General features: G+C 38.0%; 1 long non-coding RNA gene and 2 pseudogenes across 1 annotated transcript; 2 read left to right on the top strand and 1 right to left on the bottom strand.

Annotated features, from left to right (window-relative positions):
* Positions 1-33,701: 33,701 nt before the first annotated feature.
* Positions 33,702-33,820, top strand: LOC121463187 (annotated as a pseudogene).
* A 23,766-nt stretch (positions 33,821-57,586) lies between these two features.
* Positions 57,587-58,604, bottom strand: LOC121462562 (annotated as a pseudogene).
* Positions 58,605-59,149: 545 nt separating this feature from the next.
* LOC121462574 lies at positions 59,150-63,687 on the top strand. Its single transcript, XR_005976338.1, has 2 exons — positions 59,150-59,209; positions 63,455-63,687. It is a non-coding gene; the product is annotated as an uncharacterized LOC121462574 (long non-coding RNA).
* Positions 63,688-72,089: the final 8,402 nt, after the last annotated feature.

The raw sequence follows: 72,089 nt of genomic DNA, 5'->3' as shown, positions 1-72,089 counted from the left end.
TGATGTAAGAATAACCCACTTAGTTCTTCTAAGCCCTACACCTCTTTTATACATAAGTTTTTACTAATATTATACATAAGTTCAATTTCACTTCAGGTACCCCAATCCCACTCCTTCCCCACTCCCTCTATATCCACCCTTTACCTTTACAGATCCCTCCCCACAAAAAATATAATAAAAATATTAATTAATTAATGAAAACAAAACAAAAAAATCCAGCTCACTTTTTCCTTTCTTGCCTCTCTGTCACCTCTTCATTCATCCTGGTGGCATTAGAAGCTGCGGTTGTCATGTGGTATATCCTTTTCTTCCAGCAGCTTTGCTTGCAATTGTTCATTGTAATCAGTGGTTGGTCTGATTCAAGGCCTCAGGCTTCTGGTGTACCCTCAACACTGAACCCTGACCGAAAGTCCTTTTGGGTATACTGCTGTTGCCTAATATCATAAAGATTCTGTGGCTATGGCTCTACAGGATCAGCTGCTTCTTATGCTCCTGGAGGTCATAGATGGGATAGATGTTGGGTGGGCCAACTCAAAGCATAGGATGTGGGCTTGCATAGTAGCTGAGTTGCTTTGTCTGGCCTTCACTGGAACCTCCTACTTCAGGTAAGGGGCAGAGCCAGCACTCCTGGTCACACACTATTGGGTCAGAGGTAGAGGCAGGTCTCCTAAGGCAGGGGCCAAGTCTCTCATAAGGGCCAGGGCCATTCTCCCACTGAAGGAACAAGCAAGTGTCAGGGTCAGATTTCAACATATATGGTTCATACGGCCCCAGGTGGTAAGAACTGTTAATCTTTCTTATACACAGAAAACTATTTTTGCCAAAGTTGTTCTTGTGACAGGTTAGTGTCCACACTGCATCAAGCTTTTTGCACGTCTCTCTATTGTATGAAGCTGGCATCAAGTGCTCACCTGGGGATTTTATAAAACCAATATGAAGTTGCCATTGCAATAATATCTAGCAATAATTGCACTAATTGCCCCAGCTCCAGAGACTCAGCAAGTCTAAGTCACCTTTAAGCAACTAGTATCATGCTGCCCACATACCTCATTTAAGTGCAGGACCTCCCAAAAGATTGAGAGTTGTTTCTGCTGCCATCAAGGACCAAAAAGCCATCTCTTTGTTTGGATATTCTACACAGGGTTTCTCTGTAGCTTGGAGCCTGTCCTGGAACTAGATCTTATAGACAAGGCTGAACTCATACTCACAGAGTACCACCTGCCTCTGTCTCCAGTGTGCTAGGATTAAAAGCATGCACCACCACTGCCCAACTGGAATACATCTCTTAAAGCCATGCAGCTTTTGCTACATATACTGAATCAGGAAATCTTCTCTTAAAGGAGCTACAACTCTGCTTGCCACCAACAAACAGAGTCTGTCTTAAAAAAAAAATGCGACTACCAAGAAACTGCACTTGTCTCTATTTTTGTGGGTCTAGAAGCCCTCTTTCTTTCTTTCTTTCTTTCTTTCCTTTCCTTTCCTTTCCTCCTCCTCCTCCTCCTCCTCCTCCTCCTCCTCCTCCTCCTCCTCCTCCTCCTCCTCTTTTTCCTCTAGGTCTTATGTAGATACATGCCTGACACTGGGTGCCATTTGTAAATGGAGACTACTTGTTCATTTCCTGGCTGCCCAGACCTGAATAATCACACAGAAACTATATAAATTGCAGCACTGTTTGGTCAACAGCTTAGGCATATTTACTAGTAAGTTCTTACATCTCAAAATTAACCTCTTTCTACTCATCTGTGTATCACCACAAAGTTGTGGTCATTGGGGAAGATTCCAGTGTCTGTCTTCTTCAGCAGCTACATGATATCTTGTTGACTCTGACTACTCTCTCTCTATATATATTTATGTTTGTATTTCCTGCCTGTTTTTACTCTGCTAAGCCATTGCCCAAATAGCTTTATTTATCAACCAATAAAAGCCATACATATATAGAAGAACATCCTCACTGATATTATCTGAAAAGAGAGAAAGTTTGAAGTTTGACTTTTTTCTTTCCAACTTATATCACCTTGATCTCCTTTTGTTGCTATGTTTCTCTAGCTAGAACTTTAAGGCCTCTACTGAATAAATATTGAGAGAGTGGACAACCTTGTATTTTTGTCTGATTTTAGTTTAATAACTTTGAACTTCTTTCCATTCAATTTGATGTGTAAGGACATGGAAAATTTTAAAAACTTTGTAAGATCAAGAGCTGGTTAGGATACTAGGTTCGAGTAAAAACCACAAGATGTTCCAAGATGTTCCTGGCAGCTAGCCACCTGTCGACACCCAGCTTTGTGGTCTATTAGGGAACAAACAAAAATAGAAGCAACTATTTATATAAGCTTTTCTATTAAGAATTATTAAAAAAATTAAGATATTTTATACCATATGTGATCATATATGAACATGATAATAAATTCCTCACTTAAACAATCGTTATGGAAAATGGTAAGTTAGACATTTATGGTGGCTTATATTGATTACCACTTGGCAAGACCTAGACTCCAACCAAGAACCCTGTGGATATGCCAGTGAGAGATTATGTAGATTAGGCTACCCTTTAGATATGTTCACATGGTTTTCTTGATTAAGTTAATTTTAAAGCCATCTTAAATATGGATAACAACATTTTATGGGCTGTGTCCTGAGCTGGATAATAATGAGAAAGAGAACAGAGTGAAAGGATTCATTACTCCTGTATCCTGACTGGACACAATGATTGCTCATACACCAGCCTTCATAGTGTAATTTTCATGACAGAGTGTACTTTCCATCCATGAGCCAAAACAAAGCTTTCTTCCCTTAAGTTGCTTCGGTCAGGGAATTCTAACACAAGGATGCTCTTTTTCTCTGAGTAATATGGTACAGAGATTACTGAAACATTAAAAAAATGACAAAATTTATTTTTAGATTTTCACAATAAAAATCTAAATTTATTGAAGAAAATAAAAATTGTTGCACAAGGAAGCCTAAAATGTGTATTAACTTCTCAATTGTCTTGGTCATATCTATTTTTTTCATTCTCCTTTATCTCTATTTGTTATTAAATAGTTCAAATTTCTATTAATTGCTTTTTTTTTTTTTTTGGTTTTTTGAGACAGGGTTTCTCTGTGGTTTTGGAGCCTGTCCTGGAACTAGCTCTTGTAGACCAGGCTGGTCTCGAACTCACAGAGATCCACCTGCCTCTGCCTCCCAAGTGCTGGGATTAAAGGCATGTGCCACCACCACCCAGCTTTAATTGCCTTCTGCAAGTATAATCTGGCTCAAAATTTTGGAAAATACTGTTGCTCCTTTAATCAGAGACATGAGAGTGACAAACAGGTGGTGAAAGACCTGGGTAGGGGCTTGCTCACATCTTGACAGAACAGAAAATAAAGAGGTTGACAAGAAGAATACCAAACCTATAAAACTCCCAGGTCTCCCACAAGTAGCCCTCTCTCATACAATAGGCCCCACTTTTCAAAAGTTCAGTGTCCTTACAAACCAGTGCTTTTAAATAGGGACTAGGTGTTAAAATAACATAAACCTGAGGAGGACATCTTGCATTCAAATTTTGGCATTAGTGGATATGACCAAGGTGAAATCTTTTAACAGACTAGGGTTTGCATTTCTTGCTGTTGGTTATTAATGAATGTCAGTGTCTCTAATAATAGAGCAGTGTACATGCTGAGTGCACACATGCAATCCTCGATTCCATCATTTCTCATGATGGGAACAAAGAAGAGAAAGAAGAAGGGAGAAAGCATGATAACTGTCACTTACAGTAGACATAAATACTGCCTATTCTGTTCTAAGGACTTTGACTTTGATTACCTGTCTGGTATATGCAAACTTAAAATTTGAACCGATTGCCAAATACTGTTTGCATTAATATCAGTTTTCTTCTTGTTGACTTTTACCAATTCATGTTTGCAAAGCAAACTGTTCAAACATGAACAAAATTCTAAGTATTAGCAATGTAGATGAACTAGCTAGATCACCTAGAAGATTGTCATGTTTGATGATTTTTTTCATTAACATTTCTAATCACTAGGTTTACTCTTCAGTTACACCATATGGGGGAACACAATGTAGAGTTACTGTAGAGTTGCTACTTAATTGTTACTGTGTTAAGCACAACCCTGATTTTTAAACACTCTCTTGTGATAATCTTTGTGATTCTCAAGAGCCCCTAAATAGCTTAGACCAATCAGAACAATTTCTTTAGTGAATGTATCATTTTCCAGAGGTTAACTTTCTCTTTGGCTTTGAGGAATCAGAAGATTAGCTCATCTCTCCTTTATTGGGCTTTATTTACTATTTTTATAAACAGGTCCACAGACAGTTCCAGACATTTTTTTTCTGTCACAAGGTTCAAGGAAAACATTTGGCTCATAGAAACTTAGCTCTGTATCTTGCCTAAACAAATTTTGGAATTTCACACTTTACTGTAAAACTACTTTACTCTCAGCCATTGTAAAAATGATTTGAAAGACAATTGATTTTCCTTTCTTTTATAGAGATGGGATTCAGACACACATGTCTACACTGCAGGGTTCTGAGGGCACTATCAAACACACACATACACACATGCACTCACATACACACATTGCATACATGTCTGTATGATTCTCTTGCTTTTTCCTCTCCATACAATATCCAATGTATGAAGGGACACTTGAATGGAAGTGTTTCTGGAAAAGGCCTCACAGACACCTGTAGGTATGTGTCACTAAATCTCTAGGCATTTTAAAACAATCGAGTTGACAAAATTAGTCGTCAGAGGAGACAGGCTCTATATGTTTTGCAAGGAGCATGAGAAACAAAAGTGTATTTACAACTTGAAGACACAAAGATTTATGCTTTTAAAATGAGGCAGTCTAACTGAAATATTTAACACAGCTTTGCTGAAAGTCCCCATGCAAACAATTCTAGGTGACTCCAAGGCTGTGAAAGACAGTGTCACTAATGAAAATTAGCATGTTTCCGTTTAAAGAAAGCAATATCTATTAGTCTGAGTACTAGATTGGAAGATGGGATTCTGGCTTTCTATTCACAGTTTTGAAAGTTACAGTCTATGGTAATTTGTGATATACCTTGCCAATCTCTTTATCTCCACACATCAGAGAACACATGCTGTCTAGACTATAAACATAGCACCATAGCACCAACCAGTACTAAACACTATATGTATATCCACAATTATAAACCCAACCTAGAGTGGTTCAGAATAGTGACCCCAACATTGGCTCATATATGTGAATACGTGGTTCTTAGTAGGTGAACTATTTGTGAAGGATTAGTATGTGATTCTGTATTGGGGGAGGTGTTTCAATGGTTGAAGGTTTTTAGCTTTCAGAAGTCCATGTCATTGCCAGTTAGTATTCACTGTCTCATATTTGTGGATCAATATGTAAGCTCTCAGCTACTGTTCTAGTGCCATGCCAGCCTTTCTTCTGCCATGATCCTGACATGTACGTCCCTAATAAACTCTTCCTTCTATAAACTGTTTAAATCATATCAGTAGAGAAATAACTGAGACATGAGAAATTGTCCCAATTCTAATGCTAATATGGTTTAACAAGGAAAATAAAACTTTCATCAAATGCTTATTTTCATTAAATGCATTGTTCTAATTATTTTATGTACATGCAACCACTCTGACAATACTTGAAGCCCAATGCCATTATTACTTGTATTCTATGTGAGATGTAACTAAAGGAAGGCAAGGTTAAGGAATTGGAGAAGTTCACATTCTAGTGAAATCTGTGTCTAAATGGGTCTGTTTCATTAGTTTACTATTGATGGGTAATTCAAACAAAAATTATATTATAATTATAGTTTTAATCTACTTACTGTCCCAAGAAACAGTCCAAGTATTGGAGAATATTTCGGAAGTGAAGATTTTAGGTACATCAACTAGTCATCAACACTGGCATCAGAAAGAGAAAGAATTAAGGACAGAGAGATAGAAGGGAAGAAAGAAAAGAACATAACAGAGTTGACTCTGATTTTCTGGAGAGAGTCCACAGGCTAAGCATTTACAAGTATCTACCATCTCCTTTTATACAATTTATCCACCCTACAACTGAATAGATGCACATCTTGGTAATTTATATTTCTAGTAGTTAATGTTATGGTGAGTAATATTATTTTAGAAGTTGCTCTATGGAGGGTTAATGAGAAAAACTTTAGCTTATAATTCAATCTCAGGGTAATTCTAGAGTAAATGGGCACATTATATAATAACAGATTCATTTATCACTGCTTTCGAAAGCTAGATCAAACAATCTCCCATTCTGATGATTTGTCATGTTCCATACAGTACACACAGAATTGAGGGCACTAAGAATTTTATGAAATTATGCTGAAGATTCTTTTCTGCTAATTTCTACACATGACAGGAACATAATTAGGGTAATTATCTCTCATAAAAATAAAGCAATTGAGTTCCTTTTGCTTGAAATATCTGATGGAATTTAGAATCTTAAAATTATTTCGATAATCACCTGTTTCTTATCTTGTAAAAACGAACTAAAATGAATTGTATCAGAATAATGGAAAGTGTGTCTGGAACTTATAGCAACACTTAGTCTATGTGGTAATTGTTGAGTTATTTGAATTTTTATAAATAGAAAATAAAAGTTTTAAATTTAATAGTCACATATATTTTGCAAAAAAGGGGTAACCTCTGAATTCAAAGAGAACTTAGTATTCACTGTAGTTGCCATGGCCTTGTTTCTGCTGCCTATTGTTCAATCCCTTTTTCCGGGGGGGGGGGCATGAGAACATGTAGAGGCGGTGACATCTGGAGTGTTGCCTTGTTCACCTGCTATCATCGGGATCTTAGCTGTAGGAGACACTTAAGCAAAAATATTAGAGCCACCACCTCCCCTCCTATAAGGCACCATGCAACAAATTTAGAGGGGTCTAGCAGGGATTTTATGTGATCCCATAACACACTTGGCACAAGAATGTGGTAGACAAATCCAATGACTCAATTCATGTTGAGATAAGTTAAATAGATTCTGATTAAATGTTTATAGCTGGGCAAGTATAAACCAGGTATAAAGCTTGTGAAAATTTGGAGGGGACAAAGGAAATTGCTGATGGAGGAGTCTAGCCTGTTCTAGCAAAGGCAAGGACACTGCCATGGTCATAATTAGACAGTCTACTTTGTGGTTGCCTGTTACTAGCATTCCTGGCAGCTCTGTATGCGATCTGATATGGTATATGTGCTAGGGGTGAACTCTGGACTGCAGTAAGCATTGAATAGTTTGTGTGATTTTGGAGATTAAATCCTTAGGGGACTTTAATTTTGCAAAAGTTAGTATTTTGCATGCTTGTGTGTCATAATGGCTATTGGAGAAAGCATTCATGGATTCAGATTGGGTCATTTCCAATACCTTAAGAACCGCCAAAAACATCCTGTATAGATCCAAGATTTGTTTGGGTAACCTGCATAGGAATGAACTAGGCCCCCTCAATGTGGGTAACAGTTATGGGGCTTGGGTAGTTTATGGGACCACCAGTATTTATTCCTCGAGCATGAACTGGCTTTTTGGAGCCCATTCCCTATGGAGGGATACCTTGATCAGCCTAGACACAAGGAGGAGAATTTTGATCCTGCCTCCAGTGATGTGACAGATTCTGTTGACTCCCCATGGGAGATCTCATCTTCTTTGAAGAAAGGATGGGGAGTGGATGGGGGGGGGAGGAGGTAAGAACAGGAAGAGAAAAGGGAGAGAGAATTAAGATTGGTATGCAAAATAAAAAAGATTATATAGAAAACAAGATTAAAATTTAAAAAAATACATTTCAGGATTTGCTTTATACAAGGAATTTTGTCATCTTGATATAAGTCAGCATTTTTTTTTTGAGGATTTCAAAGAGATCTTATGGAGTTTTTTTCTTTTGAGAATGTTTAGGGTATATTTTAAATTTTAAAATATAAAAGATTATTCTGTTTAGTTATTATTGCATTCCTTTAACTTAAGAAATTTTTCTTAATAGAACCTGAACAACACACTGAAAAATGAAAAAAATGGAAATCAAGAAAAAATTAAATACTTTCTAGAAATGAATGAAAATGGATACACAGCACACCTAAATTTATGCACACATTGAAGGCAGTACTAAGAGACAAATCCATAGCATTTAGTGACTATTTAAAATATTGGTGATATACAATACCACCAATTCCAAAGCACACCTGGAAGCTCCACAACAAAGAGAAGACATCTCTTGCTTAGGGTTTCTATTACTGTGAGGAGATACCATGACCATGGAAGCTCTTATAAGGAAAACACTTAATTGAGGGGACTTGCTTACATTTTCAGATGGTCAGTACATTCTTATCATGATGTGGAGCATGGCAGCATGTAAGCAGATGTGGTGCTTGAGAAATAGTCAAGAGTCCTACATCTTAAAGACAACAGGAAGCCAACTGAGATACTGGGTGATATACTGAGAATAGAAAACCTCAAAGCTGGTTCCCACAGTGAAACACTTCCTTCAAGAAGGTTTTACCTACTCCAACACAGCCACATCTCCTAATAGTGTCTCTCCCTATTAGATTGTGACACCAATTACATTCGACATATTTTAGTTTCTGCCCCCTAACAATTGAAACAATATCACAATGCAAAGTTCATTTAGTTTAACTTCCAAAGTTTCCATAGTCTATATCAGTCTCAAAAATGTTTAACAGTCCAAAGTTCAAAGTCTTTTCTGAGATGCATGAACTCTCTCAACTACAATCCCCCATAAAATCAAAATCAAGAAACAGATCACATATTTCCAACATAAAAGGTCACAGAATAGACATGACTATTCCAAAAACACAGGAAAAGGAGATTAGTGAGTAAATACTGGATCAAAGAAAGACTGAAAGCCAGCTGTGCAATATCCAAACTCTAGGTCTCTATGTCTGATGTTGAAATGCTCTTCAAATCTCCTACTCTATTTAGCTTTTTTTTTATTGAGAAAAGGAGAAAAAAAAACAAGTTTCCTCCTCCTCCCAGCCTCCCATTTCCCTCCCCCTCCACCCACCCTTCTCCCCCTCCTCCCACCCTTCTCCCTCTCCCACCACTCCTCTCCCCCTCCCTCTCCAGTCCAATAAGCAGTCAGGGTTCCCTGCCCTGTGGTAAGTCCTAGGTCCTCCCACCTCCGTCCATTTCTAGGAAGGTGAACATCCAAACTGGCTAGGCTCCCACAAAGCCAGCACATTAAGTAGGTTCAAAACCCCGTGCCATTGTCCTTGGCTTCTCATGAGCCCTCATTGTTCGCCATGTTCAGAGAGTCCAGTTTTATCCCATGCTTTTTCAGTCACAGTCCAGCTGGCCTTGGTGAGCTCCCAATAGATCAGCTCCACTGTCTCAGTGGCTGGGTGCACCCCTCGTGGTCCCGACTTCTTTGCTCATGTTCTCCCTCCTTCTGCTCCTCATTGGGACCTTGGGAGCTCAGTCCAGTGCTCCAGTGTGGGTCTCTGTCTCTGTCTCCATCCATCACCAGATGAAGGTTCTATGATGATATGCAAGATATTCGTCAGTATTGCTATAGGATAGGGTCATTTCAGGTTCCCTATCCTCAGCTGCCCAAGGAACTAACTGGGGACCTCGGCTTGGGCATCTGGGAGCCACTCTAGGTTCAAGTCTCTGGCCAACCCTAAGGTGGCTCCCTTAACTAAGAATTGTGCTTCCGTGCTCCCCTATCCAACCTTCCTTTATCCCAATCCTCCTTTTTCCCCAAGTTCCTCCCATTCTCCCCTTCTCCCTTTTCTCTCCCCATCTCTATTTAGCTTTTTGACTGCAACATACTTCTTTCCCTTGGGCTGATTTGACTCCCCATTCACAGTTGAAATGAATGAAGAGAATGAAAGATTATGATGAAAACTTTAAGATATATAACAAAGAAGTTGAAGAGGGTATAAGGATAACAAAGGATATTCTATATTCATGGATCAGAAGAATTAATATAGTAAAAATGGTCATCCTACTAAAAGTAATATATATGTATATATTCAATATAATAACCATCAAAATTGCAAAAACACTTTTATAGATACACACATTTATTTATTTATTTTTTAAATTACCTATTTTTTAATTTATTAATTAATTTATTTATTAAAATTTCTGCCTCCTCCCCGCCACCGCCTCCCATTTCCCTCCCCCTCCCCCTCCCCCAATAACGCCCCCCTCCCTCATCAACCCAAAGAGCAATCAGGGTTCCCTGCCCTGTGGGAAGTCCAAGGACCACCCACCTCCTTCTAGGTCTAGTCAGGTGAGCATCCAAACTGCCTAGGCTCCCACAAAGCCAGTACGTGCAGTAGGATCAAAACCTAGTGCCATTGTTCTTGAGTTCTCAGTAGTCCTCATTGTCTGCCATGTACAGCAAGTCCGGTTTTATCCCATGCTTTTTCAGACCCAGGCCTTGGTGAGTTCCCGATAGAACATTCCCATTGTCTCAGTGTGTGGGTGCACCCCTCTTGCAGTCCTGAGTTCCTTGCTCGTGCTCTCTCTCCTTCTGCTCCTGATTTGGACCTTGGGATTTCAGCCCGGTGCTCCAAAGTGAGTCTCTGTCTCTGTCTCCTTTTATCGCCTGATGAAGGTTAATATACAGGAGGATGCCTATATGTTTTTCTTTGGGTTCACCTTCTTATTTAGCTTCTCTAGGACCATGAATTATAGGCTCAATGTCCTTTATTTATGGCTAGAAACCAATTATGAGTGAGTACATCCCATGTTCCTCTTTTGGGGTCTGGCTTACCTCACTCAGGATAGTGTTTTCTATTTCCATCCATTTGCATGCAAAATTCAAGAAGTCGTTTTTTACTGCTGAGTAGTACTCTAATATGTATATATTCCATACTTTCTTCATCCATTCTTCCATTGAAGGACATCTAGGTTGTTTCCAGGTTCTGGCTATTACAAACAATGCTGCTATGAACATAGTTGAGCATATACTTTTGTTGTATGATAGGGCATTTCTTGGGTATATTCCCAAGAGTGGTATTGCTGGATCCAGGGGTAGGTTGATCCCGAATTTCCTGAGAAACTTCCACACTGCTTTCCAAAGTGGGCAAAACACTTCTTCACAGATCTTGAAGGGACAACCTTTATCTTCATGTGGAAACATAACTCCCCATGATAATTTTAAAAATCTTGAATAATAAAAGAATTGCTGGAGGTATTACCAGCCACAACCTCAAATTGTACCAAAGAGATAAACTATTTAAAACACCATGATGTTAGCACAAAATACATTAGCATCAATAAATATTAAGACTTGGATGAAAATCCACACAACTATGAACAACTGATTTTTGAAGAAAGACTGCATCTCCAAAAAATGTTGCTGTGAACCTAGAGGGCTACATATAGAAGAATACAAATGGTTCTATTCTTCTCTGTACAAAATTTAACTCCCAATGGATCAAAGACCTCAACATAAGAACTTATACACTGAGCCTGATTGATAAAAACGTAGCTAAAAGCCTAGAACTCATTGGCACAAGGAAAAGCATTTTGAACAATACTTTGGTATAGGCATTAAGACCAACAGTTAATAATTGGTACAAAATGAAACAGAAAGACTTCTGCAAGGCAAGGGTCACTGTCATGTGGATAAAGCAAAGTGGTCAAGTACCGAATTGGAAAATATTTTCAAAGAGGACTAGAATAAAGATACATAAAGAGCAGCAACAAAACTACCTAGATAAAAAAAATAAATAAATAACCCAATAAAATGGGGTACAAAGTTAAACAGAAAATTCTCAAAAGAGGGGTCTCAGATATTTGAGGAACAAAGAAATGTTCAATATCTTTGGCTCTCAGTGAAATGTAAATGTTTTACTCATTTAGAAGGACTAAGATCAATGAACCAAGAGCTGCTCATGTTGGCAAGGATGTGTGACACAAGTACAACAGTCTCCATTGTTGGTGAGAGTATAAACTGTATCTATATACTACTATAGAGATTAGTGTGGCAGTTCTTTAGGAAGATGGGAACAGATCTGCCTAAAAATCCAGCTATGCTAATCTTGGGTATATAGACAAAGGCCACTTCATCCTACTATAGAAACACTTGCTCAACCATGCTCACTGCAGCTCTGAAACGTGATCCTAATTAGTCTTAACAATAAAAACCCAGAGTCAGATATGTAGAGTGACAACTGAAAGATCAGAGAGGCAGAGCAGACATCCACCAGAAACTTTTTGTTTCTGTGTAATCTCTGACTGAATGGTGGAGATCAGGTTTCTACATATCCTCAGACTGAATGGGACAAGATCCTCTATCCATTCACTTTATATCGCTGTTTCCACCTTACTATTGCTGGAATTAAAAGTTTGAGCCTTCCATGAGCTGGGATTAAAGGTGTGAGTCTCCCATTTGCTGGGATCAAAAGACTGAGTCTCCCATGTTCTGGAATCAAAGGTATGAGCCTCTACAACAAGGCTCCACCCTCTGACTCCATGCAAGCTTTATTTGTCAGAATGCAAACAAAATACCATACAACATTGAGGAATGTGCAAAGAACACAGAAATGCAGTTCTAGTATGTTCAAAAAATGCATTTGCTCATTCGACAATAAAGAATTTTCATCAATTAGTGAGGATAGAAGTCCAAACAGCTCTGCCACTTAAAAATATTCTTTTTCTTTCCTAAGTATTCCCAAAACACCGTGTCTCATGCTATTTTTTCACATATGTATAGTATTTTTACGGAGGCTTAGTGTAGTCATAAAAAGAAGATACCCTTCTTTAATTACTGATTTAGGACTAGGACTTATCAAACTGAGCTAATGTTTTGATTACATACTAAGTATTAAAAAAGCATGTAGCATGTTGCTGGCTATATTGGATGTAGAAATATCTAGTTTATGCCTTGGTTATACCATTATGTCATGTCTTCTATAGAAAAGACTTTAGTAACCTGCTCATCAAAGTCTGTGATTTGTTGTTCTTTTTCTGTTCCCTCAAATACCCCCACACACACACAAAATTTTCCTTGGGTCTTTGCACTATTGCTCCTTTGATGTTCAAATATTCCCTTTTGTCATGTGTCTTGGTTAGATGTCATGTTTCAAGAACACCTTTTCATTGTTTCATGTCACTTTGTTTAAAATATCCCTAACAGCGTATCAGCAATGATTATATTCCTTACTTGGTATTTGGTAATTGTCAGACTGTTGTGATAAATGTGAAGTAAATTCAAGCAACAGGAGGGGGAATCTGGCTTTGTGTTTACCATGATATGTTTGTAATAAGACTAGTGAGGGATATGTTTGTACCATGGTATATGTAAGTGATTATAAAGTTTATAACAATAACTTTCATTTTAGAAGATAAATACAATTTCATTTCATTTAAAGTATACTAATAACAATAAAGATGCAAAAAGATGCAAAAGAGCTCCAGACCTGGTATTCTAGTTATCCTCCAAAGTCTAAGAAACACTTCCTCTGAGACATCTAGTTTTCATGGTGTCAGAAGGCTCCATGCAAGTTTCCAAAGGAGGGCAGTAACTGATAATATACAACCTACAATGGCTGTTAAACATGTGAAAGAAATGTGTAACAGCAAAACTCTACAGGTATAGTAGTCATGACACACATAAATTCTGTGATAAGAAACAACTCTCTAATTGGAATAAAGATCCATGGAACAAGAGATATACCACATCTGGTACTGCAAACAAACTACTCAGTGCTAAAGAAATCATTCTTCCAACAAATATAATCTTAACAAAAATCCATAATCAATTTATCTTCATATCCATAGATAAGTGTAATATCAACCCTTCATCAATGCAACTTCTCTTTGTAACAGATGAAGACCACTACAGAAAACCACAACCAATCAAAATGCAGAGTTGTAGAGTCTTGTCACAATGGATGCATCTACAAAATGCTTCCCCACCTGACTAAGTCGGTTCAGGGAACATTGTAGAAGAAGGGTGAAGAAAGATAGCAATAGCCAAATTATGGGGAAATTTTCTGTTTTTGTGTGTCCTAGTAACGTCAGAACCTGAACCTGTAAAGACTCACCAACCTGACCACCCAGATTTGAGTTGAAGGATGAGGAAAGAAATGAATGCACCAGGCTGTACAGGGAGAATCCCACAAAGTCCTCAATCATACACAAAGAAATATAGACAACTAAGAAAAATAGGGAGTGGGAGAGTTGGTCGTTCCCAAGGATGAGCATATCAATTGGCTACCCTGTGTCATTGAATCAGCCCTGAAAACTTTCAAGAAATGTTATATGGACTCAAAACGTTATATTCGGAGTATATATGTATATATAAATACACATATGCATGCAGTAACAACAATTGATGATCGTAGAGTCCATGCCATTGTAGAAGAGAAGGGAAATGTGAAATGAGAGGTAATAAAAATGGAAGGCAGAAATATTTCAATTAAAATGAAAGGAATAAAAACAATGGTCTCATAACCATACATATCTTATAAAGAGAAAGCCCAGGATGCTTTTAGTCATTCCTTCAAAAGACTGGGGCAGTATTCATAGAAGTCAAGTGTATTCAACCCATAAATACATATTACATTTATAATGGATTAGTTACATTCACAAAATGTATTCAAATCACAAGAAAAATTGTGAGGGATATTTATATGTCACTTCACAAGAACATCATATGATGCATAATTATTCAGAATACACAGCAGCTCTAAATCTCTATGAAAGTGAACAGCATTGATTGGACACGCTATGTTTTAATAGATTCTGTACTACCAAACAAGCTCCTTTCACAAGGAACTATGAGCCTGTGATTATCAAAACAGAGACAAAAGAGTTTTAAGGTTAAAAAAAAACCCACAAAACTGATGAGAATCCCTATGTCAAGAAAATATTTCTTGTACTTTCTCTGTGGCTCCATGAAGCTTAATATACATATTTAAAAGAAAGGTAGAATTTGCATGTCCACAGCACACTAATTACAGAAAGAAGTTTCTAGACAATCATGCATCATTTTACGTTTCATACTTTTAGCTTATGACTAATGGAAAGGAGAACACTCCATTGATTGGCAGTTCACACTGCTCCATTATGGGTTTGGCTGACTTTAATGGTGAGCTCTTCCCTTTTGGTCTTGAGGAATAAACTCATCTCATAAGGATTCTTTCATCCTGGTACTTTAGTATGTATTTTCCCATCTCTCCTAGGTGGGTTGTTGAGTCTCCCTTTTAGTTCTTATTCATGCACAATGTGTATATGTTCACATAGTCTAGCTCTCTCCGCTGACACTCATTTGTCTTTATGAAGCCTGCTTTGCCAGGATCCAGGAGGGCTTACCTACAACATTCTCATATAGATATTCATATATAACCTAAGGGAAAAGATTTATGTAAATACATTCCAAGGGAAGTACTGCTTTTATCAGTCATAGTCTCCAGATCTGTCAGTTTGTCAAACCTAAAAAGAAAGCAGTTTGAAAAACACTTGAGGGTTCTAGAGACTCTCATCTTAAATGTAATTCCTATAGATTCCATCTTCTTGAAGGGTGGAAGTTGCTGATATGTTCAGATCTCTTAGAACTCAGATACTAGTGCAAGAATTTGGGGATTTAAAACCCAATCCAATTCTATTTCAAGCATTGTATGTTCTTTTTTCATTCACTGGGGGAAATAGAGGTCTTTCATGTTTTCATGTATAAATTTTTTTTAAGTATTTGTAATAATTATGGGGAGATAGAGTGGTGGACTGTTGCTAAAGGGCTCATACCCCGTCAGTTTTACTGCAATTGCTATTTACACTCACTCCTGATGTGGGATTCCCCTCTGTATGCCATGAATACCATTGGTTAATAAAGAAACTGTCTTGGGCCTGTGCAGGGAATAGAGGTAGGTGGGGAAAACTGAACTAAATGCTGGGAGAAGGAAGGCAGAGTAAGAGAAGCCATGTAGCCCTGCTTGAGACAGATGCTGGGAACTTTACCTGGTAAACCACAGCCAGATGACAATACACAGACTACTAGAAATGGGTTAAATTAAGATATAAATGTTAGCCAATTAAAAGCTAGAGCTAATAGGCCAAGCGGTGATTTAAATAATAAGGTTTTTGTGTGGTTATTTTGGGTCTGAGATTCCAGGAGGCTGGAAAACAAACGGCTCTTCAACCCCCCCCCCCCAAATTCTTAATGATTATGAAAAAAGCAGATGTTTTCTTATGTAGTAGGCTTACAGTATGTAGGAATAACCATAGAGGCATACTTTTGTGATTCATTTTGTCTTTAATATGTATGACGCTTAAATATTTTCTTTTTGTGTACATCAATGCAGAAGAAAATTGACAAAAAGCTTATTTCTATAGGAAAGTTATTTCCATTGAGTAAAACATTTTTGCAGTTGGTCCTTACTAATAGGTATATGCTCCAGCTTAAGAAATGCCTGTAGTTGAACGTAGTGTTTGCTGTATGTATCTGTATATATACATCCTAATATGTTACAGAAACTTGATTTATTTATTTTCTTAGGATTTTTTGAAACTTTATTTTAACTCATTTCCCCATCTAGTTACAGTTTTATAATCTTACATAATTTCCTATATTTTTTGTCACTTACTGTCTTCTAATTCACATAAGTCTCTGTGTCTTTTGTTATATGGAGTGATTGGTTTTCAAAGAAGAAATAGTTAAAGATGGTAAAATGAGAAGATAATTACCCCAATATGAGAACACACGTTAGTAGTGGTGTGTCCCACTGTTATGCAAGTTGATAGAGATTGAATGTCTAATGATCTCTATTATGGGGAACCAATCATTGAATAAGAATTCTGCAAACAGAAGACAAAATTGCATTCAATGTTCATATACAGAAATTCAAATTAAAAGGAGTTGATTTGACAATTGTGTGCCTGGTCCATTAGAACTCCAAGCTAATTAAAAGACACAAATAGAAGAAATTGGAAGTCAAAATGGTTTGCTATTGGTAGTCCCTTAAATATGGCTCATTTATATATCACAGTGAATTTGTAGAGATTGACTCTTTAAAGTTGGATTGTTTTCTTCATATGTCAAAAAATGGATTGAACTATAATAATACTATGATCTGTAGCACGTTTTGCATCTATATTTCCCTGTTAAATGCTTGCCAAGTCTCAAGTGGCTCTGAGAAATTTGTAATAACATATAGGGGCACTCATAAATTAAAGTAAACAGAGCATCATAAATTAAAGATAAAAGTGAAGTACTTTCCACAATGTGTTCTTAAGTTTGATGAATTGGAAATATCCTTTAAAAAGCCAAAAAGCTCAATGAGGCCAAACGATGGTCTTTTATCCACATCCATCCTTTAGATGGAAAGAGAGACACATTCTTATTTCTTTCTTTTTGTTTTGACTGCAGTAATGAGGGCCTGGGGAATTCTTAGTCTTTCCTGAAAGGTTTCCTCTTATTTCAGACAGAGCATGTGATTCATAATGAATACACTTTGGCTATTTTTGTCATGAATCCTCTCTAGAGAGTGCCTGCTGTTTCATTATTCAATTGAAGAGGCAGCAGTCATGTGTGGTCAGTAGGAGCACCACTTGCTGGGGCGGATTTTATATTTGAGATAATCACTGAGCTTATTTACTCAATTCACTGCAAAGCTCCTAAAAGATATCTATTTCCCCCTTTCCCCTGTTCTTATCTCAATGCTCTTTCTCACTTGAACATCTTTTTTTTCTTTTTTTTTATTGAGAAAAGGAAAAAAAAAAAACAAGTTTCTGCCTCTTACCAGCCTCCCATTTCCCTCCCCCTCCTCCCACTCTTCTCCTCCTCCTCCCACCCTTCTCCCCCTCCCACCACTCCTCTCCCTCGCCCTCTCCAGTCCAAAGAGCAGTCAGGGTTCCCTGCCCTGTGGTAAGTCCTAGGTCCTCCCACCTCCGTCCATATCTAGGAAGGTGAACATCCAAACTGGCTAGGCTCCCACAAAGCCAGCACATTAAGTAGGATCAAAACCCCGTGCCATTGTCCTTGGCTTCTCATCAGCCCTCATTGTTCGCCATGTTCAGAGAGTCCGGTTTTATCCCATGCTTTTTCAATCACAGTCCAGCTGGCCTTGGTGAGCTCCCAAATGATCAGCTCCACTGTCTCAGTGGCTGGGTGCACCCCTTGTGGTCCCGACTTCTTTGCTCATGTTCTCCCTCCTTCTGCTCCTCATTGGGACCTTGGGTGCTCAGTCCAGTGCTCGAATGTGGGTCTCTGTCTCTATCTCCATCCATCACCAGATGAAGGTTCTATGGTGATTTGCAAGATATTCGTCAGTATTGCTCTAGGATAGGGTCATTTCAGGTTCCCTATCCTCAGCTGCCCAAGGAACTAACTGGGGACATCGCCTTGGGCTCCTGGGAGCCACTCTAGGTTCAAGTCTCTGGCCAACCCTAAGGTGGCTCCCTTAACTAAGAATTGTGCTTCCTTGCTCCCCTATCCAACCTTCCTTTATCCCAATCATCCTTTTTCCCCAAGTTCCCTCCATCCTCCCCTTCTCCCTTTTCTCTCCCCATCTTCCCTTACCCCCATCCCACCCCACCCCCAAGATCCCAATTTTCTCCCCGGCAATTTTGTCTAATTCCCATAGCCAAGAGGATAACTATATGTTTTTCCGTTGGGTTCACCTTCTTGCTTAGCTTCTTTAGGTTCACCAATTGTAGACTCCGTGACCCTTATTTATGGCTAGAAACCAATTATGAGTGAGTACATCCCATGTTCATCTTTTTGGGTCTAGGTTATCTCACTCAGTATAGTGCTTTCTATTTCCATCCATTTGCATGCAAAATTCGAGAAGTCATTGTTTTTTTCCGCAGCGTAGTACTCTAATGTGTATATATTCCACACTTTCTTCATCCATTCTTCCATTGAAGGGCATCTAGGTTGTTTCCAGGTTCTGGCTATTACAAATAATACTGCTATGAACATAGTTGAACAAGTGCTCTTGTCATATGATAGGGCATCTCTTGGGTATATTCCCAGGAGTGCTATTGCTGGGTCCAGGGGTAGGTTGATCCCGAATTTCCTGAGAAACTGAAACACTGATTTCCAAAGTGGTTGCACAAGATTGCATTCCCACCAGCAATGGATGAGGGTACCCCTTCCTCCACAGCCTCCTTGCAGAAGCAAATAGCAAAGATCTTTAATGTTTTTTTCTCTTTTTTGACCTGCATTTCCATTTGAAAATCACCTCTCCTCATTCTGCATAGAATTCTGTTATATCTTTCACTGCCATAAATATCTTTTGTTTTGTGTAATGGGGACCTTGATTTAAACGTTCCTTTGAAATGGGTATGAAATCCATTGGCATATACTGAGACAATTTATGGAGTGTAGAGGTGAAAGCCATGTGCCAAAGAGACAGATACTTGTTCTTTATAGAGACCTGGTATAGTTTATCTTTTTCATGTCAGCTTCACATAGCGGCATCTGCTCTCAGAAAAAAAAAGGCTACCCCAATCACAGCTTGAAAACAATCTTTCTAGTCTCTCACCAACCTTTGGCATAGTCTGGCAAACTAAAACGTCAAAGAGTGGCAGATATGAGAAGCAGTTGCAAGGACCTCCTGCGAGTCTGACTGCCTCAGGTGACAAGAGATCTGTGTCTACCCGCATGCACAGATGAAAGTTTACAGCTGAAAAACATTAATCAATACCTTATCAAAAGGATTTTGCCTGTCAGAAGTCTGTGGATATTGCAGTAGGTTTTAAAACAGAGCCTCACATTTAAAGTCTGTCTCTTGCGACTCTATTTCCATTTCCTTCCCAGCGAATTTCCACAAAAATGCATCAGATAATTAGAGTTGCAATTGAGGTGTACTGAGAAAGCGCTGGAAATAGATTGAAAATACTTCAAATAAGCTACCTAGCCACAGTTGCAATGTAGACTCCAATTCAGTTAAGCCTGTTCAAGTAATATTAAATTTTAGATGATGTGCAATTCCTGTTTTCACTGATATCAGACCAACTGATGATAAAGGTAATCATACTAAATGATATAAATACAAAAATATGCAAAGTTATTTGTGGTTGGTTGAGAAAAATTACTATATACTTATTTACAGTGCAGATTTGGCATTCCTATTTTGAAAAACAAAAATAAAAATATCCCCCTGAATCTAAACTTTTCTAATCAAAAATTTTGGAGCATTCTGTTTCTAGATTTTTAGATTTGGGTAGCTTCACTAGAAAGTTTCTATGAATATTTTCCAAATCTCTAAAATTGGAAGCACATTTGTTTTCATGCATTTTGAGTGATCAACATTTAATCTATGATGTTCTATGAACTATAATAATAAAAACAGTAGAAACAAAGGTATAAACATATAAACAATTACATTACCATGGTCAATAGGCTGGTTAATAAGAAAATGCAAGAGGGAGATTAGCAATGGTGTGGACACGCTGACCGCAAGTGAAAACTATGGTCATTACCATTTTCCCCCCAATCACTTTAAAGTTGAAATTACTTCCTGTATCCTTCCTGCCAAAGTGACTCAGAGGGAGAGATTTGGCATTTATTTGCTTTTGCTAAAGCTAGATTCTACTTGAGTTTGATGAGGCATAGAGAGATTCATTCTGGAGAGACCTCAGAATATTTTGACCAGATATATAAAGAACTAAATACAAGGGTAGAAAAAATGAATTTATTTGAAGGAAAAGTTGTCACCTATGAAGTACATTAAAAGGTATGTGCTCTTCAATAGTAAAGGGTCAAATGATAGGACTAAGAAAAGCCAAGATAAACTGAGGACACAAGCCAAAACTAGTGAGTGACCCACCTGCCGCTGGAACTGTTCTCCTCCTTGGATTCTGTCCCCTACAACCCTTCCACAGGCCCATGCCATCTCACTCCATCCCTGGTCCTGTTGATGCTGGGCCCTGCCCCTAACACCAGTGGACTTCCTCCACAGAGACACAGATGATGATAGCCACAACTGATGAGTGACCTTCCTGTCCTGTGGCACACATGTTCTCAATTTAGCATTAGCATTGCTGTTGGTCCCTGTCCTCACTTCTGGCAGAACCCCGTTGCTCTGGTGCAGCCCTCACCTGGTTCAGTCTATGGTGAAATAATGACCTGCCTGCCAGCTAGACTGCTGCCACCCTATTGGTTCTGCTCCCCTAAAATCCAAACCACCACTCAACCCCTACTACCTCATCACCTCCCAATGGCTGGCCCTTCCCCCAGAACATCAGCAGTCTCCACAGGCCCAGGTGGAATCCACAATCATTGGAAGAACAGCCTCAGAAGCTCTAGTAGAGACCACACTAACCCTAGGCACCCCAGAAGTAGACTCAGGCTTTACTTAAGCCAGACTCCATCAAGGGACCCAAGGCCACCCAAAACACAGTGAAAACATGTTATTGGACCTGCAGACTCACCAATTACCCGAACCCTTGGCTATACAGTACAGAAGACCAGAAAGGAAACAGAAACCAAGGAGCAAAACACCCATCCAACAAAGACAAACACAGAAATCAGCGCCAAGAACTATAATCATTCCAAATCCAGGTGCCTAAATGACAGTGCTAAGAACACAGTCAAAGCCGGGAGGTGGTGCTTTAATCCCAGCACTTGGGAAGCAGAGGTAGGCAAATCACTGTGAGATCAAAGCCAGCCTGGTCTACAAGAGCGAGTTCCAGGAGACTCTCCAAAGCTACGGAAAAACCGTGCCTTGAAGCCTTCCCCACAAAAAAAAAAAAAAGGACACAATCAATAAAACAAAAGGCAATATAACACCACCAGAAAGCATCTATCCTAAAACCCTACAACAACTGGACCTGGAAATTCTAACACTACAGGGCTAGAATATCTGGCAAATATTTCTGTGAAGTAGGAATTTGGAAAGACTGGACCATCTTGTTTTGGCAAAGTTTGACAGTCACCTTCACTTGTGTCCTGCTCATTCAAATTGGACAGCATACTATTAGCAGTTGAGGCAAGGGCAGTTTCCTGTTCAAATGGCTGGCTTTGTCATATTGAAAGTAAACTCCATATGGAGGTTTTTTAGTGTCCACCATCCTTTTATGAATGTCTCACTGTCATGAGATGCCTTATACTATTAAAACATTTTAAATTCCATATTCTGTAGGGTTTTGAAATGTCTGAAGACCATCTATCTATATCTCAGTTTGACCTTAAAAACATTTCTAACATGACTACAAGTTTGATTGTTATGTATAACTAATAACCTGTATTTCTAAATTATTCTAAATAGATTATATTAGCTTTTAAAGACTAGAATATTACATTACAGTATTAAATAAACTGTACAACACCTTGAACAAGGATAGAAACATATATACCTTATAATAAAAATAAATTTAATTTGCATCAATATATAAAAATACCAATCTAAAATATATAAGATTAATAGATGATTTTTAGTTTAAAAGTAGATTCAGTGAACTACACTTTTATTCCATTATTTCTATACTCTATCACTTCCCTTTGAAAATATATTCCTGAATCAAATCTCCTTTGTCTAGCTTTTCTTCTGACCACTAACAATTATATCTTGAAACCAACCTCCTTAAATGAAAACAAAGATCTATAACTCACTGAATGACCAAAAGCTGTACACCCCACCTATTGGGAGTGTGGGAGTTTTGTCCTCTAGACTTCTTCCTGTTTTTGGAGGAGATGGAATTTTTAGGGAACCCTGAAAAAATTAAGGTAAATTCAAATTCTGGGAGAGGTAGGCTTTGCCTAGTCTCAGTGTGATCTGGAAGATGTAGGAATTATCTTAAGTCAGGCTGGAGAAGTCTGTGAGGCTGGACAATTTCAGTTAGCATCTTTGAAATTGTTGCTGATGTAGATTTTTGAGGAAACTGCTACAGAGGAATTCTGAGAGGGTGGGTCACCTGTGGTACTTGTTTGAATTGGTTTCTGGTCCTTTCGTTCAGAAAACACAAAAACTTTTAAAGGTAACATGCATATTTATATTAACAGACATATAGAATGTGCAGTATGTACAACAACCCAGCTAAAGATGATGTTTGTTTTGGTTCTTTTGAGACAGGGTTTCACTGTACCTTTGGCGCGTGTCCCGGAAGTAGCTCTTATAGACCAGGCTAGCCCCAAACTCACAGAGATATGCCTGTCTTTTCCTCCTGAGTGCTGGCATTAAAGGCATGTGCCATCATCACCCAGCCCTTAAGATAATATTTTGGTTTATGTTTGAATAGGTAATAGGCATCAGTTAAATTTAGAAGCTTGTTTGCTTTTATAAACAAACCTCTATCCATGCCATATGAAAGGATTGTATGTAATAATATGACATGAAGACTCTGTAGCCAATAAAATTTACCATGTTAAATCCAGTCTCAGACCAGTTCTCATAATAGAGGGATCAACATATATGTCACCTGTCTTTCTTGGTTTCCTTTTTCATGTCTGTAGTCAAGCTTTTCAGATCTTCCCCAATCTAATGTGATCTTTTTTAATTTTGAAGAGTACAATAACTTTTTGTTTCTTGCAGAAGCAAAGGCATAACTGTATCCCCCAATATAACATTTTTTGACTTCCATTTAGAAGTGAAGATATTCTTAAATATAGATTTCTTTTATTATTATTCATTACTATTATTACTATTATTTTTTATTGAGCTGTACATTTTTCTCTGTTGCCTTCCCTTTTCCCCGTCCACTTTTACCCTTTCCCATGACCTCCATACTCCCAATTTCCTCAGGAGATCTTGTCTTTTTCTCCTTCTTATCTAGATCCATATATGTATTTTAGGGTCCCGTTTGTTGTTTAGGTTGCCTGGGGTTGTATGCTGTAGCTTGGTTTTTCCTTGCTTTATTTTGAAAAGCCACTTATGAGTGAGCACATGTTATATTTGTCTTTCTGGGTCTGAGTTGCCTCAATCAATATGTTTTTTTGCTAGATCCATCCATTTGTATGCAAATTTCAAAGTGCTATTATTCTTTACTGTTGTGTAGTACTTCATTATATAAATGTAGAACAATTTCTTTATCTGCCTTTCAGTTGAGGGACATCTCAGTCGTTTTTGTGTTCCTGCTATTACAAATAATGCTGCTATAAGCATAGTCGAGCACATATATGTACTCAATGGTAAAACTGAACATCCTTTGAGTATATACCCAAGAGTTGTATTACTGAGTTTTGAGGTGGATTGTTTCCTAAATTTCTGAGAAATAACGATACTCATTTCCAAAATATTGTATCAGCTTACATTCTAACCAACAATAGAGGAGTGTTTCCTTTACCCCACATCCTCTCCAGCATCATCTGTCATCAGTGTTTTTGATTTTGGCAATTGGGACAGATGTAATACGGAATCTCAGATTATTTTGATTTGCATTTTTCTCATGGAAAATGATGCTGAGATTTTCCTTAAGTGTTTTTCAATCATTTGAGATTTGTATGTTGAGAGCTCTCTGTTTTCTATACACCATTTTTTATTGAATTATCTGTTCTTTTGATGTCAAGTTGAATGAGTTCTTTGTGTATTGAAATAGGCAAGCTATCTTTTTTTGTTATATTTAATATTCTATTTCTGTTTACAATATTTGTACATCTAGACAAAGTTATCATGTCATTGTATGTATGCATGCTTCTGCCTCTGCTTAAGACATTTTGCATATTGATACAATTTTAGGATATATTTATCATATTGCACTATACATTTATGCCTCTGATTAAATACTTATACAGTGTTTACATTGTGAGGTCATTTTCCTCATTTCTTGCACAATTGTTTGTTTAATATTCTAATATGAAGTCTTAATCTGCAAGTTATATAGGCATTAAGAATTATACTGTGTTTATCATACTTATAGTTAGACTAATCAGGTTCTTTAGATACATAGAGATTGTATTCTGTATAGATAGGTAATCTTCAACCATTTCAAAGAACTGCAGAGTATGCCATTTAAATAACTTGAGTTTTTGTTGACATGAGACCCAATGCACCTGGTAACACTGACCTAGTCCCAAGAGAATGTTGAGTACCAAGAACACTCCACTTGGAGCTTGTATTTTTCTTGGCACAACTGGCCCATGCCTCAACCACTGACAAAATGCATAGTGTCTAGACAGGACAAGCAGGATGCAAGAAAAAAGACTGCCAAACCTTGCCGAGACAGGGTAAGGCAGTTTTGAAAAATTTCCTTCCTCTGTAAGTGGTCTGTCAGTTTTTCTAGGCCCTAGCCAAAGTTGGTTGCTCCAACATTGCAAATGAGACTTTAGGTGATTGCCCCGGTAGCCAGTTGTCTCTGACATTTATTGAACATTTTCGAAGTTGCTTGATTGCACTTTCTATTTACTCAAGTAATATTATTTCCCTTTTCAGGTCTTCGATTGGATTGAAGTCTAGATGGTCATAGTTACCTCCCTCTCATGACTTGGCTAAGCTATTTTTAATACAAGACTTAGACTCCTTAGGATAGGATAATTATTGAAACATTTAGCATATGTTTCTTGCTTGATATTGTTTATGCTTATTGTAATTCTAATTTTTATACTTGATATCAATTCTTTTGGGGGGGGTATTTATAGTTTATTGCATTCCTTTGATGCTGTGTTTTACAAAGATTTTGTTTGAGATCTTTTTTTTTATAATTTTTTTTATTATGAAAAGAAGAAAAAAACATAAACAAAAAACAAGTTTCCACCTCCTCCCAGCCTCCCATTTCCCTCCCCCTCCTCCCACCCTTCTCCCCCTCCTCCCACCCTTCTCCCCCTCCCACCACTCCTCTCCCCCTCCCTCTCCAGTACACAGAGCAGTCCAGGTTCCCTGCCCTGTGGTAAGTCCTAGGTCCTCCCCGCTCCGTCCATATCTAGGAAGGTGAACATCCAAACTGGCTAGGCTTCCACAAAGAAAGCACATTAAGTAGGATCAAAACCCCGTGCCATTTTCCTTGGCGTCTCATCAGCCCTCATTGTTCGCCATGTTCAGAGAGTCCAGTTTTATCCCATGCTTTTTCAATCACAGTCCAGCTGGCCTTGGTGAGCTCCCAGTAGATCAGCTCCACTGTCTCAGTGGGTGGGTGCACGCCTCGTGGTTCCGACTTCTTTGCTCATGTTCTCCCTCCTTCTGCTCCTCATTGGGACCTTGGGAGTTCAGTCCAGTGCTCATGTGTGGGTCTCTGTCTCTATCTCTATCCATCACCAGATGAAGGTTCTATGATGATATGCAAGATATTCGTCAGTATTGCTCTAGGATAGGGTCATTTCAGGTTCCCAATCCTCAGCTGCCCAAGGAACTAACTGGGAACCTCATGTTGGGCACTTGGGAGCCCCTCTAGGGTCAAATCTCTTGCTCACCCTAAAGTGGTTCCCTTAACTAAGAATTGTGGTTCCGTGCTCCCCTATCCACCTTTCCTTTATCCCAATTCTCCTGATTCCCCAAGTCCCCCCTCCTTCCCTTCTACCTTTTCTCTCCCCATCTCCCCTTACCCCCATCCCACCCCACCCCCAAGATCCTAATTTTCTCCCCGGCAATTTGGTCTACTTCCCTTAGCCAAGAGGATAACTATATGTTTTTCATTGGGTTCACCTTCTTACTTAGCTTCTTTAGGTTCACCTATTGTAGACTCCGTGGCCCTTATTTATGGCTAGAAACCAATTATGAGCAGGTACATCCCATGTTCATCTTTTTGGGTCTGGGACACCTCACTCAGGATAGTGTTTTCTATTTCCATCCATTTGCATGCAAAATTCGAGAAGTCATTGTTTTTTACCGCAGCGTAGTACTCTAGCGTGTATATATTCCATACTTTCTTCATCCATTCTTCCATTGAAGGGCATCTAGGTTGTTTCCAGGTTCTGGCTATTACAAATAATACTGCTATGAACATAGTTGAACAAATGCTTTTGTCATATGATAGAGTATCTCTTGGGTATATTCCCAGGAGTGGTATTGCTGGGTCCAGGGGTAAGTTGATCCCGAATTTCCTGAGAAACCAAAACACTGACTTCCACAGTGGTTGCACAAGATTGCATTCCCACCAGCAATGGATGAGGGTACCCGTTCCTCCACAGCCTCTCCGGCAAAGGTTATCCTTGGTGTTTTTGACTTTAGCCATTCTGACATGTGTAAGATGATATCTCAAAGTTGTTTTGATTTGCATTTCCCTGATTGCTAAGGAAGTTGAGCACGACTTTAAGTGTCTTTTGGCCATTTGAACTTCCTCTGCTGAGAATTCTCTGTTCAGTTCAGTGCCCCATTTTTTAATTGGGTTAATTAGCATTTTAAAATCTAGTTTCTTGAGTTCTTTATATATTTTGGAGATCAGACCTTTGTCTGTTGTGGGGTTGGTGAAGATCTTCTCCCAGTCAGTAGGGTGCCTTTGTATCTTAGTGACTATGTCCTTTGCTTTACAGAAGCTTCTCAGTTTAAGTAGGTCCCATTTATTCCATGTTGCCCTTAATGTCTGTGCTTCTGGGGTTATACATAGGAAGCGATCTCCTGTGCCCATCTCCTGTAGGGTACTTCCCACTTTCTCTTCTATCAGGTTCAGTGTGTTCGGGCTGATATTGAGGTCTTTAATCCATTTGGACATGAGTTTTGTGCACGGTGATAGATAAGGGTCTATTTTCATTCTTCTACAGGATGACATCCATTTGTGCCAGCACCATTTGTTGAAGATGCTTTCTTTCTTCCATTGTATACTTTTAGCTCCTTTATCGAAAATCAGGTGTTCATAGGTTTGTGGGATAAAATCCGGGTCTTCTATACGATTCCATTGGTCGACTTCTCTGTTTTTATGCCAGTACCACACTGTTTTCATTACTGTAGCTCTGTAATAGAGTTTGAAGTCAGGGATGGTAATGCCTCCAGAAGATCCTTTATTGTATAGGATTGTTTTGGCTATCCTGGGTTTTTTGTTTTTCCATATAACGTTGATTATTGTCCTCTCCAGATCTGTGAAGAATTTTGATGGGATCTTGATGGGGATTGCATTGAATCTATAAATTGCCTTTGGTAGAATTGCCATTTTTACTATGTTGATCCTCCCAATCCAAGAGCAAGGGAGGTCCATCCATTTTTTGGTATCCTCTTCAATTTCTTTCTTCAATGCCTTAAAGTTCTTGTCAAATAGATCTTTCACTTCCTTGGTTAGATGTACCCCAAGATATTTTATGCTGTTTTTGGCTATTGTGAATGGTGAAGCTTCTCTGATTTCCCTCTCTGCTTCCATATCCTTTGTGTATAAGAGGGCGACTGATTTTTTGGAGTTGATCTTGTATCCTGCCACATTACTAAAGCTGTTTATCAGCTGTAAAATTTCTTTGGTGGAGTTTTTGGGGTCGCTTATGTACACTATCATATCATCTGCAAATAACGAAAGTTTAACTTCTTCCTTTCCAATTCGAATCCCCTTGATTCCATTATGTTGTCTTATTGCTATTGCTAGAACTTCAAGCACTATATTGAAGAGGTATGGCGAGAGTGGACAGCCTTGTCGTGTTCCTGAGTTAAGTGGGATGGCTTTGAGTTTCTCTCCGTTTAATTTGATGTTAGCTGTCGGCTTGCTGTATATAGCTTTTATTATATTTAGGTATGACCCTTGTATCCCTAATCTCTCCAAGCCTTTTAACATAAATGGATGTTGAATTTTGTCAAATGCTTTTTCAGCATCTAATGAAATGATCATATGTTTTTTTTCTTTCAGTTTATTTATATGCTGGATTACATTGATAGATTTTCGTATGTTGAACCAGCCCTGCATCTCAGGAATGAAGCCTACTTGATCATAATGGATAATTTTTCGGATGTGTTCTTGGATTCGATTTGCCAGTATTTTGTTGAGGATTTTTGCGTCGATATTCATGAGTGAGATTGGCCTGTAGTTCTCTTTCCTGGTTGAGTCTTTGAGTGGTTTTGGTATCAGAGTAATTGTGGCTTCATAAAAGGAGTTTGGTAATGACCCTTCTGTTTCTATCTTGTGGAATACATTAAGGAGTATAGGTATTAGATCTTCTTGGAAGATCTGGTAGAACTCCTCATTGAAACCATCTGGTCCTGGGCTTTTTTTGGTAGGGAGGTTTTTGATAACCTCTTCTAATTCTTCGCGACTAACAGGTTTATTTAGATTGTTCACCAGGTCCTGATTTAACTTTGGTATATGATATTTATCTTAAAAAGTATCCATTTCCTTTACATTTTCCAATTTTGTGGCATATAGGCTTTTGTAGTAAGATCTAATGATTCTCTGAATTTCCTCTGTGTCTGTGGTTATGTCCCCCTTTTCATTTCTGATCTTATTAATTTGCAAATTCTCTCTCTGCTGTTTGATTAGCTTGGATAGTGGTTTGTCAATCTTGTTGATTTTCTCCAGGAACCAGCTTTTTGTTTCATTGATTTTTTGTATTGTTTTCTGTGTTTCTATTTTGTTGATTTCAGCCCTCATTTTGATTATTTCCAGTCTTCTACTCTTCCTAGGTGAGTCTGCTTCTTTTTTTTCTAGAGCTTTCAGGTGGGCCGTTAAGTCTCCAATGTGAGCTTTCTCTGTTTTCTTTAAGTGGGCACTTAGTGCTATGAACTTTCCTCTTAGGACTGCTTTCATAGTGTCCCATAAGTTTGAGTATGTTGTTTCTTTATTTTCATTGAATTCCAGGAAGACTTTAATTTCTTTCTTTATTTCTTCCTTAATCCAGGTATGGTTCAATAGTTGACTGTTCAGTTTCCATGACTTTGTATGCTTTCTGGGGGTAGCATTATTGTTGAATTCTAACTTTAATCCATGGTGATCTGATAAGACACAAGTGGTTACTAATATTTTTTTGTAACTGTGGATGTTTGCTTTGTTACTGACTATGTGGTCGATTTTCAAGAAGGTTCCATGAGCTGCAGAGAAGAAGGTATATTCTTTCCTATTTGGATGGAATGTTCTATAGATGTCTGTTAAGTCCATTTGATTCATTACCTACATTAATTCTCTTATTTCTCTGTTAGGTTTCTGTCTGATTGACCTGTCCATTGGTGAGAGAGGAGTGTTGAAGTCTCCTACTATTAGTGTGTGCGGTTTGATGGCTGCCTTGAATTTTAGCAATGTTTCTTTTATGTACGTGGGTGCTTTTATATTAGGGGCATAGATGTTCAGGATTGAGACTTCATCCTGATGAACTGTTCCTGTTATTAGTATAAAATGTCCCTCTCCATCTCTTCTGATTGATTTAAGTTTAAAGTCAACTTTGTTAGAGATTAGAATGGCCACACCTGCCTGTTTCTTAGGTCCATTTGCTTGATAGGCCTTTTCCCAGCCCTTTACTCTGAGTAGGTGCCTTTCTTTGTGGTTGAGGTGTGTTTCTTGTAAACAGCAGAATGTTGGATCCTGTTTTCTTATCCAATCTCTTAGCCTGTGCCTTTTTATAGGTGAGTTGAGTCCATTGACATTAAGTGATATTAATGACCAGTGGTTGTTAACTCCGGTCATTTTTTTTTCGTCATAGAGTTTGTGTGTTTCCCTTCTTTGTTTTGTGTTGGTGAAGGGTCTCTAGATGTCTGAGTTATTGTGGTCATTGTTGGACTCCTTGGTTAGTGATTTTCCTTCAATTACTTTCTGTAAGGCTGGATTTGTGGCTGCGTATTGTTTAAATTTGTTTTTATCCTGGAAAATTTTATTTTCTCCATTTATAGTGAATGAAAGCTTGGCTGGGTATAGTAATCTGGGCTTGCACCCATGGTCTCTCAGTTTCTGCAGTACATCTATCCAGGACCTTCTGGCTTTCATGGTTTCCATGGAGAAGTCAGGTGTAAGTCTGATAGGTTTACCTTTATAAGTAATTTGGCCTTTTTCCTTTGCAGCTCTTAATATTCTTTCCTTATTCTGTATGCTTTGTGTTTTGATAATTATATGGCGAGGGGATGTTTTTTTTTTTGATCCAGCCTATTCGGTGTTCTGTATGCTTCTTGCACCTTCATAGGAAAATCTTTCTTTAGGTTGGGAAAGTTTTCTTCTATAATTTTATTAAATATATTTTCTGGACCATTGAGCTGCCCTTCTTCTCCTTCTTGTACTCCTATTATTCTTAGGTTTGGTCTTTTTATTGTGTCCCATATTTCCTGAATGTTTTGTGATGAGAGTTTGTTGGACTTGCTGTTTTCTTTGATCAGTGTGTTTATTTTCTCTATGGTATCTTCAGAATCCGAGAGTCTTTCTGCTATCTCTTGTATTCTGCTGGTTATGCTTGTTTCTGTAGTCTCTATTCGTTTACCTAGATTTTCCATGTCCAGCCGGCCCTCTGTTTGTGTTTTCTTCTTTGCCTCCATTTCAGTTTTCAGGTCTTGAACTGTTTCCATTATCTGTTTGATTGTTTTTCCTTGGTTTTCTAGGGTATCATTCACTGATTTATTCAATTCTTCAAACTTTCTGTTATATTTCTCATCCATTTCTATAAGGGCATTTTTTACATGCTGTTTAAGGGTGTCAATCACTTTCATGAAGTCAATCTTTTCTCCTTCCTCTTGATTAAGGGGTTCTTGTCCTCCCGTTGTGAGGTCGCTTGTTTCTGGTAGCTTCATGTTGCTTTTCAGCTTGTTGGGCGAATTCTTGCCTTGACGTCGGCCCATCTCTTCTTCCAAATGCTCCCTATGGATCTTCTTTTACCGGATCAGATCTCCTTGCCTACCAAATGCTGTCTCTCCCCAATGTTGGCTCTCCCAATGCTGGGTCTCCTGGCGCCGAAAGATCAGGCCTCCGTGCTGGTTGGGCAGCTTGCAGACAAAGTGCCTACCCCGCTTGGTGCAGGCAGGCCACAGAAACAAAGGAACTGCTGCCCGCCCGGGAGCCCTGGGTACTCGGACCCAGCGCCCAGATAGGCTGGGCTGGGCAATGCCACGCGCCAAAAGAGGGCAGTGGGGGCGAAGTGGGGAGGGCTCTGGACAGAAGCTGGGTGGGCCAGGAAGAAAGAGGCAGCACCCGGGGAGTAGAGGCCCTGCAGAGAGCCCAAGCAGGACAGGGGGCCAAGAAACCTCCGAGCTCCCCGTCCCAGGCTGGCGCCGTGGGCCAGAAACTCACCCCAATGCTGGGTCTCCTGGCGCCGAAAGATCAGGCCTCCGTGCTGGTTGGGCAGCTCGCAGACAAAGCGCCTACCCAGCTTGGTGCAGGCAGGCCCCAGAAACAAAGGAACTGCTGCCCGCCCGGGAGCCCCGGGTACTCGGACCCAGCGCCCAGATAGGCTGGGCTGGGCGATGCCACGCGCCAAAAGAGGGCAGTCTAGGCAAGCTATCTTAACACATGTAAAATCAGGAACAGTGAAAATCAAGAAGTGTTCTGAAAGTCTGTGTGCAACTGTGAGGTTCAACATACCAAAATGCATATAAGTAGATTGTCCCAAAATGAAAAAGAATATAAAGAATCATGGAAAAAATGATGTTTCTAGAAGCAATGAGAAAGAAAAACTTCAAAACATAGAAAAAGCTGAAAGACATCCCAATGTGATCAATAACAATGTCCTTGAAAGTACTCTCATTAAACCACTAAGATTTAATGGCAACCAATCGCTAAAATGTCGGAGAACAGGAATAACACAGAAGAACAATTAAGGATCACAGGAAGACTTTATTTCTAGAAAATCTGTACACAGGTAAACAGTGATGTTGAATCAGGGGCGGCAGGCTGTGTCCCCCGCACCTGGCTGCCTGCACTGCTAGCTTTACCCTAAATAATTACACGGAAACTGTATTGTTTTAAACACCACTTGGCCCACTGTATCTAGCCTTTTCTTGGCTAACTCTCGCACCTGGACTAGCCCATTTCTTATAATCTGTGTAGCCCACGAGCTGGCTTACCAGGAATGATCTTATCCTGCATCTGCCTGGAGTGGGAGAATCATGGCGACTCCTGATTCAGCTTCTTTCTCCCAGCCTTCTGTTCTGTTTACTCCACCCACCTATGTTTTAACCTATGAGGGTCAAGCAGTTTCTTTATTGTTTAACCAATGAAATCAACAGATTGATATATGACACTCCCACATCATAGTGATATATTTTTATTTTATAAAATTCAAAAGGAATCAGTGAATATGATTTTAAAAACCATATAACTACAAATAAAAAGAAATGATTGTGAAACTGCAGTACCATTTGTGATCAATAGCTTCGGTAAATGGACAGTGACAAGATTATATTGATTTTGGCAAAGCTGTTTGTGAAAATGTGTTAATGTGAAAATGGTACTGAGACAGGTTTTCTTCCTCAGACAGGATCAATGTAGTCAGTGTGTATGACTCAATGTTTAATGTGTGTCTTTGTCAATATAGCACAGTAAGGCAAAAAAAGGAGGTCTCAGTTTTGAAAAGAATAAATAAACAGCTGGTCTTATCAATGGATAATATAATTCTTACAGGATACTCTATATATATTAAAGCAACTCGACTTCACAAATTATTCAGTGTGTGTAACATAAAATCAATCAAGAAGTAAGATGAAACTTTAATTAAAAATGTAGAATGTTATAGATTGATCAATCAGCATAATATACTTAGCTAAGTACTAACCATGAAATTGAAAAAAAAAAGTCAAAATGAGTTTCTGCACATTAAAAATAAAAAGAAAACAGAAATAAAATTATCCAATGATAGCGAAAAAATGATCAGGTAAAACTCTCTTTCTTTAGTGACATGATTGTCAAATAGCAGGAAATGTTAATAAAGTGTTTGTTAATTTATTCTATATAATTTATTCTATATAACTTATTATATATAATTTATTATATATAAATAATACATGTAAAATAATTCATAATGTTAAGAGTCAGATCCTAGTCTATGACCATACCACCCTGAATGCACTCTATTTAGTCTGATCTCGGAAGCTAAGCAGGGTCAGGCCTGGTTAGTACTTGGATGGGAGACCTCCTGGGAATACTGGGTGCTGTAGGCTTAAAAAAAAAACCCCAAAAAGTTAAAAAAAAAGAATCGGATCCTACTCTGTTGATGGGTATATGCTTAAAGAAATACACTTCATTTATCTTTTGTAACTCAGAATTGTGCAGATAGTTACATTTTGCATATAAATTAACTTCTGTAAGCTTGATTTAATGTATCAGCACACAATCGTCATATATATATATATATATATATATATATATATATTATCTTTGTCATCATGTGTATGTATTTGTGTGTGATGTATGTGCATGTAGGGGGTGGGCATATTCACGGTGTGCATGTAGAGGATGGGGGCCAATGTATATGAGTAGGTTCTATATTTTGTATTATTAAAGAGTTATTTTTAGGTAGGGTCTTTCCTCTTGTTTCTGCTTTGTTTAATATTTCAGGTCAGCTTGTCTGTGACTAATTCTTCTACCAACACCCCTCATCTCATAGTTGGGGTAAAAGGATTAAAGATGTGTACCTCAGTGATCAGCCTTTTATGTGGATTTAGGAGCTGAAGCTCATGTACTCAAGTATGTGTGACAAGCATTATAACCTCCCACCCCAGGAGTTAACTTGCTGGTGGTCATCTACCCAAAAGTTGTCTTAATTTAAATTCTTATTTTAGTTGCTAAAATATGTTCCTTCTTCAAATAAATATTCCTTAACATTCATGTATATATTTGTAAATTAAAATTGAACTAGAATACCTTCGCTTATGAAAAGTCTTTCTTTTTTAACTGTTTTGAATTTGTAAGGGAAGTTTTTAATTTTTCATTTTTTAATTTTAAGTTTAGATATAATTTCAGATTTGGTTCCTTATTTTCCCTTTACAAAAGGATAGGTGATGAATTTTTATCATATTTATCTTTAAATTGTCAGCATATTTAAAGTTATCAAACAGATTATATGGGCTTTGAACATTTTCCTATGAACTAATTTTTATCCTTACTGTTCCATGCTAACCATGAACTTAATTGAGAGGTCCATGGTATAAATGTCATGGGGCTAGAAAATGCAATCTATGAGGACATATGATGATGTTTACACAAATGAATTACAGACTAAATATCATTCCTTTGGATAACAGATTGACATATTTGGTTTGCCCTTTGTAGTTGATCTGTTTTAAGATAACATTTCAACAGAGAGTCAACTGAAGTAGCTTTATAGAGACAAAGATTGATGAAATTCAGATGAATAACCTTGATCAAAGTATTGTTCTATCTAGCTGGAAACCAAGGTTTCGAGATTTAGTTCTTCCAGAGTATCTTCTGATAAAATGAAAAAGTAACTGTTCAGATATTGTGAATGAGATTGGGATATATAAGACTTCTCAAAAGCTGATAAAAGAAATGAGAAATCAGTAGAAAAGACCGCAGTGTTGAGAGTTACTGGGGAATGGTGTTCACAACGACAAACCAATTACTCTCCTATTTCCTAAGGCAACTGTATCCCAGGATGTTTCCAACTTGCCCTTGTCCATATCAGCTTTACACTGGTGCTTTCTAGAGTCTGTAAATTTATGCAGAAGGGCTCATCTACTGTAACGATGGTGACTGTTAGGGCAGACAAGCAGGAGTCTCCTTAGATTTGATGCTGTGAAGGCAGTTGTCCAACCATGGTTGATCAGAACTTAATATCTCAATGCTTCTCTTGTCCTCCAAGGCAGCAATTCTAAGAAATATGAACTCTTTAGTCTCTGGTAGCTAACAGATAGGATCCTCTTTTTAGGTCAAATCTATTTATTTATTGATTGATTTTTAATTGATTTTTATTGAGCTATGTATTTTTCTCTGCTCCCCTTCCTTCTTCTCCCCTCCCCTTCTATCCTCTCTCATAGTCCCCATGCTCCCAATTTACTTATGAGATCTTGTCTTTTTCAACATTCAATGTAGATTAGATCAATGTATATCTCTTGTAGGGTCTTCATTATTGTCTATGTTCTCTAGGATTGTGAACTGTTGGCTGTTTTTTCTTTGCTTTATGTCTCAATGCCGCTTAAAGTGAGTACATATGATACTTGTCTTTCTGGGTCTGGTTTACCTCAATATGATGTTTTCTAGATCCATCCATTTGCCTGCAAATTTCAATATGTCATTATTTTTTTTTCTGCTGTGTAATACTCTATTCTGTTAAGGTACCACATTTTCTTTATCTATTCTTTTGTTGAAAGGCATTTAGGTTGTTTCCAGGTTCTGGCTCTGAAAAACAATGCTGTTATGAACATAGTTGAGCACATGTCCTTGTGGTATGATTGACCATCCTTTTGGTATATACCCAAAAGTGGTATTGCTGGGTCTTGAGGTAAGTTGTTTCCTAATTTTCTGAGAAATTGTCATAATGATATCCAAAAGGGCTATAACAGCTTGCACTCCCACCTGCAATTAAGGAGTGTTTCCTTAACCACACATTCTCTCTAGCATAAGCTGTCATCAGCGATTTTGATTTTGGCCATTCTCACAGGTGTAAAATGGAATCTCAGAGTTGTTTTGGTTTGCATTTTCCTTATGGCTAAGGATTTTGAGGTCCCATACCAGTGTCTGTGCTACTGGGGTTATATTCAGGAAGTAGTCTCCTTTGCCAATGCTTTTAATTATACTTTCCACATTCTCTTCTGTTGAGGCAGAGAGGGCCTGCTTTTGGTTCCAGCGGCCCAGGTAGAGTGCACTGAAATAATCACAGAGAAACTGTATTCATTTAAACACTGCCTGGCCCATTAGTTCTAGCCTCTTACTGGTTAACTCTCACATCTTGATTCAACCCATTTCAAATAATATGTATGCCACCATGAGGTTGTGGCTTACCGGGAAACATTCAACATGTCTGACCTGGTAGCTCCATGGCAGCTCTCTCTCTCTCTCTCTCTCTCTCTCTCTCTCTGCTTTCTTTCTCCCAAAATGCAGCTCTGTCTTCTCCTCCTACCTAAGTTCTTCCCTATCAGGCCAAACAGTTTCTTTATTGATTAACCAATGAAAGCAACACATAAACAGAAGGATTTTCTACACCACTCTTCTATGAGGTACAGCAAGGTTGGCTTTATGTTGAGGTCTTTGATTCATTTGGACTTGAGTTTTGTGCATGGTGATAGACATGGATCTATTTTCATTCTTCTACATGTTGATAACCAGTTATGCCAGCAACATTTGTTGAATATGCTTTCTTTTTTTTTCCATTTTATATATTTTGCTTTTTTGTTAAAAATCAGGTTTTTGTAGGTATGATAATTGTTATCTGGGTCTTCAATTCAGTTTCACTGGTCCTCTTGTATGTTTTTATGTCAATACCAGGTTGTTTTCAGTACTGTAGCTCTGTAGCAGAGTTTGAAATCAGGGATTGTGATGACTCCAGAGGTTTCTTTATTGTACAGAATTATTTTGGCTATCCTGGGTTTTTGTTTTTTCATATAAAGTTGTGTATTGTTCTTTTGAGGTCTGTGAATAATTTTGCTGGGATTTTGATGGGCATTGTATTGAATCTGTAGATTGTTTTGGTAAGATTGCTAGTTTTACAATGCTAATTCTACCTACCCAACTGCTTGGGAGACCTTTCCACTTTCTGGTGTCTTCTTCAATTTCTTTCTTTAAAGATAAAAAGTACTTGTCATACAGGTCTTCCACTTGTTTTGTTAGAGTTACTTTAAGACACCAGAAAATGGAAAGATCGCTCATGTTATTCAGTCAGGATCATCTTTGCCCATAGTAGGTACATTTTTGGTGATATCTGCTTATTAGAGCTATTTTGTCTCACTTTCATGTGTCTCTATTGAAATTTATTACTGATTAACCAGTTAAAGACAAATCTTGTTTGTTATGCTTGCTTTAGAGGGGAACACCATCTAAAAGAAATCAAGGACTAATTAAAGCTGGATAACTAATGCTGAATGTATGCATTTTTCAAACATTTTTGTATTTCAAATAATTTATACTGAGTAATTGCATGTGATTGACTGCTAGGACAAATGGTAAAAAATTGGCAAAAGGATGTAAAAGTACAAAGGAGAATAATTTTTGAGTAAAACTGTAAAGACATCATCTGCATTCTATTTTGCTTTCAAAGTTACAAAAGCGATTACATGCCATAAATGTATGTGTTCAGGGCCAGGAACAAAAGAAGTTTTTGCAAAACTCTATCTAAAGAACCAGTAGATATTTTAATCAAAGTTTAATAGGCTATGACTCTTTCATTGACATTGTTTTGAAAAATTGGATAAAAAGAGTGATTTGTATGGCCCAGTTCTAATTCAGAAAAGGAAAACCTTTGAATAAATATTCCACAGACTGGACAGAAACACTAAACCACCCTGGCTTTGGAATAAACATGATGGTGACTATCTCTAGTCATGAGAGTTCTTACTGTGCAATAGTAATTGAGCAAGTACAAGCTAACCACTGTTTCTAGTGATATATGTATGATATTGAGTGAATCACAGGGCTCAGAAAATTATTTTTTATTGAGAAAAATTATCAGAAATGAATAGGGAATATGAAATCTAACATACATAATAATATATAATATGCTAAATATTAATAAATATTTACATTATACATAAATTAATTAGTAAATATATATTAACAAATGTAGAATATACTAAATAATATTTAACATATTAAATATAATTTGGAGGCCATGGAATCCTTTAATGAGAAGATTAATTCTGAGATACAACACAAAGGAAGTGTGCAATATGAAAATTTCCTGGGAAGTCATTAGGGAAGCATGCGTGGAATGGGTCATAATTAGCAAACAGCTGAGGATAAAAATAGAAGATGAGGTGAGAGAAAAGCAAAGTACTCGTAAAAACATAAGAATATTGCATAGCTTTTTTCCTGTTATTAGTCACTAATTTAGATAAATTTATTTATTGCTCTCTGTTTTATAACCATGCACAGGGAGACATATAGAAGCTGTGTAAAAATGTAGTTGGGCAGCACAGGGGTGATTAAACTCAGTTAATATTTTGAGTCAAAATATGGCGTCTCACGAGAAGAAACTTAGTGAATACTTGTATGCCAAATAATAAAATAAAACAACTTTTACAAAAAAAATATCATTTTATGCTTTTGCTACATTCCCTACATTTAGAATCATATATTTTGAGGACTAACCATTGTTCTGCCTTTATTTCACTTGACATATTAACAGCTTCTGACAGGCCTGACAGCTTCTCAACCCGAAGCCCTGATTCTTGCCATCTCTGTGGTCTCATGTCCCCAAGTTCTTGACCATTACTTTTGGTTATGTCACATGCTTGATGAAGGAAGGTCATTGGCTAATAAAGGAACTGCCTTGGCCCATTTTATTGGTTAGAAGATAGGTGGGAGGAGTAAACAGAACAGAACGCTGGGAGGAAGAGGAAGTGAGCTCAGACTCGACAGCTCTCCTCTCGGGAGCAGACGCCTCAGAGAGACGCCATGCTCCTGGCTCCTGGGCAGACGCACGCTATGAAGCTCCGACCCAGGATGGACATAGGCTAGAATCTTCCTGGTAAGCGCACCTAGGGGCGCAACACACATGATTAGAAATGGGCTAAATTAATATGTGAAAATTAGCCTAGAAGAAGCTAGATAGAAATGGGCCAAGCAGTGATTAAATGAATAGAGTTTGTGTGTTGTTATTTCGGAGCATAAGCTAGCCGAGCAGGCGGCCGGGGTGCTGGGAACGCAGCCCCACCGCTCATATTATTTCTACACATGCTCACTCCCCTAACACAGTTACAGTTAATATTAATCCTCATTTAATCCTAATTCATCTTCAAAATTAATCATTTCATTAAATTTTACATCTGTGTGGATTATAGCTTGAACAGTGCAAAGCTATAATCTATAAATTTAATTTCTCATTTGAGTCCAACTAGGATTTGAGCCATTGAAAAGCACATTTTTAGGAAAATTCTTTGACTGTCTTTATTTTTCTATTTACATTAGTTCTTAAGGAACATCACTCAGGTAAAAAATTGAACCTTAAGGCTTTTGCTGGGTTTGGTAATGCATGCTTATAATCCTAGTATTTAAGAGGCTGAGACAAGTGGATCAAGAATCTGAGACTGACTTGGGATACATGAGGTCCTGTCTGAAAATAAAAAAAAAATGACTGCAAAATATTAATATTACTGGTACCAGAACTGGGGCTATAGGTGATAGGAACAGGAGGTATCAGGTTGGAGATGAAGGGAGAAAGTACTGGAAGAGAGAACTATAACTGGGGTACATTTCAACGATGCCGTGGAAATTTAAAACCATCAAAACTCCCTAGAATGTATGAGGGTGACCCTAATGAAGACAATTAGGAATGGGACCACATAACCTGAACTGATCATCATCTGTAACCAGGCAAGGCTTCTAGTAGTGGAATCAGGGGATCAACCCAGCCACAAAACCTTTGACCTATAAAGTTAACTGCCTGCAAAGTGTGCTGGGGTAATGGTGGTACAAATTTGTGAGTGGCCAACCATGACTGGTCCAACCTGTGACCCATGTTGTACGATGGAGTCCACATCTGATACTGACTACAGGGCCAGCAATCAGAGGCTAGATAGCCCAGAGACCTACAATAGAAATAACCATGGCCAAAAAAAAGCAAATGAAATGATTCCCAATGATATTATGCTATACTTGTATGCCAGAGACTAGCATAATTATTGTTAGAAAGGCTTCATCCAGCAACTGATAGAAGCAGGTGTGGATACACGTAGACAAATATTAGATGTAACTCCAGAAACCCTATGGAAGATGAGAAGGATTGTAGGACCAGAGGGGTCAGGGATACCTCGAGGACATGCCCACAGAATCAAATAAGCAGGTATTGTAGGGGCTCATAGAGACTGAAGCAACAATCAGGAAGTTTACATTGCTATGAGTTAGGTTCTTGAATATATGTTATGTTTGTGAAGCTTGGTGTGTTAGTGTTCAGGCATCTGTACTGGCCGGCCCTTGATGTCCTGACAGGGTACATCTTCAGCTGCAGCCACTATGAATACCCTGTGCAGGTTAGCTTCATTCCCTTTTAAAGGTGGTCCTTGCCCACCTTCCGTCTCACCCTTTCTCATTTTCTTTCTGCTGCTCTCTCTGTCTCTCTGTGTCTTAGTTTCTCTCTGCCTCTCTCTTCTCTTCTGTTACTCTCATTCCCAGAGATTGGTTTCCCTTACCCCATTTCCCACTCACTTTTCCCCAATAATAAACATCTCCACCTGAGCTCTGTTGCATGGCATCTTTCTCTCACACATTGCTTTTTTATAAAAATTACAAAATGGTCTTGTTAATTTGTATATTCTATCTCTACCTTTTGGTTAGTTTGGATGAGGGTTTGTCTATTTTGCTAATTTTCTCGAAGAACCAACTCTTTGTCTCATTGATTCTTTGCTTCTATTTTATTGATTTAGTCCTCAATTTGATTATTTTCTGGCTTCTCCTCCTCCTGCGTGAATATGGTTCTCTTTCTTCTAGAGTTTTCAGATGTGCTATTAAGTCACTTGTGTGTGATATCTCCAGGTTCTTTATGTAAGCACTCAGTGCTATGAACTTTCCTCTTAGCACTTCTTTTAAAGTGTCCCATAAGTTTGGGTATGTTGTGCATTCATTTTCATTGAATTTTCAGAAGTCCTTAATTTCTTTATTTCTTCTTTGACACATCATTGATTCAGTTGAGCGCTGTTCAATTTCCATGATTTTTTAGGATTTCTGCAGTTAGTGTTGCTATTTTATTCTGTCTTTAAGCCATGGTGATGTGATAACATACATATATTCCATAATCCTAGAGAAGACAGGTATCAAGGAGAACCCTAAGAGAGACATACTTGGATACCCTACCCCTGGGGAAGGGGAAACAGACAAGAAATCCTGAGAAAATTAGTAGTGAGAAAGAAGGAAAGGTGGAAGAGGATGGTGTGGGGGAGAAGGGGAGGGAGGAGGAGAAAATGAGGGAGTGGATTGTTCAAGAAGGGGAAAAGACAATGAGGAAGAGAAAGGAAACATATTTTGATTAAAAGGCTATCCAGAAACATAGCACTATGGAAATTTCCAGGAACCTCAAGGATGACCCCAGCTAAGCCTCTAATCAACAGTGGAAAGTATGCCTAAACTGGCCTCTCCCTATAATTATACTGGTGACTACCTTAATTGTCATCATAGAACCTTCAACCAGCAACTGATGGAAGCAGATACAGAGAGCCACAGTGAAGCCCTGAGCCAAACTACCTGGGACCAACCAAAGAGATGGAGGAGCAATAACATGAACAAAGGGATAAAAACCATGATGGTGATTCCCACAGAAACAGCTGATCTGAGCTAGCAAGAGCTCACTGACTCTGGACAGATAGCGGGCGAACCTACATAGGACCAAACTAGGCCTATTGAAAGTGGGGGACAGTTGTGAGGCTTGGAGAGACTGTGGGGCCACTGGCAGTCGGACCAGCATACAGGCCTAGTGCTTGTACTGGTGTCTAAGAACATACTCCTTTTGGAGGGACACCTTGCTCAGCCTAGGTATGAGGAGGTCCTTGGTGTTGCCTCCAGTGAAATGTCAGACTTGTTGACTCCCCATGGGAAGCCCTACCCTTCTTGTGGAGTGGATGTGAAGGTGGGGTGGGGGGAAATGGAGGAAGCAGGAGGAGGGGAGGGAGTGGGAAAAGGGGTAGCTATGTAAAATATGAAAAGACTGTATTAAAAAATCTTAATTAATAAGCTAAAAATAAAAAAAACAAAATGTAAGCATTTTATTTTGGAGTAATTTTTGTTTTACAGAAATTTCTCAAAGATAACATAGGGTTTTCCTGTGTCCTCCTTCAGTTGGTTTTTCTGACACAATGTCATCTGGTACTTTTAATATATTTGTAAAAAAATAAAATAACATCTGTCACTGTCATTTAAAAACATGAAAAATAAAATTACAACATGGTGCTCTTGTGGGACTCCTAACAGTTGGAATCATTGGGGGAGTACTATCTCTAACTCTTTTGTATGCTTTTGAGATCCTTTTCACCCTATAAGGTTGTCTTGTCCAGTCTACATGAGTATATGTGCCTAGTCTTGTTATAACTTGTTATGCTTTGTATAGTTGATATCCCTGGAAAGCTGCTTATTTCTGAAGGGAAATGGAGGAGGAGTGCTTCTGGGGGAGAGGGCAGGTGGGGTTTGGGAAAGGGTGGGGTAGAGGGAGGAGAACTGGTCTATGTTAGGATGTAGTAAATGAGAGAAGAGTTTTAATGAAGGAAGAAGATGACATTAAATTGGGAGGGGGCATGGGCATGGGGCATGGGTTGTATCTGGGAGCAGTTTGGGGAGAAATGAGGGGAGAATATGATCAAGATATGTTTCATGGCTTAAAAATTTGGCTTATGATTGTATTTAGCACCTTGAAAAAAGGGTTAGTGGTAACAGTTGTTATATCCCCTTCTAAGTTTGGGGTTTATATCTTAATAAAGAAATCTTTCAGATGAAAAATTTTTTCTGAAATTAGTTCAATCCGTTCGTGCATCGACTAAGAAAATGCTAATGGATATATATATATATATATATATATATATATATATATATATACAAAGTTCAGTATTTCATATAACACTAGATATCCTTAAGAGCAATAAGAGAGAATCCACCATGATAACTGGGTGGGTAGTTGGAGAAGAGAGAACATCTTCCTCTGTCTGGATATCTTTTGTTAGGGCCTATAGGAAGAATTACCTTCTGTTCTCACTTGAATTATTCCTTTCAACAAACACAACAAAGCAAAACTTGCATGACTCCACCGAAGATGCCTATATAGTAAGAAACTACCACAGTTATACAGCAATTCCAAATTTCTTACCTTTATTACAAAGTCCTTCTGTGAAATTATTTAATGCACTATTTTTGCCGGCATGGTTATTTTGCTTTTAAACATATTTTTAGAAATATTTTAATGGAAACAAGTCATTAAAAAGTTTTTAGAAATCATTATCCAAGCTATATCAGGAATGCCTTTTGCATTGATTCTCAATCTTTAATGAACATAATACAATGGTTCTAATTATCTTTAATAAAACCTACCTCAGGGAAGAGTGTATTTAGAACTAGAAACAATGTCTTCACATGAGCAATATAGAAACTTGCTATGTATGTGTGAGTTGGGGAACAGTGATCCTGAGGATATAAACACTTCTCTCCTAACTTATCTTCCTCAGACACTGTGGTCATCCCTGCATTCATAACCGGCCCTTACAAAGAAATGCGTGGTTAACTCTCAGGAATTCTAGAAAAACTGATTATTATATTAATTCTCAGAATGTCATTCTCCCACCCACTTTACTCTTCTTTATTAAAATAAACAGAATAATGAATCACACACATTGCTCTTGAGGCTCTGGACTATATTCTGTTTCATTGGTTGTCAGAATTATGAATTTCTTATATCTATGTGTATTTTTGTTAATTTTTCTTTTTCCCAGTGGTAAAAGACATTAGATAATAGAATGGCAGTATTCAAATATTGCGGCAGAAATTTATGCTCAAGCAAGAGTTCACCAATATAGTTTGTAGTACACTATATTCTTCATGGTGTTATTCTATACAAACCCTACTTTGTGATCAGAATATTAGTGTTTAGCTTTTAGTCTTTTATATTTTCCATAAAGGTCATCATCCTTCATCCACATCCCAGGCCTGGACATTGTAGTACAACCTCAATGATTTTTCAATAGACTGTTACACAAACAAATGTAGTCGTTGTGGAATGTACATATACCTTTGTTGCTCTAACAATGACTCAATTTAAAAGCAAAGAGCTATTATGCAGTAGAGTATTGAGCTGATTCAAATAAAGGGAATAGTTAAGGCTGGTGACAAATTACCAAGGTCAAGGTTAATAGAAGCTACAGTTTTCCTAAACTACAACTTTTTGAAACCTAGAGACAATGTACTTTCAGACTTGGTTTCTTGTAGAGCAAGTGCCTAATACATCCCAAACAAATATTTTGCAAAAGGGACAAATGTTAATGACGGACAGAAGAGAAGAAGACAACTTATCCATTTGCAGTCCTCTCCATCCACTCCGTTCCCAGGTCTCAACAACATAGATCTACTTTGCTTCTCTGCAGACCTCACTAAATGAACATTTCATAAAAAGGAGGTTTTCCAGCGCATGACTTTTGTGTTTCTTTTTCACTTACCATAATGCTTTTTAACTTCATTCATTTTTTGCCTGAAAGATTATTTTTATGGCAAATAATATTCCATCAAGAGTCATGTATCATGATATTTATCAGTTGATTGATATTTGTGTTGCTAGCACTTTCAGTTAAAAATATTAACTCATAAGAATGTGCATGGAACATTCATTTTTACTTCTTTGTTACATTTGTGTAAAGCTGTTGGTTGTACTGTGAGCTTTACATATAACAACATGTAACAACAAGAGGTATTTGCCAAACTCTTGTCATCACTTACATCCCAGGATCAGTGTATGAGGTTCTCATTTAGCCACACTATTCATTACGTGATTTAAAAGAACATAGAGTTACTCCTTCTCAACAAATATTCCTTTTTAATCTTCCTATTTTCATCTTGTATTTTTTTGTGGTCCACACATTTAATTAGTAGTAACTGTATGTCAATTTTTGGGGGATTATTTACTGGAGCAGTAGTCATTTACTGGTGGTTGCTTTAGAGGAGTATGACTTCCCTACCCCATTAGTTACTGCCCAGGGTGAGATGAAGTCTTACAAGCCCCCGCCCACTCCATGATGGAATGTTGAAGGGTCCAATCTTGTGCAGGTAGCAATTGCTGACTTGAGTTGGTAGTTTTATCAGCCATGGCATACCCAGTGCTCCTAATTTTTTTCCACCCCCGCCACCTGTGATATTTCTTAAGCTGTAGAGAAGATAATATATATGTCTTATTTAGGGTGAGAACTCAGCAGTTCCTTATTCTTGGCACTTGACCAGGTAGGAGTCTCATTAAATACTATCAACCTATGAAATGGCATCTTCCCTCTCTGGAGACACTGCATTTTCCTCCTGTGGGTAATTGTTAAATTGTATATCTTCACTGGGCATGGTTTTCAGTGCTCTTGATATTTTTAAATGGAGTTTTGGTAGTTTTGGTTCGTACATTGTAAGAGATTTAAAAACATATTCTAGAAGTCATTATCAAAGCCTATTTTAATAACTGATCCTCTTAGGTACTTCTTATGAAAACATTTCTAACATTCTGTTCCATGGTTGCATTTTCTTTTTGATGACATTTTAAAAAAGACAAGTATGTAATCTTATGATATCTGGCTAACCTATATTTTTCTTTGATTATTTTGTATTTTCTCAATGTTTAAGATATAACTACCAAATCAAGATTTCTGAAAATGTAAATATCTGTGTTACTGAAAAAAATTTATAGTTTTAGTTTTTCATTTTTGTTGTTGATAAATTGAGTTATCTTCCAACATATAAATTTATATCCAAGCTATTTCCTTTCCTTTCCTGTTCTTTTTTTCATTTCCTTTCTTTCTTCTTTCTCCTCCCTCCTTTCCTCTTTTTCTTTCCTCCTCCCTCCTTTTCTCTCTTTCCTTCCTTCCTTCCTTCCTTCCTTCCTTCCATCCTTTCTTTCTCCCATCCTTTCTGTATTTTAGATAGTTTGTACATATGTAGTCCCACTGAGCTTTGACCAGCCTAAGCATCCCAGCTGCTACGTTACAGTTGTGTTGCACTGCATCCAGTCTCAGTACCATTCACTTGCCTGTGAAGGTCAGGATATTGTATAGCCCCTATGAAAATCAACATTTTAAATGATTACTGATAGATCTGGACTGTTTATGTACTTCTGTTATGCCAGCACTTGCAAGGCTGGGCTAGGAGGATAGCAAGGTCAAGGGCATCTTGAATGACATAGTGAGGATCTGTCTCAAAAACAATAGTAAAAAGAAATGAAATTGACAACAAATTGGAAGAGTTCGTTTTGATCTCAAATCAGAGATTCACTCCATTCATATGCAGTGTAATTTCTTGTAAATTAAGGTTGATTCTACCATTCTGATTTCATTTTTGTATTTGTTATGTTTCAGTTTTCTAGTTACAATTCTTTCATTCTTTTGACTAATAGATATTTTCTAGGGGGTGTCTTTGATTTCCTTTGTTTTTTGACTACATATCTTGAATTTTTATTCTGATTATAGAGTTTGGATTTAACATTTTTTGTTTGGCAATCTGCTTGATATCAACACTAGTTTAATTGCAAAGATATCCAGAATGTTTCCTCTTTTAAAACTCTGTCTTCAACCCTTTGCGATATTAGTGTTACTCAATTTGCAGTTATAAAGTAATGCGTCTATTTTATAATTATTTCCTTACAGAATATCAAATCTTATAGAGAAATTTACGCAGGCTAGAGCATTTATACATCTTTATAGTTTATTTTCTAGATATTTTATTGGCTCTCTATTTTTTCTCTCTGTACTCAAATCAGTCTTGCTTCAAATTGATTAACTAGACTTCGTTGACTCCCCATCGGAAGCCTTACCCTCTCTGAGGAGTGGATGGGCTATGATGAGGGTGGCAGTTTGGGGGGAACAAAAGGAGGGAAGGGAGAGGGAACTGCGATTGGTATGTGAAATGAGAATACATTGTTTTGAAAAATAAATTTAAAAATGGGGAAAAGAAGTATGTCTCCTATTCTTTTCCATCAGAGTCTGTATCTGACTCTTTTATTGGTTTCTGGGACACTATTTCTCATATTGGGTCTTAATTCATGGGGAGATGCTTACTCTTACTGCAACTTGATATGCCATGTTTTGTTTATACTCTTAGGAGACCTGCCCTTTCTTGAACAGAAACAGAGGATGAGGTGAGTATTTGGGGATGGAAATAGAGGTAGACTGGGGGAGGGCACTGGGAGGAAAAGAAGGAGAGGAAGTTGTGGCCAGTCTGTAAAGTACATACATACATACATACATACATACATGCATACATACATTAAAAAGAGAGACACAGATTAAAAAAAAAAAAGCCCTCTACTTTCAGGATTGTCATTCCACTGGTGATCCAGATCGTTCTTTTTTAGAGCAGAAAATATATCAAAACATCTCTTGGTTGCAAGATTCTTCATTCATCATCAATTATATTATAAAACTTCTGCATAAACAAAACAAATAAAATAGATAAAATAAAACACAAGAAGTGCAGTGCCAAGATTTCAGATAGGCACTCAATGTAGCGGAACAGATCAACAAAGGAGGGGAGGACCAAACAAAAAGAAGAGACAAACAGCAGTTTTTAAACAACAGCTCAACAATTAATTATCATCATAGAAGATGATGGGTTTGGAAAGAACATAAAAATGACTGGTTTTCTTGAGTGTTACTTTTTATGTCAATCAAAAATTAAAATCCTAACAATAATCTGAGTAAGGTTTTTTTTTTAATTTCTAAAGGGTTTATTTGTATGTATGTTTTGCCTTTACCTGTTTGTATATGGCACAAATGTATGTAATGTCTACAGTGCCTAGAAGAGAGCACTATCATAATAATACTGATTGTTATGATTCAGCAAGTGAATGCTGGGAGCCAAATATCGGTCTTTTGCAAAAGCAGTGTCCAAGTAAGGATTGGATCAGAAAATCTTTCCTTATTAACAGAGATCTGCCTTTTAAGAAGAGAAATAAACCATTAGAAATGAAAAGAGGAGAAAATAGAGGAAGCATTCACAAACTGTATGGCTGCGGGAACAAAAATAGGAGACAGACTTCATTTTCTCCATCCTTTTTAATTTATTTTTTAAAACAATGCATTCTCATTTTACATACCAATCCAGTTCATTCTCCCTTCAATCCTTCTCTTCCCCCACCTTCCACCCTCCTCATACCCCATCCACTCCTCAGTGGTGTGTGAGAATTGTCTGTATTCTGTCAATCGTGTTTTAAATAAATGCTGATTGGCCAGGCAGGAAATATAGGAGGGAAAACAAGACAGAAAGTAAAAATGATATAATGAGAACAGGAGAATACTGGGAAGGAGGAAGTTGATTCCTCCTACTCCTGCCCAGATCACCAAAGCAGCAGGATGTGATCTGCCCCACTGAAAAAAGGTACTGAGCCACTTGGCTAACATAAATCAGAAAAATGGGTTAATCAAGATGTGAGAGTCAGCCAGTGAGCGGCTAGAGCTAATGGGCCAATCAGCTTATAATTTATGGAGACCTATGTGTGATTTTCTTTGGGGCTAAACAGTTGTGGGGTACCAGGCAGGACAGAAAACCCCAACAAACAGGACCATTCATGTTATACTCAGAGAAGGTAAGGCTTCCCCATGGAGTCAACAAAGTCTGGTAAATCACTTTGAGGCAAGACCAAGGCCCTCCTCCCTATATCTAGGCTGAGCAAGATATCCTTCCAAGGAGAATGGGCTCCAAAAAGCCAGTTCAGGCAGTAGGGATAAGTCCTAGTCCCACTGCCAGTGGCCCCACAGATTGCCACAGTCACACAACTCACCTACATTCAGAGGGTCTTGTGTGGATCTACACAGGTTCCAGAGACAGACTTCCTAAGGTGAATTCAGATTCTCTTGAGAATGTGTTTATAGGGTCCATGGCATGGTAGAGACTTTCTTTTCTTTTCTTTTCTTTTCTTTTTCTATTGATTTTTATTGAGCTCTACATTTTTCTCTGCTCCCCTCCTTGCCTCTTCTCTCCCCTTCAACATTCTCCCAAGGTCCCCTTGCTCCCAGTTTACTCAGACCTTGTTATTTTCTACTTCCCATATAGTTTAGATCCATGTATGTCTCTCCTAGGGTCCTCATTGTTGTCTAGGTTCTCTGGGATTGTGATTTGTGGGCTGGATTATTTTTGCTTTATGTTTAAAAACCACTTAGAGTGAGTACATGTCATAATTGTCTTTCTGGGTCTGGGTTACCTCACTCAAAGTGATGTTTTCTAGCTCCAACCATTTGTCTGCAAAATTCAAGATGTCTTTGGAGAACTTTGCATGTGTCTGAACACCTTTATTGAGATATAATTGTGCCATACAATTCATCTGTGTTTCTGTGGATAATTCAAGAAGAACCAAAAATCATGCTCACTCCACCAGGCCATTGTCAATACCACATCGCTAAGCCAGAATCTTCTGATAACAGCTAAGTTAGCCCAAGACAAACTGGAATGTACAGTATGTGGTAGAGATATGAACTAATATTTCTCACCAGTTTAGAAACAGCAGTCATGGGCTTCCATACACACAAACTTCATTGCTATTGGCATCAATATGCTGGAATCTCTAGAAAAGCATTTGAAATTCAACAAAATCAAAATCTCATTAATAAATTTCAAAAAAAATTCAAGATGTCATTATTTTTTTCTATTGTGTATACTTCATTGTATGAATGTACCACATTTTCCTTATCCATTCTTCAGTTGAGAGGCATTTAGATTGTTTCCAGGTTTTGTTTATGACAAACAATGCTGTTACAATCATAGTTGTGCACATGTCCTGTGGCATGATTGAACATTCTTTTGATATATACCCAAAAGTGGTCTTGAGGAAGAGACTTTCTTTAGGTATAACAGATGAAGGATAGTTGAAAATAAATTTTCAGGCAATGTATACCCTCAAAACACAGAGAAATTTATGTACAACTTGTCTGCTTATGTACCAGTAAGATCACTTATAGTTGAAAGGGCCATCAGGATACATTTGGTAACATGTTGGCAAAATCCAAATTGAGAGCTTTTCACAAGTCTTTCTCCTTCCTGGTACCTTAAAGAATCATTGGTGAAGATCTGTTGGTGATGGCCAATTTTCTGGGGGAGATCGTCCTTTACGATCCATGAAAGTCTTCTGTGGACAACTGCTATAGCATCCAGAAAGGGGGTACGAGAACTCTGAAAACCAGCAAGGGATCCCTTACCACATGTAACGCCGCTGGGCCATTTCTATTGCCAAAGTTTCAATGATACCAGGCAGCAAAAATAAAATATCCACATATTTAGTTTTAGTCTCAAAACCAGGTAACATATTGTGGGTTTTGCAGCACATTTATTATTAATGTGTTTGGTTGGAGGTTAGCAGGCACTCCTCGCCTTGTCCTTCTCCCACTCTCTTTAAAGCTGTGACTCCCTGTACTCTTTCTTCTGGCATTTCTCATCTTTTATATGACTATTTATCAATAATAGATTTATACTCCTGAAACTGGTTTAAAGCTAAGTTTTGGATATACTGGTACATTCCATTCATCCTATATTTCCTGGTTCTGGGTTTATAAGTTTGCAAAAAAAGAGGGGAGTTTCATATTTCATATCTTTTGTGCAGGCTTGTTTAATCTCTCAGTGATACAAAAACATCTAAGAAATGAACATAGGTGTGCCTGACACTATGTGATCTGACACTATTACAGTTTATATTTTCTCCCCACAAGCATCAAAGAAGAAATCATGAACACAACTGATAGGTTAAAACAGATATGAGAGTGGAATTTTTTTTTTTTCCGAGACAGGGTTTCCCTGTGGTTTTGGAGCCTGTCCTGGAACTAGCTCTTGTAGACCAGGCTGGTCTCGAACTCACAGAGATCCGCCTGCCTCTGCCTCCCGAGTGCTGGGATTAAAGGCGTGCGCCACCACCGCCCGGCTGAGAGTGGAAATATTTGGATGACAGCTTGTTGCACAGTTTGGTTCTGGAAGATGTACTGGAGCGATGCAGGAATTAAGGTACAGAAGACAGACATTTACAGACATACATACAGAAAATCTGTGGTCAGGTGGAAGGTGCTTCATATAATGGAAAGCATTGCTCATATTTATATGTTTAATGTAGAAAGTAGTGTTGGCTAGTCTCAGAGGTGTCTCCCCATGGGAAGAGTCTTGGGTTGTAGGCATTGGGAGAAGCAGGCTGTGACTGTTAGTTTTTGAACACTTTGGCTAGTCTTTCATAAACTCTTATACTTGAACCAGATGAAAGCTTTGCCAGCTTCTTAAGCCTGACCCACAAACAACTTTGTCCTTCCCATGGGTCTGAGGCATTGGTAACCTCCACATGTTCACACTGACGTTAACAATGCACGTTTAGTCAGGACTTCCTCCCCTCCCCAGAAAACACCGTGGATTTAATGACTTTAGGAAATATTGGGTTGGTAGGAAAATTGCCACTTTATTGTCATAGGCTTTTTTTCAGTTTAGATTTTAGTTCTCATGTCACTAAAGTCCTGTGTCCCAGGAAGCACTATAGCTTTGAGAAAAGCTTTGAAGTAGTCAACAAATACTAAAAACTATAATGATTTTTCTAATGAAGATATGCAAAAGACATTATTTGAAATATAGCATAAACCTATTTGTTTATATTCAATTATTCCACACCATTTTGCTTTTTATATACCCATAGATACTATCAGTGTGCTGGACTACCAGAACTCTATACTGTTTATAGAGAAGATCTACACAAAAACCAACTTGGATCTGCATTGGCAGATGTAGGTGCTATTTCTCTTCCTAGAAATAAAAATAAATGTTCTTATAAGTTTCTTTCTAAATTAGTATTTAATTTAATCATGCAAATAGCTTCTTAACTAACTTGCAAAAGATAAGCAGCAATTACATCATTTGCATACAATTACTGAACATAATTAAATAATGCATACAGTTATTGTTACATCTGAAACTTGTTTGTTAGTATAAAATTTAGATGCTGCAGGACCTTTTGAGATGAAGCAACAGATAAAGTCCCTTTCCACTTAAGCCTGACTACTTTGATTGAGCCCCAGAACCCTTATTAATGTGGAAGGAGAGGACTGATTTCACATAGTTTCTTTTTAACCTGTACATTGATATCATGGCACACACATTCCTTACACATCCTAGACACAAATAAAGACCATAGCAATAAAAAAAATGATAGAAGAGGGGAATTATATAACAATTGAAATATCAATTTCCTAATTTTAGTTCAAGATATATAAGAAAAGCTTCAAAAAAACTTAATGAACTGTATCCCCAATATGACCTTAAAATACTTATTGAAATACCGTAGTCTACAGTTTTGTTGAAATTGATATATTTTGCAGTAAGATTTAATTGTGAAACTAAAGGAATGTTGGCTAACATGTTGTCATAGATCTGTCCGAACAGTGGTCAGTTAACAATAACAAATGTTTGCCATAACCATGTATATGGACTGACTGATGTGTTCTTCCTCTTGGGCACTTTGTAATTTTGGCGTTACTGTTTGAGTGATATGAGTGCCAGAACTGAATTTTATTGATATTTACAGCAAATTTATCCAGAGAGTATTTAGTATGTCTTAAATAAATCTTTGCTAAAAGAAATACATTTCTGTAAATTCAAAATGACAAAAGAAATTATCGAATTTTGAGTTTAAATTATTACTATTAAATACAATTTAATTCATAAATGCATAATCATTTATATAGTATTTATAAAAAGCAATTACAATTTTATCAATAAATAGGTTATTATGCCTAATAATTTATTCTCAAATTAGTTCAGTTAAGCAAAACAAATTGGTGGAATAGCTCTCAAATGAGTTTGAAGAAAAGTTGAGAATAAGTGAATACAAATGTTACTAACTGTCTGTCATGCAAAAGTCACTTTCTGATGGATTCAGAGGGAAAAAACAATACTAAGTATTATTATGCCTCTCAAGAATTTCTTATTCTTTCTGATTTTTATTGAGCTCTACATTTTTCTCTGCTCCTCTCCCTGCCTCTCCCCTCCCCATTAGCTCACCCTCAAGGTCCCCATGCTCCCAATTTACTCAGGAGATCTTGTCTTTTTCCACTTAAGATTTTGGGATAGTATGAAACCTATTAAAGCCATGCTAATACAAACTTATTTGATTTGAAATAAATGGATGGTACTAAGAAGTATGAAAATAGAAAGAGGTTAATAAAATGAGACACAAACTTTATTGAATGGTTCTGAAGAACTATGATAAAGAAAGTAATTGTGATGTGTATTAAGGATAAACAGATTTGCCTTCATAGAGTTAAAATTTTATAGAATACTCATACTAAGTTTGGAGTTCAAAAATGGTTAGAATGTAAATATAGAACAAGAAATGAAAATTAAAACTAATTTTAAAATAAAAAATATTTGAGAGTAATCAGCAAAAATGTAAATCCATATTAAACTTTATTTTTTAGATGTGTAATATATGTGTATGCATGTGTATACAAATTTACATATACATACATATATACATGCACATATATATGATCATTTAAGATGATACTATACTATGGAGTACATATATGCATGTGTATATATCACACACATATGATCGTGTAAAGTATTCTATACTATGGCAAATGTTGGTTATTGTTTTGAAAATTTTATAGATTTGAGTAATATATTAATATGTATCAGTTATTGTAATATTAGGTGCATAAATTTAAATCTCAGAAGGACACTATTAACAATTATAATTTCAGTGAATTTTTAACTGTTGAGTTAACTTGCTCCATAAATAAAAATAAGTAGACATTTACAATAACGTCTGCTTTTATTTTATTATATACCTTAGTTACTTCTGCATTGCTGTGGCAAAATCCCATGATCAAGGCAATTTATTTAAGGAAGAATATGTTTGAGGATTAGGGTTCAAGGGGGTCCAAATGATGAGAAAAGCATGACAGCATATGATGTTGAGAGCAGATGACAGCAGGTGGCAGGCACGGTAACAACTGAGAGCTTACATCTCAAATGGCAGAGAGGATCCTGAGAATGACACGTGAGTTTTGAAACCCAAGGCCATCCCTAGTGACACACTTCCTCAAGCAGGGTCACATCTACTGGGCTTCCACAAGCAGGGGAAACAACGTTTGACTACCAGAGAGCAAGCTTATAATAATGATGCGATGGTGCTGATGCTGATGATAATTATGATGATGTGATGATAATAATAATAATTATAAGCAACGGGAAGGAGTCCCAGCATTCAACAGGGCTCACATTGGAGGTTTTTTGGAAGAGGAGAAAGAAGGGGCAGAAAAGGGGGTAGATAGGAGACAAAGACTGGTCTCTGAGGACAAGAGTGGGAAAGGAGCAAGTATCCACAGGAGATGCTCTTTGTGGCTGCAACTGAGGTTGTATCATATTAGGACCCCAAGGACTGGCTGGAACTGATGCTTGAATGGTAACATTCCTCCCTTTTGTGAGGAATGTAAGAAAAGTAAGGAGTTAGAAAGGGGTAGCTTTTGAGGTGGAAATGAGGAGGCCATGTTCTTGAGACTACGTGCTTTTGACCTGGGCGATATCAACCATCTTGGGGGACCTGAGAAAGCTGGGGTGCTGACCATGTCCTGGGGTATCTGGCTGTTTCACTTTGCTGTTCAGGCTCTGTGGAACCATCAGATGCTGCTTGTACCTGGCAAAATGCTGACTGAGGTGGATCCAAGTTGACTTCCTGGACTCACAAGAACTGAAAGCACCTGTTCCTTTCCCATCACTAGAGCATCAACCTTGACACCCTCTTTCTTTCCAATTTGCTAGAAGACACAGGTGGTTGATTACTGAGGGCAGTCAGTAGTAAAAATTGAAACAGAACAAATTTGTACTAAACTAGTAAGGCTGTCTTCTGAGGAGGCAAGGAAAATTGATAGAGGAACGATCACCAGGGTCAAGTGGAAACAGGAGTTGGGTAAAGAAAAGAAAGGGGGAACCAGTGGGTGCTGAGCAGGACGACACTGACTTTTCCATCTGAGCTACACTTTGCAGCAAACAAACAGGACGTTTAGAGAGGGGAGCAGACAGAAAAAAAAAAAGTGGAGAATTCTTTCTTGGTTTTCCAATTTCCTGATTCGAGGAATAATGAGGCCAGATTTAATTTAAAAGGAGTGGTCAGTGGGTGTCCAAACCATGTCCCAATGAGGGTAAGGAGGTATACGTGATGACACAAATTCCACAAGTGAAGCAGAGAAGACCTAACGGTCTGCAATTCCTAGTGTCCCAGAAATTAGAGAGGATCAGAATAAGTAGGCACAGGCTGTCCTATACGTCATCATGCAAGAATAGGGGCAAAGGGCTTGAAGGCCAAGAGAGATACAGTTTCCTGGTACCAGGACTTCTAGAAAAGTCAGAAGGCAAAGAGAGGACTGTGTTTGAGAAATGAAGCTTCACATCCAGGGGAATGATGAGAGGTGGGTAACCTCACCAGAGACCAGTTGCCAGTATTGAATGGAAGGCAAAGACCCAGTGAATGAGAAAGACAATTTGTTGCAGACAGAAGATTTCTTGAGGGTGAAGCAGGTTGGTAGGGTCCCAATATAAATTGATTACCTTTAGTCAGGGATCAATCTTTGACTATAACATACACACATAAGTTATTAATGTTTTATGGGCATATAAATTCTTTTTTGTTGTTTATCTTTTCCGTTAGTGTTTCTGTTCAATGAGTGTGGTGACAAAGAGACTGTTTAGCTAATTTGAACTTTCTATAAATTCTATGGTAACACATAGGTCTAATGTAATTTAGTTGCTGTTTAAAGAGAAAGAGAAAGCAAGAGAGAAAAGGAGAGAGAAAAAAAACATAGAAGGTGACAGGCTCAACTTTTAAAAGAAAATATTTGGTCCATGGCTTTAGTTTAATTACATTTGATTAGAAAGGAAAAAAAAAGATGAGATAGTGAAGTCTTTATATGATTAAAGCAATGGTATATTTATTGTAGAGTTTTGTTTGTTTGTATAAGGAAGAAATGACATCTCTGAACATGAAAGTACCTGATGTGAGTAGAACAGAAATGAACATTGAAGGAGTTGAAGGAATCACAGAATCTAAAAAGACTGAATATATGATATTCAATATATCAGATCAAAAGACTGAATATATCAACTTATGAAATATACCATAACTTTTGGAAAGATTTAAGGTGAAAAAAAGCATCACCATTATTGATAGGTAAGAGTTTCTAAATGTGGTGATGGCCATTTGGTTTGCTGGTTGGCTAATTTGTTTGTCTTAAGACAGCATATTTCCTTGGACTCATTCAAATTTAGTTTTGTTTCTCCAAATGTTGAATAATCTGAGGATATTTGTGAGTGAAGAATATGAAGAGTCCCTTATTTTCTCTTGTATTCAAAGACCTGAGCATTAGGACTGTGTTGAATTAAAAGCTGCGATTTGAGGAAATAAATGAATTTCAAGTATAATGTGAAGATATAGTAGAGTATTCTTATTAAGAATTCTATCTCTTCCATTTTTTTCTGTGATAACTGAATTGAGAGTCTACATTTCTAACATTGTCAAATGCTATTCAATCAACATAATTTCCTTTATTGGTTTAAGAGCATGCCCAGATCACCACATTAAGGATTAGAACCCTTATTATGGAACTCTAGTTCTGAAGTCCATTTCTAGTATCTAGTAATGGCTATGAAGGATGGCAATAGCCCATATTTTGTTAAAATGACTGTTGGCTGTAAATTCTAGCCTCTACCCTTAGTAAAACTAGGTATATGATCCTTTAATTCCCTTGATGAAGGACTGCATATTTTATCTTTAAAATATTTATGAATGTTTTGTCTCAAAAAGACTAAGAAATTCTTTACTGAGTATATTTGGCCCTCCCTATTTTCTAACCATACACATGAAAAAAAGAGAGAGGGAGAAAGGGAGTGACAGAGGTAGATGGAGAGCCTCCTACCTGCATCTTTAAGAACAGTGCTCATTGGAAATTAAAAGAACTTTGTGAGTTGAAATAATCAGAACTTCCTATACCTCGTTTCAAATACTTTAAATCTAGCAATACTTTGTGGCCATTAGTTTCTACACCAACACCTCAATTTTCAAATAGATGTTGTCTACATTCGCTTTCCTATTTATATACATACTCCACTCTGTGGAGGCAGAGCTGGGACCAGCGCAACGTGAGGTGCAGCGAAAAATCAGCTTTCGAGAACCCGAGGCCCTGGCTGGTTCCCGGGGTGCGGTCCCTGGTAGCTCCAGTAGTCCTGTTTGCAGCTCCCAAGCTTAGTGCAAAGCATCTGGGCCGGGCACACAAGCCTCGAGGGCGGTCACCACTAAGAAGGCCTCATTGGTGGCGAAGGCGAAAACAGAGCCAAGCAGGGTTAGGAACCTGTTTGGTGGTGGAAAGGTGGAGATGACTTGAGAAAGAGCAATCAAACCTTTGGAAGATGACTTTGGGGAGGGAGACCACTCACCTAAGTAGTTCCCTCCATCCTGCCAGATACTGAGACAACTCTACACCCCCTTCGGGCTCAAACAGGCCAGGAAGGGGCTCATCATGCGACCCAGCACCCCCGGAGGCCCCAGACCGGGAGGCTCTTCCTTCCCCGGGACCACGAGGGCTGTCAACTCTAGACGGATCTGGGAGGTAGACACAAGAGAAATGGGTGAAAAGTTCCTAACCTGCTTGGCCTACTATTGGGTTCTGAAAAAATCATCCCTCCGGTTTAGCTGGGTTTCCTCCTGGTTCTTCTTATCATCTGAAGGGAGAGGGGACCAGAAAGGAGCCTGCTTTCCTTAGCTTCTCAGTCTGGGACCCTGTTTTCTTGTTCAGAGCCCTCAGACTCTGGCCTTAACTCAAACGTACCTTGGGAAGGTAGCAGTCCCTCTGGGTTGCAGGACTGCAACCCCGGCCTGCAGCCTGTCAGGATACCAGAGGTGATCTGAAGCAAGGCAGTAAGGGCTGGAGAAGGAGAAGGCTCGAGTTCCCACAGGCTGGACGGCTGACTTCTCTAAGCCAGTAACACAAGAGGCCACTCATGAAAGAGTCTCACACTGGTGTAAAGAAATAACAGCGTGAGGACAGCGAAAGGAATTGCATGGCAGAACCAGCGTCCCAGGGCTGAGGATGTCAGTGAGACCTCCATGACCTTTGCTGGCACACATCACTTAGCTGGGTGGTGGCTTTTGCCTCCCGTGGTGTCCAGAGGTGCAGATGGTTAATAATTAATCTATTAAGGCCCCCTCCCTGTGTCCTTTGCCCTAGAGGTCAGAGCCTGGCGTGAGGAATCTAATAAAGATCTGGCGGCAGCGGGGAGGGGGGTTAGCATGTGACATGTTACCTTTACATGTGGGACTAACCTGTAATAGGAGGAAGCCTCTCATGGGTCCTACTTTAACCCTGGGCACGAATTCATTAGAACCGGAGGATAATGGATCTTTGTAAATCTCATCTGGGGACCGAGTAATAACACTGTGAGTGGAAAAACTGATCCCAATTGCCCAATAACTCTTGCTGGGGGGCGATAGTGATGGAGGAAGGTCATTGGCTAATAAAGGAACTGCCTTGACCCATTTTATTGGTTAGAAGATAGGTGGGAGGAGAAAACAGAACAGGATACTGGGAGGAAGAGGAAGTGAGCTCAGAGTCTCGACAGCTCTCCTCTCGGGAGCAGACGCCTGAGAGAGACGCCATGCCCCTCTCCCGGGATGAAGCTCCGACCCAGGATGGACATAGGCTAGAATCTTCCCGGTAAGCGCACCTTGGGGTGCTACACACAGATGATTAGAAATGGGCTAAATTAATATGTGAGAATTAGCCTAGAAGAGAATGGGCCAAGCAGTGTTTAAAAGAATACAGTGTCTGTGTAATTATTTCGGGCATAAGCTAGCCGAGCAGGCGGCTGGGGTGCCAGGGACGCAGCCCCACCGCTCCTCTTATTATTACACGATAGCAGCGCTATTCTTTTATATTCTTATGATTTAATTTTTGTTTTTTCTTTTGTTTTTTGAGACAGAGTTTCTCTGTGTAGCTTAGGAGCCTGTCCTGGAACTCACTTTGTAGACCAGGCTGGTCTTGAACTCACGGAGATCCACCTGCCTCTGCCTCCCGAGTCTAAAGGCTGGGTCTAAAGGCATGTGCCACCACCTCCTGGCATGATTTCATTTTTAAGCCCCACATTAACTTTTCCTTCACTAAAACAATCTTTACTCTCTTCTACCATGGCAGGCCCTATACTAGATTCCCCAGAATCTCACAACAGCCCAGCATTTGACATACCATTATAGGTCTCTCTAAAATACAGACTAACGAAAATGGCTATCTGGAACTCCTGGTAACAGAATTGTTGATCTTTATTCCAAGAACCTTGGGAAGGCACCAAAATCCATATGTGGTGTGTGTCCAAGCAGACTTTGAGGAATTTGTGCTCTGAGACCTAAAGTCCTCATGACATTTCCTAAAACAACAACACTAGCAGGGTATCAGGTGATTCTGCTTTTGGTAAAGGTGTTCATGACAGGATCTAGTGAATGTTCCTTATTGAGGAGCAGAAAACCATTGTTGAATGCACAAATACAGGTCAGAAAACTAAGTAAATATTATGCTTTTTTGTTTGTTTCTTTTGAAACAGGGTTTCTCTTTGTAGTTTTGGCTGTCCTGGACTCACTCTGTAGACCAGGCTAGCCTCGATCTCACAGAGATCTTCCTGAGATCCTACTTCTGCCTCCTGAGTGCTGGTATTTAAGGCATGCACCACCACTGCCCAACTAATATTAAACTTTTTAAGATAATAAAAATCAACTTGTTCTATGAAAAAAATCATTCAAAATAGTTTAAATTTTTTTAAAAAAAAGTATTAAAAGGGTTAGGAGTTTAGTTCAGTGGTAAAGCATCTTTCTAGTGTGTGCAAGACTCCAGTTCAACCCCCAGTACTCTGTGTGTGCATGTGAGTGTGTATGTGTATGCATGTGTGCATGTGTGTGTGTAGCACAGCTCGAGCTGCACTGGGAGCATCTTCTGTCTTCCCCACTGGAATGTGAGCTTAGATGAAGACAGGTGCATTCTCCCTCTGTGTATTCTGAAGACTGAACCCATGACTTTGCGTGTGCAAGGGAAACACTTAGCCTTGAGCTGTAGCTTCTTCAAATCCCACTTTTCACCCCTTTCCCTTTTTATTTTTGAGACAAGGTCTAAACTGAGCAGATTGATTCCTTTTATTTATTTGATTCTTTGAGAAGGGTCTCTATATGTAGGCCTGGTTTATTGATTTATTTGAGACAGTGTCTCTCTATAGCCCTGACTATCCTGGAATTCACTCAATAGATCAGGCTGTTCTTAAACTCACAGAGATATGCCTGCCTCTGCTTTCTGAATACTGGGAGTAAAGGTGTGTATAACTATGGTCCACATCTCAGGTTGGTTCTGAACTTTCTATCCTAAGCTTTCTGAGCCACTGCGATCACCCACAGGCTGGGGCCACTAGGCCTGGTCAGGCACCTTACTTTTCTTGGTCATTTTAGGCATTTGGAATATTGTTTGCATCAAATGCATTATAAATAAATAAATATTCGTTAAGGAGAGCAATGTGTCTGAATGAGGCCAGTAAGTCAGAGGTGGTCCCTGTCCCCTGAGAAATCTAGAATGTTTTGTTTTCTTGTTTTATGAATTAGGGGTCAATCTACTGGTCATAGGAGGGAAGGCATTCTGGGAAAGGAGTGAAAAAAAATATAAGCAAGACAGGGCAAAGTGGGTGTAACCCCAGAACTCAGGAGCCTGAGGCAGAAGGATCAAGAGTTCCAGGCCAGCCTGGGGTATATAGTGAGATCCAGGCTAGTCTTGGCTACACAGTAACCCCTGTCTTAAAGAATATGAGAAGCAGAGGAAGAGCAGCCCCATTTGTTCAGTTACCTCAGTTCCTGTTCTTAAAGTCTTAGAATTATTCCCAGCTCACTGGATATGGTGCCCCCTGCACTTGGGAGGTCTAGAGAGAAAGATTCTGGAGAAGGTCAGCTTAAGGCAACTGTGCTCGGGTAACCTTGCTCGGTGTTTTATGTTAACAAACTAAAAAGAAGGGAATCTCAATTTTAAAAAGTCTCAGCTGGGTGGTGGTGGCACAGGCCTTTAATCCCAGCACTCAGAAAGCAGAGGACGGCAGATATCTGTGAGTTTGAGGCCAGCCTGATCTATAGAGGAAGAAAAAGTTCAAGGACAGGCTCCAAAGCTACACAGCGAAACCCTGACTTGAAAAGCAAAGCGAAGGACTGGAGAGATGGCTCAGAGGTTAAGAGCATTGCCCGCTCTTCCAAAGGTCCTGATTTCAATTCCCAGCTACCCACATGATGGCTCACAACCATCTGTAATGGGGTCTGGTGCCCTCTCATGGCCTGCAGGCATACATGCAGACAGAATATTTTATACATAATAAAAGGGAGGAAGTGGAAGAGGAGGAAGTAGAGGAAAGAAAGAGGAAGTATAGGAGGAAGAGGAAATAAAGAAAAGGAGGTAGAAGAGGAAGTAAAAGAGGAAGATGAGAAAGTAAATGAGAAAGAAGAGGAAGTAAAGGAGGAGGAAGATGAGAAAGTAGAGGAGGAAGATAAGGAGGAAGATGAGGAAGTAAAGAAGAAAGAAGTAGAAGAAGAGGAAGTAGAGGAAAAAGAAGAGGAAATAAAGAAGAAAGAAAGAGGAAGAAGAGGAAGCAGAGGAAGTAGAGGAGGAAGTAGAAGAGGAAGTAAATGAGGAAATAGAAGAGGAAGTAGAGGAGGAAATAGAGGAGGAAGAAGAGGAAATAAAGAAGAAAGAAAGAGGAAGTCCACGTATACCTGGATATTTTCTCTACTCTGGTCTTTGCTTCTTCACAGGAAGAAAGTATATATATTCTCATTTTGAGTAGTGATTCTTTTTTCTATTATTTGCTTTATAAAAAATTCAGAAATATTATAATAGAGTAACAATTAGCATAATATATGTCAGAAGCAGATAAGCCCATATTTCTGACAATTGGTGTTTTTCATTTTTATGAGAATATTAAATTCTAGATTATTTTTCTATAGGAAAACACAACTTTTCAAGTATTAAATGTTATGACTATGAAGGCACTTAGAACCATACATAAAATGTAAAATAATAAAAAAATATAACTTTCTATAAACTTTCTGTCTTTAACAGAAATTGCAAGGGGAAATTTTCTTATTTAAACTAAATGAGTGCTTTCCTTTATTTAAATATGGTTTGGTCTTAAATATTTGCTTCTTAACCATTCAAATCAAAATAGTCATTACATTATTTATTTTCTCATAATTAAAATTAGACACAATGGCTCCAGAGATTTGAAGAGTATTTGTAGGATAAATTCAAGTTTGGTGTTAAAATTTACGAGCTCAGTTTCTACTAGAGAGCGACAACAGTGTTAAATAGCAGACTGGAAAAGAAAACTCATATGAAATATTAGCCATTTCATTGGAGAACATTGTTTAATATTTCAACCATGACAAGATGTCTGAGATATATACAGGTATACATATAATTTGGAAACAATTTGTAAGCGACAGTTTCAAATAGTAGAAAATATCCTAAATTTTAGAAAAGTATGGATGATTGTCTGAGTTTGGTAAGTATGCTTTGAAGTTGACTACTTTCATTTCATGTTCAGTTGGCACTGAATTTTTTTTTTAATTTGGGCTTGATCTAATACTCAGCTTATTTGCATTAATGTTAACACTCTCATCTATAGAAAAGCTATTTTTTTAAAACAATGCCATCTCTAGGATAAAACAGACTTTCACACCAGATTAAGCACACTCAGGTGCTACATTATATGTGGAGATAAGCAACAGCTCTCTTGGTTAGATAGATTCCAAGCCTTCATTTCAGTAGAAATTCATGACTGGTCCTGTAGATGGTTAAAAACAGTGGCAAGAGAAGTAAACATAGTGTGTTGCTATGTGGTTAAGTTGTCAACTGCCTCCTAAATATTTATCTATTTTTTTCTATCCATAGATATGTCCTGCTCTCAACATTGCTTACAGGAACTTCTTATTAAAATGGGTAGAGGTTAATGGGACTGTCGAACTGCTGAAAATAAGGACGTATGAGTACTGTCTCAGATCGGACATCTATGTCCACCCTCTTTCCCAAGGCTGTCTTATAACAGTAGTTTACTGTTCTTTTTTTTTTAATAAACTTTCTTCTTATGTTCTGTATTCATTCCAATAAATTACATTATATCTCAATACCTACCTAGTCATTACTTGGTTATATCAATGATTTAAATCAACAACTATCACCTTCCCCCAACCTCCCCACACCAACTGGTGCCAATTAACATTGCACTGCAAGAGGTAAATTACCTCTCAATTAATTTGATCTTAATGATTGGCCGGGTATGAGAATAGAAATAGAATTATTACATTCATTCTAGATGTTTATGACAAGTAAAGCCTTGAGAGATAGTTTTGTGATTTCCATATCTTTATAAAACTATTAAAAATGCATCACATAATTCACAAATGAAGTGAATGTGCTATACCATGCCTATTATTATTTAGAAAAACACATCCACTGCAACTTACAAACCTATTTATTCTTTGTCCAATGTAGATCTTTCCTAGAAAAAAAGAATGAAGTGTTTCTCTACAGGTTCACACAACATCTCTTTACATTCTTTACATGAAATGTGTCATTTATATTTAATTTCATAACTCTTACTATGTGAATAATGCAACTATACAGTTATTACTCATAGTGCTATGACTCTATATGGTAGTAGAACAAAATAGATTTTCTTGCACTTCTATTTCCTAGTACCATGCATTTAATGCTGGGTCTGTAATTACAAACAAGGCTGCATCATCAATCATGCCCAGAGTGAATGTTGGCTATGAATGCCTTCTAAAAGGTTATTTGTTCATTGATGATATTCCAAAGCAAGTTTCAGTGTTTTAAGAAAACTTTGGAAAACAATTCTTTTATAAAATTCATTCAAAGAATATAATAATATAAATACAGAATAACATTTTTTTCCTCAGAAAATATAGCTTTTGGTGCTTTTAAGCCACAGTCAGTGCATTAGAAACATATGATTTTCACTAAGGTTCACTTCACAATTGTCTTCTTTATGCCACTGCTAAAAGAGGATAAGTGAAAGGTGTCCCTGTGAAGACAAAAAAGCAGTCTCATTCCCCATAGGTGATCAGTCTTTTCATTGTCACAGATTTAGACTGAGCTGAGAAAGTTTGACATTACTGTATTGATTGGATGCAAAAGAAGATATTGATGTGAATAAGTCATTAGCATTATGGAAAAGTGTTCTCAGAATCCCTTGGAGAAGAAGATAGATGTGACCATCATGAAATATTGCTTTTCATGAAGGTGGAAATCTATAGCAGGGGAACTGAGCAGGTGTCTAAGAAGTTGGAACACATTGAGAATTCCTGATGCCTGGATACCACATTGAGATACTAATGAGAAAGAGCACTGTGGTTCAAACCCACATGTAATTCAAATTTTTTTTAAAGTCAGCAGTGAAGCATTTGTTATGTCTAATCTCGAGTTTATCTCATATTCTATGTCAAATAACTTACTAGCACTAGTCTTGAGCCCCAGACTTAGATGCCTTTGTAAGAACACTGACTCTTCAAGAGGATCTAAGTGGAGGATATGGAGCTCCATGGAGAAATTGGTCAATCAGAATATCAGAAATGGAAGCAATGAGTAAACCCTGACCCCTGAGCCACTTGAGTCCTAATATAGCACAAGTGCTAGTGAGCACTCACTGTAGGGAAACACTCTGAAGTGGAAAGATGAAAGACTGTGAGAAGCAGGATTTAGACAAAGGTTTAATGTGAGATTTATGTATTCTTATTTAGTTAAATGGATGAAAACTTCTTGAGTAGTCTCATTCTCTAGAAATACATATAAAATGAGAATCATCAATTACAAAATATTAAAAGGTACACAAGTTAAATTGTCAGAAAAAAATTAGAGATGAAGAGAACCTAGAAACTCCAAGTTATGTCTAAAGACTCCCAGAGACTGGCTCAGGAAAAATGTCTGATTATAAAAATAGCATGGGATTGTAGAAAAGTTTAGGAAAGTAGAGAGTCTTCAAAAGCAGGTCTCACCTATTCTTTTCAGAATAAGAAGGAACTTACTCTAAAAAGGAAAAGAGCAATACTCAGCATGGGGAGCAGGTGATCAGGAAAATAATAAAACAGTGTGGAAAAATAAAAAGTTGATTACTCATAGGTTTTGCTCATTTCTTTGGCAGTATAGCACCATCTTAAGAACAGTATCTTGGAATGTGGAAATAATTCAAACAGAAGGACAGGAAGTGATGGAGTTCAGTGGGAGAAGATCTGTTTGCCAACACATTCATTTCAATAACCTGATAAATTTAATGAGTTAATATGGGATATCAAAATTCCTACCCTAACAAAATTATAACAAAGAAGAAACAAATCACACAGTTCAGTATTCTGAATAGCAGTAAAAATTTAGGAGACGATTAAGCACAGAGATAGGGTGAAAGGGTCATTTCAATGGATGTTTTACAGTGCTGAAATTTTGTGTAAATAACCTTATGGATGTGATGCACAAATCCAGGCAGAATATTAATGGGAAATGATCTTAGAAAGTGCAATCTTGTCAAAGCATACACAAAGCATAGAATGTGACAAATAATATACTGTATACTAGAAAATCACTCACTGTACCAGCAACAGATATGTGAACCTAGAAAGAATAGAAATATAAGCATACTACAAATAATATTTTTGTGTTTTGGTTTGGGTAGAAATTTTTAGTACCTTAAATATAATATCTTGGTTAGGATTGTTATTGCTGTTATGACACATCATGCCTGACCAAAAAGCAAGCTGGAGAAGAAAGGGTTTAGTTCATTTATACTTCCATATTACTGTTCATCGGATGCAGTTAGGGCGAGAACTCAAGCATGACATGAATCTGGAAGAAGGAGCTGATGCAGAGTTCATGGAGGCACTTTGCTTACTGATTTGCTCTTTGTGGTTTTCTCGCTCAGCTTTTTCATAGTAACTAGGACCAAAATTCCAGAGTTAGCACCACACATAATTTTCTATGACCTCCCACATCTATCACTAATTTAAAAAATGCCCCATCGGCTGTCCTATAGCTTATACTTATGGATGTATTTTTTCCAATGTTGTTCCTTCCTCTGAGGTGACTATAGCTTGTGTCAAGTTGACATAAAGGTAGCTGGTACCAATGGTATGGTTGGAAAAGAAACTCTCCTTCTTTGTTTTAGGAAACAAAACTATTCATAAACTGTTAATGGAAATGTGGTATTCCATTCACTGTTCATTGAGAAGGGATTTCTTTTGATATTGGAAGCTTTACTCCCATGGTAGTATCCATAGGCACTCGCTAGGGCAGTGGCAGGAATTTGTAATGCAGATTCTCACTAATCTCAGAGAGAGAGAGAGAGAGAGAGAGAGAGAGAGAGAGAGGAAGAGACAGGAGAAAGGAGAAAAGGTACAGAACATCGAGTGATATCACATTTCCATCACTAGTTTACGAATACCTTGATTTCCTAGAACTAAAAGAGGCAGTTTTTTTTTCTTTTCTACCTGTACTATTGGTGGTGACTCCCACCTATAAATTATTTTTATTGCTACTTCAAAACTGGAATTTTGTTGTTGTTTTGAATCATAATGTAAATATCTGTGTTTTCTAATGGTCTTTGGTGGCCACTGTGGAAGAGTTGGTTCATTCAACCCTAAAGGATTCATGACCCACAGGTTGAGAACTACTGATATAGATGGAAACAATAAAAGAAATACAGAAAAAGATTTCAAGATAGCATCCCACGTGTTCAGTAAACTGTAAATCAGTTCTGTGTTCTGTGCTTGATTATATAGATTTCATAGAGATTGAATATGTTGGTTACTCAAAAGCAATGAATGAAAGTTATTAGGCCATATAGCAACAAATTCAACTGCAATAAATGTTGCTGAAAAGGAATAAGTTTTGCTACATACACGGCCTTTTTATTTAGACAAAGCTAAGGGACTTTGTCTCTCACATGGTGTTTGAGAACCAGGGAACATTTTATGAGGAATGCAAGGAAGATAATGCAGAGAAGGGTATAGAGTTCTTTGAGACTATTTCCTTTCATTTATTCCTTGATACTTGCTAAGATTGGGAAAATGAAGCACAGTAACACATTGACATTTCCCAGATCTTCCCAGTAATATTTTTAAGTTAGGTCACTCAAGCCCATAAGAAAGAAACGATTCTATTTTCTCAAAGTATTTATTTCTTTAATTCTTTGTGAATTTGTTCTTAAACATTTTCATTTTCCAAATAAAACTGTATGTCTTTATTTTGAAATGTGTATATCCTTACCAATGAGTTTATCAAGAAACTTTGTTGAGACTGTTTTTATATAATATTTCCAATGTATTCTTTGATAATTTTATACTTCAAATATGGATTTCATTTGTTTTCACCCTTCATACCACCCTGGAAACTCTTACCCACTCTATGCTCAAAGGTTAACTGGCTTGATCTTGTAGAGGTCTTGTACAAACAACCACAGCTGTCATAAGATCATGAGAGTAAGGGTCCTATTATGTTTTATAGAAGTCTGGAAAGACTTCTGACCCTTCGAATCTTTCTGTCCCCTCTTTTGTCATGAGCTTTGAGATTTTGTGGGAGGATATAAAACATGGGTGTTAAATCTGAAGCTGAGCACTTCACAGATACTTGTTCTCTGAACTTTGGTCAGGTGGGAATCTCTGCAGTAAACACCACACAATTTACAGTCCTCTGATGAGGACTGAGAGCTACATTAATGGGGGATAATGCTCCTCCCAGAATTCATAGGTTGCCAAATAGAAAATCAAATGCTATGTGTGGGATACTTTTAAGTAGTGAGTAATAAATGTGTCAAAGACTGTAAAGAAAATGCAAGTTGTTACCATTGCTCTTGGTTGCCCCCAAAATTGATAATAAGATTTTATGGAATTGGACTGGCTCAATGATTAAGAGTATTTATGTTGCAGAGGACCCAGATTCCAGTACAGACAGTGTCTCTCTGCCTTTAGGGTATCTGACCTTCTTGTCTTGATTTCATGGGTACCTGTAATCACATGCATATACCAAATGCATATGTACATAATTTTATATATATAAATTCAAAATGAGAGCCAACTTTTAGAATAAGTCTTAAGTTTTGTGCAGATAGGCATTCAGTGAATATTTCCAGTATGGAATACAATGGGTGATAGGGAAATGGTGAAGCCAGATTGTGTAGAAATTTTGTTTGTTTTGAAAATTAATTACTCTTTATTATCAGTGTATATGTGTTTGTCTCTGTGTGTCTCATGTGTCATGTTGTTAAGTATGAGATCAGAGGGCAACTTTCAGGAGTCAGTTTTTTCTTTCTAACTATGGGGTGTGAAGCTTAAAGTCAGCTTGCCTGGCCTACACAACAAGCACCTTTGCACACAGAGCCATCTTGCAAGCCCTAATTTTCTCCAGTATTATGTTAGTATATTATTATTTCAAGAACAGTAGCTAACATTGTGTGGAAGAATAAAGAGAGAAGAAAAGAAGAAAGGGAAAAATGGTATACAATTTACTATCTAAACTTTTTATGTATTTGTAAGGAAAGTTGTATGAGTTTCATTTTTATTGAGTTTCTCTGATAGACATGTGACTATGTTGCCTGTCCTTATCAGTATGGAGCATATGTAAGAGGGGCCACAGATAAGTTTTACAGGGGGCGATTTGGAGATAATGACTTGTGACTGCAATAACGAGAGGTAATGTGCAATATACCCTTGTGAAGTCTGGTGACAGGAATTAAATTAACTCATGTCACCATTGTGAAGCAAGGTTAACTTGAGCTGAACTATATCACATGCCTGAATCTAGTTAATAACGGCCCTGCCAGAGAGTGGTTAAGAGATAAATGAACTGAATTGTGATATAAGGAAAGCTGGCAATGATGCCAAAGTTTGAGGCAATTCATAGGAAGTTACTATTCCAGGAAATGTATGTATCTAAGTAGAAAGAACATTTCAGTGCAACACAGTAGGCATGTCATAATAGAAGTGTTTTAGCATGACAGCAATCTTTGATCCTATTCCTCAATGGAAGTACATTACTAATGTTTTTGACTCTTTATGTGAGCACACTGGTGGTCACCCATATTGCTTTTTATTTTTAGGATGAAAACTTTCAGGGAATGTGTAACTCATGTTGGATGTAGTTTTCTACATATTCATGGATGTTGCACCTCAGGCTCTGAGGAGTTTTAAAAGAAGATAAGTTTACCTTATTATTAAATTTATTTTTAAATCTTTTTTAATTGTAGCATAACTACAACACTTCTCTTCACCTTCCTCCCTCTAGCTCTTCTCAGCTGTCCTCCTTCATGTCCCTCCCATGTTCACCATTATCAAAGTGAGAGCCTCTTTTTCTAGATTATATTTGTTACACACACACAAACACACACAATCATGCACACAACACACACACACACACACACACATGCAATCTTCTGTATTATGTATATGGCTTCAAGGCTGACCACATAAAGAGAAGAATTTCATCTAGCCTGCACTGATCCAGGACATCTTTTTATAACCACATGTGATACAACACTGCCTAGGGACAGTTCCAGGATTTATTATTATATGTACTTTTCATGTCCTGGAAATCAAATGGCTCATACATTATGGTTCATTTAACTTTGGATGAACCAGAGGTGAACAGTGATGCCCTTAGTTCAGCATTGTGCATAAAATAATGCCAGTCTAAATTCTTAGAGTGTGTGCATCCACAGGTACAATATTGCTACACTCATCTTCCCATTCAGAGCCAATTTCCATCTTCTGTTGGGTAATGAGAGGTGACAGGTTAAGAGGACCATAGGGCTGACAGCCCACAGCCAGTATTCATTCCAAAGTTCATTTTATCCTTTGATTTAGTGTGAGCCCAGAAAGGAAGACTGACTCTCTAATGTTTATAGAAACAAACAGTTCTGTCTATAATAAATACCCTCTGTCTCACGACACTCAATTTAATCAAGGAAAGTCTTGCTTCTGTTAAAAAAAAGAAAAAAAAGATAAGCACAGATAAAAGGAAAAAGAAAGCATCAGGGATATAAGGCCTGATGCTAATTGACCAACAGAATGTGAATAGGAATGAAAGAGCGAAGGCAACAGAAACACAGAATGATACCAACGAGGACCATTCAAAAGAAACATAATTTTCTTGAGTTCTCAGTAGTCCTCATTGTCCGCTATATTCAGAGAGTCCGGTTTTATCCCAGGCTTTTTCAGCCCCAGGCCAACTGGCCTTGGTGAGTTCCCAATAGAACATCCCCATTGTCTCAGTTTGTGGGTGCACCCCTTGCGGTCCTGAGTTCCTTGCTCGTGCTCTCTCTCTTTCTGTTCCTGATTTGGACTACTGAGAACTCAAGAACAATGGCAATGGGTTTCTGATCCTACTGCACGTACTGGCTTTGTGGGAGCCTAGGCAGTTTGGATGCTCAACTTACTAGACCTGGATGGAGGTGGGGGTTCCTTGGACTTCCCACAGGGCAGGGAACCCTGATTGCTCTTCGGGCTGATGAGGGGGGGAGGACCTAACTGGGGAAGGGGGAGGGAAATGGGAAACAGTGGCGGGGAAGAGACAGAAATCTTTAATAAATAAATAAATTTAAAAAAAAGAAACATAATTTTCTTGTTTGCATAAAACAGTAAAGTGAAGGAAGTTAGAAAGTAAGATAAACAGTAAATGAACTTTTAGCCAAGAAAAGAATAGTATAAAAACTAATTTGTGTATTAAAGGAAAAATTTCTTCTGGACAAAACCCTGATAGCTTTCAAATATCAGTTCTGTTCAGTATTCTTCCACATGCATGGTCTGTCACGTGAGATCAGGTCAACGGGGGTTGTTTTTCTCTACGTGGAGGCTCTAATACACCAAGATTTCAAAGTTAATAATAACTAAAATAAACCCAAGTATACAGAAATACATAGGTGAAGGGTGGAGAAGATAACTCAGCTGTTAATATCACATAGTGTTCTTGCAGAAGGTCTGAATTCTGTTCCCTGAATATAGGATGGCCAGCTCACAATCACTGTAGTTTTAGCTCCAAGAGATCGAACAATGTCTTCCTGGTATCTGTGAGCACCTGCATTCATGTACACATACCTAACACACACACACACACACACACACACACACATACACACACACATACACACACATACACACACACATACACACACATACACACACACATACACACACACACACACACACACACACACAGAGACAGACAGAGAGACAGAGAGGGAGTTTTAAAATCCTTTAAAAATAATAAGTAAAAATTTAGTGCTTTAGTTTTAATAATGCAAGCATGAAAATAACAGCTCCATCATGGAATTCTGTGACCACAGATGAAAGCAGCACCTGCTTCAGTGCCTGGATCAATCATCCAATGAACAATGTGTCAGACACTGACTAGCCCTGAATGAAGCCAAAGTGAACTAGAGACTGTCTTGGCTTAGGTTTTGAATTGTGATCTGAAAACCCCGTGATCCAGTGTCAAAGCTTGTGCTCGATGATCATGAGAAAATATC

Source organism: Microtus oregoni, unplaced genomic scaffold (assembly GCF_018167655.1).
Source record: "Microtus oregoni isolate MIOR12 unplaced genomic scaffold, Mior012 000025F_ref0000491, whole genome shotgun sequence".
Classification (NCBI taxonomy): Eukaryota; Metazoa; Chordata; class Mammalia; order Rodentia; family Cricetidae; genus Microtus; species Microtus oregoni.
The sequence above is the reverse complement of the archived record's forward strand: the minus strand, read 5'-3'. Positions and strand labels throughout refer to the sequence as shown.